Genomic DNA, 72,089 nt, shown 5'->3' with positions numbered 1-72,089 from the left:
TTATATTTAGTCTGTGCAGTTGAACAAGCTGAACGACTAACTGGATTTCCTCTGGATGTTTAGTATGTGCAGTTGAACAAGCTGAACAACTAACTGAATTTTCTCTGGATGTTTAGTTTGTGCAGTTGAACAAGCTGAATGACTAACTGGATTTCTTATGGATGGATATGATAGGATTTTAAAAATATATTTATGATACCGTGGCATGAGCTTGAGTCTCAGTGTTGACGGTTATGGAGCGTATATGCAGTAAGATGTGTAGCTGGCTATGATGGTAGAGGTATACCCTGTTAGGCTTAGGTACTCATACCCACTTAGGGGCGTTTTGCATGTTACCTTCTATTTAGGTTGAGACCCCTTTGTAGTCCAGTGACAGTCCCTTAGTGTGGATATATCTATGTATGGACTATATAGCTATTGTTGAGTTGATTAGGATGTATACGTGTATCGGATTTCTACTTGGATTGTAGTAGAATAGAACTTGTTTGTGGGCCTGACCCACTATTATTTTTCAGGTGTTCGTCAAGAGTAGAGGTTGTTCGTGTTGAGCAGGGATCAATCTACTTCATTCTTGCGCTTCCATTTAGAAGATTTGTTTGTGTTTCTGTTTTCAGATGTAGACATTATTTCAGTTACTTATTTAGTTTGGATTTCTAGGGGTCCATATCGTATGGATTCCCGAGTTGTATATTTTTGGAGGATTAGTTTTATCAGAAGGATTTATTAATTAATGGAAATTTATTCTAAGGATTAATTATTGGATTATTATTTTAGTTTCCCTTCAGCATTTTATTTTTAATTTTTTTTATCATATTTGTACTCTGTGTACGTTTATTACCGAATTATTTTTTATATCCTCGGGTATTCGGGCGTGGGTCTGGCCAACCCGCATTTGGAAATTTGGGGTATCACAACAACCGGTAAACCGAAATGGCCATTTCGGTGGACCGGTACATGAGCTATTCTGGTCTATCGAAGCTCCATTTCGGTCGACCGATTTACTGCTGTTTGGTGCATCTTGTTCCTTCTTCTATTTTAGCTGATTCTAAGTCTTGGGAGGTTACTCAGGGTTTTTATGGATCATATAAAAGATGTAATGATGATGTAATCCACTGGACTTAATGGCATTGACTTAGGTAACCTTGGGTTCGGGTAAGAACCCGGTTAACGGTTTAGACCTACGGGTTCGGGTCGTTACAACTTACCACCACTTGTTGCTTGAGGTTTCTTATTGAAATCTGTTTGTCTGATGCTGAAGAAATTTCAGCATAAGTTTTTTGCAGATGAGGAAAAACTGGTTATTAGGACTGTAAGTAGGATTAGATGGGATCATATTGGACTGGGTTCATGTCCATGACATGTTGGGGAATTTTTGTTAGGGCTGGAAATTGGTTTGTATCCGTAAGTGAGTGACTAACGGAATTTGCTTTTTCTTCAAGCTGGACTTTGTTGTACCAACTTAATTTGAGGGGAGTTTGGGAAGAGGATGATTGTGCATAAGCATCTTTGGTCTTGTGGGGTTTTGTGTTTGCAATTGAGGAATTTTTTCCTGTCTTGGGAGGTATGGCGACCGCCCTAAACTCTTGTTTTACCCTGCAAAAATTCTCGGGTGAGAAAATCTGGAAGGGAGTTGTTTTCACCTTTTATATACTCAATGTCAAAATCAAAAACAGAAAGAATAGCTTGCCATCGAGCAAAAAATTGTTTTGAAGCTATGTTATGAACATCTTTTTTTTAAAACAATTTTTGCAGATTGACTATCAACTCGAACTAGAAATTTTTGATTTAATAAATCATTTTGAAATTTTGAAATGCATAAAAATATAGATAAAATTTTCTTTTTGACAGTAGAGTAATTGCACCGGGCTTGGACCCCATGTGCCAGATGTGAATTGGACTAGTTGTTCTTTGCCATCTGCTTTTTGCATAAGGATACCTCCATATCCTAATTCAGAAGCATCGATTTCTACAATTTTGAAGGCTTCAGGATCAACAATGGATAGGCAAGGTAGATTCCTTACTTTGCTTTTAAGGAGTCTGACTATTCTTATATGTTCATCGGACCATAGTGGGGGAGACTTCTTAAGCCTTTGATGTAATGGAGCACAAAGAGGGGAAAGATCCTTAAAGAATTCAGAGAGGTCATTTAAGCACCCTAAAAATCTTTGAAGCTGGGTTTTGTCTTTAATTTCATTAGGGAATTTGTCAGCAAATTGGATAGATTTGTGGATTGGGATGATAGTACCCTGGTGGATTTGAAAAACTAGAAACCTGATCTTTGTTTGAAATAAGGTTAGCTTGGATAAAAAAAGGACTAATCCATTATGCTTGATGGTTTGGGCAAATATATTGAGATGTTTCCAATGCGATTCTATAGAAGAAGAAAAGATTAGTATGTCATCGATGTAAACAATTGAAAAATCTGTAAAATGGATAAAAATGTCATTCATGATTTTTTAAAATTCGGAAGGGGCATTTTTCAACTGAAAAGGCATGACATTCCATTCAAAATGGCCAAAAGGAACTGTGAAGGTTGTTTTTTATCTATCCTTTTCAGCAATTTGGATTTGCTAAAAACTTGATTTAAGATCAAATTTGGAAAATACCTTCGCATGAACGAGACGTTGGATTAGGTCTTTTTTGTTGGGTAGAGGATATTTGATCCATTGGAGGACTTCATTGAGAGGCTTGTACTTGATAACTAATCTTGGAACACCTCTCTCTATTTCAACATTCTTCTGAATATAGAAAGCATCACAGCTCTATGGGGAACGGCTTTCTCTGATGAGAGATTTGCCCAATAATTCTTGGATTTCCTTCATGCAATAATCAAGAAGTTCTTGATTCATTTGGCTTAGATGAGCTTTGGTAGGGACTTCCTTTTCGTTGAAAGATTTTTCAGAAGGTAATTCAACGATGTGTTGTCGGTTGTGCTAGAAAACGTTTGGAAAATCAGAGTAAACCTATCCTTCTAGCCTAGTTTTGAATCTTTGAATAAATTCTTGGAGGCTTTTGTGACTGAGCCGTTCATTAATCTACTAGAAAATTAGTTATTGTTTGAGAAAGTCCAGATGCTTTGCTTTCAATCCTATTGACAGCTGGGATCTGAGTGACGTAGGAATCCTTAATGGTATTGAGATTTTTAGTGCCGATAGGATGAGTAAAAGAAAAACAAATTTCTTGTCCGACTAGAGTTGTTAAGATTCCCTGGCCATCAACTTTGAATGGGTAAATAAGAGAAATAAATGGAGTTCCTAGAATAACCGGGGTATTGAGGTCTTTGATGAGGATAAAATGTGTCTTGATATAAAGACCTTGGTTGCAAACATGGGCCTTGGTTAGTTTGTACTGAACTGTAAGACGTGAATCATTAGTACCTTAAAGTCGTTCTTTGGTTTTCTCAAAGTATTTTGTAGGAACAAGTCCTTCATTAATATAGTTGAGATCAACGCTATAATCAATAAATGCTACAGTTTGAATTGTAAAGGCTTTGTTGATGACAATTTTGAGGTTAACATGCCATTTCTGGAATTATATTTGGGTCAGGAGGTTGATATAAGCCTTGTTGTCTTTGGGAAAACTTTCAGAATCATACTGTTCAAGTTTGGAGGAAGGCGGTGGTGTCAGGGCATCTTAACTAGGATTGTTGAAAAATGAGTTGGTTTCTAAGAGTAAGAATGTCATGAGTAGTTGAGTCCTTTAAAACTTTGTTTTCTTGCTTTAGGATAGAAATCTCTTGCTTAGTTTGTTTGATTTCTTTGTGGAAGGCTTATATCGTAATTGGCGTCTGGAGCTTTGTACCAAATCTTTCGAAGATATCAGTAAGATTGTAAGTGTTTTCTACGACAACTGGAGTTTCGTCATTCCTTTGGCCAATGATATTGGTGAATTTGATCAGACATTCTTTGCGCTGGTCAAGATCCTCAATCTTATCAATGAATTCTAGCATAAATTCTTGATCTTTGGTAATCATGCAGATGCATTTGGTTTTGACAGGCTGGTCTTCAAAAGATGGGTTGGAAGAATCAGAATTATAGTCTGTATCAGCATGATAATCATTTTCTTGAATACCATTAATATCATTTTTAGATTTTTCATCAGAAGAGTTTAAAAGAATTTGCATCAACTGGCTTCTGACAATTTTAAGGAGATCGAGCTCATTGATTTTATATTTGGTTCTACAATCACGTTTGTAGTGACCCAACTTGCCACATTTGAAGCATTTAATTGCTGCTTTGGAAGGAACATGCTTTTTCTGGAATTGTTTTGAAGGAGGGACATTTCTCTGTTTATTTTTCTTTGAAGAAAGGTATTTGTCGGCAAAGGAGGGCTTGTTTTTATGGTACCTAGATTTGTTGTTGTGCCTATTGGAGAAAGTCCTCTTATAGCTGGGATGACGTTTTCGTTTGGAATGAGAGGTTAGGTTTTTGAAGCCAAATTATTGTCAAAAGGATCCTAATTCTTTTTTGCTCGTGGCATTCTTATCCTTGATTTTCCGTTGAAGTTTGAAATCTATATAGAGAGCTATGCCTTCTACTGTAATGGTACTGATGATATCCTCGTAAGTAAGAGAGTCATAAGGAATATGACTATTGTGTTTTGATTTGAAATGCTTACGAATTCTTTCAGCAAAGAGATTGGGGAGTCCAGCAATGAACTTTTCTTTCCAAAAGGCTTGGTTACAATCGGTTTTAGTGAGGTCTTTCGAAAGAAAAACATCTTTGTACCATCTGAAATCTTAGAGTTTGTACGACATCTAAGATTGGCCAATATCTCTGAGGTTTTATCTTTAACGATTGAGAGGTAGGGGTGCACACGGTTTCGGTCGGAACCAGAATCGGAACAGGAACCGCTCATAACGGCTTTTGAAAAACGGAACCAGAACCAGAACCAGAACCGTATAGATTAGAACCGAATCGGAACCGAACAGTAGAACCGATTCGGTTCCATGAGAACCGTTAACATGGGTTTTGAACTTCTGATTCTTGTAGATCTGAACTTCTGATACATGGGTTTTGAACTTCTGATTCTTGTAGATTTTGTAGTTTGCAGTTGCAGGGAGAGAGAGGGGGGGCAAGTTCAGATCTGATTGTAGGCCTTTAGCACTGAAATGCAACCTCTCTCGCTTTCTCTGCTTCTATTCAATTTTTCTTTTGCATAGTGCACAAGAACAGAACACAGCTGAAGCAATTCCACCTTATGAAATCAGTGCCATCGTCCCTTCCTTCTCTCTAGAGGAACGAAGTCTTATTCCTGAAGAACTAGCTTCTCCTCTTTGAGGAAGCCCCGGATCTGCTTCTTTCTCTTGACTTGCTTTCGAGTACGAGATCTATGGTTAATTCTCTTCCTCTGGCTATATGGACTAAAGTAGTCATGGTGACAGATGATGAAAACAATTACTGAATTTTTTGAGAAAGTAGCAATCTATAAAAGAAAATAAGAAAAGAACTTCACTGATACAGTTTTAGCTAATATAGTCAGAAGCTTAAAGAGAGAATAAAAATTAAGTTAAGTGCTAAAGGCTATAAAAGAATATATAATAGCCTTTAATTTAAAATAACTAATTAAATATATATATATATATACACACACACACACACACATATACGGTTCCGGTTCTTACCGGTTCCCACGTGCTGGAACCGGAACCGTATACTCACGGTTCCGAAATTAAGAACCGGGACCGGAACTTGAACCGTGAGAATCGAAAAAAACGGTTCCGGCTCCACGGTTCCGGTTCTTTTGTGCACCCCTATTGAGAGGTCCCCTAGAAATTGTTTGGCAATTAAGAAAATGAGAGTAACAACTTCGTCCTCTATATCATATCCTTCTTTTGTCTTGATCGTTATTCCTTCGGAAGTTGTTTTGACAGAATGAAGAATGGCATGGCTTTTATCAAGAGTAAAGATATTATCCCACCATCCTTTAAGTTATCCTGTAAAGCCCCCTACTAGGAGTTGTGCTATAACATGATCAGATGAGTTATTCTTGGTCTTGTAAGCAGTACTGACTATGGTCATTTCTCGAAGAGTATTGAGGATATAATACTCTGTCTTGCCATCTATGTTCCATTCATAAATGGTGCCACCATGGTAAGCAGCTTAGGAAAACTGTCCTCTTTCTTCGATCTGGAGATCTGGGAAAGTAGGTTTAGGATAATAGTTTCTAGAAGAAGCTGGTTCTAAGGCATTGATGTGCTGGTTCTGGAAGATTTCTGTAATTTCCTCAATTTCAGTGTCAGTACTAGCTTCTTGGTCCAAAGTATTGATTGCCTTGGTGGCTGACGGTCGATCTGGTATATCAAGAATCGTAGCATTAGAAACCATGAGAGATTCGATTCGCTTGAACCTTTCTTGTGCTTCTTCAATAGCACTGCGCTTGGATAGTTGTTTAGACAGATGCAGGGGAATCTTATGGGGAATGAAAGGTGGAGCATTGTCGAACTGGATTGGAATAATTTGTTCTTTTTAAAGCAAGGTTTCAACCCGAGAAAGTTGAATGCCAAGGATCTGGAGGTGCTGATTTATGTAGTTATTTTGTTCCATTATGCTTCTAACATCGCGAGTTGTGGATGTGGTGTTGTCGGCTGCTGCATTCGTCTTGAAAGAAGAAGCAGTAAGGGTGACAGTTCGTACTTTGAAGTCAACTGCTTCAGCTGGGGGTGAATGGCTTCAATGGCTTCACCACGAGATGTTTGCTATGTGGTAATGGTTTTGTGTAATACCCCTAATTTTAAAAGGATAGTCTCGGCATTTTAATTATAGTTTTATTACATTTTGTTTGATTAATTGTTGAATTTGTTTGATTAAATGTTTAATTGCTTATTTGTTTAATTATTTTATTATTTGTTTAATTTAATTGTTTAATTGTGTATTTAATTACATTATTTGGTTAATTGGTTGTTTAATTGAATGAATTGTATTTTTATTTTCTTTATTGGAATTACTTGTTTTAATTGGTTAACTGGTTTATTAATTTAGTTAATTGGATTCAATTAGGGTTATAATATTAATGTTAAAATTAGGTTTTATTCTTTTAGAAATCACGTATGGGCTGACTAGGGTTCAGTTTAGGGTTTTAATTGGACTTAGGTTTTGTAATTGCCTATAAATATATATGTCATACGTCTGCCTAGGGTTTTAGAACCCTATTCACGGCATAGTGAATGTAGAACGACATAACAGAGACTTGTGAGAAAACAGAGCAAGTTCGGTGAGGGTTTTAGCTGTGGCTTAAAGGTCAGACCTAGGAGGAGGAAAGGCTGAGTAGTAGAAGGTTGAGTTGACAGTAAAGGGACGTTGTCGGAAAGCTTAGGAAGATAGTGATAAGGTTTTGATTCCAAAACCACACAGGCAAGTTCTATTCTGTCTCTTTCCCCTTGGCCTGTGTTCTGTGTATACCTAAATGGTCTCTAGGGTTTTAATTAAACGTTAACTGAATCTTGCATGCTTAGTTTTTGTTAAATTAATTGACTGTATGTGTTTTAATTTAATCTGTAATTGTTCTTGCAAGTTGGAGTTCGTTGTCTATTTTAAAGTATAATGAATCCGTGGTTTTTCTAATTGTTGTTATTAGTTCCTACTATTGTAAACAAATGAGTGGGATGCTACTGGGTATAAATTAGACCCTCAGGTTCAGTATTAATAAAGAATATAAGGGTTGGAAGTGGCCAGAGACAAAGCAGACGGTCAGAAACGGATCAAGGCTCTCAGAGAGGGAGAGAGTCGGCTCCATGGAAGAGGGAGCTGGCTCCCTCAAGTGTAGAGCAGGCTCTGGGGGGTTTAGAGCCGGTTCCCACCCTTCTAGAGCCGACTCCAAGGTGCATGGAACAGGCTCCATGCATGGACAGAGCCTGCTCTCAAGTTTTGAGAGCAGGCTCCCTTGTTTTGACGCATTCTGGAATGGTTTTGGGCACTGTTTGGACAATTTGGGTTTTAAACACTGTTTGGAATATTAATGAGGGTTCTATATATTAATTCAGAGTGTATTGAAACCCTAGGAGGCATAATTTATCTCTATATGCTAATAGTTTTCACAGTGTGGAAGTTTAAACAATGTCGCACACTGTTGACGGATATAAAACATTTAGTTACTTAAACTAATTTTAGCAACTTAGATGACTGGAGTATAATATCTAAATTTATTTTGGATGCATACAAGAGTCTTTTACATATTAGATTTTGCTATGGTTCTCCTGGATTTTAATTGATGAATTAACAAAATTTATTCTGTCAATTAAATAGAAGTTTCCCTGGATTTTAATTGATGAATTAATAAAATATATTCTATCAATTACATGGAAGTTAACCTGGATTTTAATTGAGGAATCATTAAATTATATTCCGTCAATTTCCTGGATTTATGTGTTAAAATTTAATTGCTGAATTATTATATTAAATTCTGTCAATTATATGGATGTTATGGATTGTATGCACTGGTATGAGACGGTGGCATATTAGGGATGGTTTAACTCAGAACGCTAAGACCTACCCCATTGGAATAATGGAATGGATTGTAAAAATTGAATCCTACTTCTAATTAGGTCAGATCAACTGAGTAAGTTGGGTGACTACATGGATTAATTGTTGTTTGTAGTTAAGTCAGATTAACTGGATAAATTGAGTGACTAACTGGATTATAAATCTTATGTCAGATCAACAAAGAATTGAATGACATACTCTGGTTTTGGATGGACTTTAAATATATGAATATGGTACCACGATATGAGCTTGAGTCTCAAAGTCGATGGTTAAGGCGTATATATGCAGTGGATGTGTAGTTGGCTATGATAGGTTGAGGTGTACCCTGTTAGGCTTAGGTAATCATGCCCACTCAGGTGCGTTTTGCATGTTGCCTTTTATTCAGGTTGAGACCCCCTTTGTAGTCCAGTAAATGTCCCTTAGTGTGGATATATATATATATATATTTATTTATGGACTAGATAGATATTGTGAGATATTTAGGATGTATCTGCTTATCGGGTCACTGTATGGATTGCAGTTAGAATAGAACTTGTTCGTGGGCCTGACCCACTCTTGTATTTTTCAGGTACCGGACGGTTCCAGCCTTAGAGCTTGATCGAGCTTATCGGAGACAGTCACTCATTCATCTGTTTACGTAGGATTTCTCTCTATGTTTTAGTTTGGGATTTTATTTTCAGTTATTTAGTTTTAGTTGGGATTTTGTTTTGGGGTCCACTAGATGGATTCCCGAGTTGTACTCTTGGAGGTTTTGGAGAGTTGGATTATTTTTGTTCATTATCATTTTGAGGATTTTATATTAATGATTCTTTTAGCTTTGTTATTTATTCTTTAATTCATTTTGTATTCCTGCTTGTTTATATATTAATTGTTGGATATTCCCTCGGGTTTGGACTTGTTTTTTATCAACCCATGTCTCGGAGTCGAGGGGTATCACATTTTGGCGGTGACGTTAAAGGATTTGATTGTCGAGAAAGGAAAATCAATTTCATTGTCAAGGCAGTATTTTTCAAACCACGTAGTGCATACAAAAAACATACCACTCTTCTCTAATCTCAATGGTTTTTTGAGTAGAAAAGGTTTCGAAATACCATTGTCTTCTGGAATCATTGATGTTTGAATAGAAGTCTTTGCGTAAGAAATCTTTATCAATCTCATAAAATCTTTCTATCATGTAGAGTTGATGAATTTGGTGATTCCGGATCTTCAAAATAAGAATAATTTGGGGATGGAGGAGAGTTTTGAGGATTTTGGTTTTGAGGAGGGGTTTTGCTAGGTAAAGAAGAGCGTTGAAAAGGAGGGACGTCTTCCTCTTCAGTCTGTTCGCTTTCATCAGCATGGTAAATTGGCTTAGCAACTTCTTTGTTTTTGACTCCAATAAGGTTTGGATTTCTTGTAGCTAGTCCGGAAAATGATTTCCTGGAAGGGACTTTTGAAAAATTTGTTTGAGAGAAAGAGGCTTAAGAACAAGATAATCTAGGTGGCTCTAGATCTTTGATAGAAAGCCTATTAAGCCTGTTACAATTAAATCTAACTTTTACAGTTCCATCAGAAAATTAAGAGATGTGTTCTAACCTCTTATTTTCAATCTTTGAGGGAGGAACTACATGCTCTAGAGTCCATTCTTCGGGGAAGGTGACTTCACTCCATGTTATGGTTTTTGGGACGTAAGTCTGAGAATTTTCATCACTGGCATGGAGTAGGAGGGTTTCTCCTTTGGGAGACTCACGAAGAGCTTGGGGTGTAACCTGAGTAGTCATGACTTTGTAATGAACTCTATAAACAACATTGAAAGGTATGGCTCCTTCCATCATATCATAACCACTGCTTGAAACATTCAGGGTTAGAGTATGAAGGATTGTTGGATTATCAAGAACAACTGAGTAGTTTGGAAAACAATTGAAGTACTGGGGACCATCAAAAAGACTAGTTTGACAAACTCCCAATAGGGAAGTTTCAAAATTATTATGCCTACAGTCTCGAAGACTAAGCATAATAACAGTGTTGAGTCCTCTGGATGTGAGAGGTTTGACTCGATTTGGACAAGTCCTATGTGTAAGAATTTATACTTCTTTTGGTGTTCGACTATTGCACTTTTTTGTAATAATTGGATGACTTTAAAAGGATTTTTGAGAGAAATGGTTTGTTCAACAGTTTTGATGAAGTATCCTATTTGGAATTTAAAGGTAGAGGATTTTTAAATATCCCTAATGGGAACCTTGGTTATATTCCAAGTATCCCATTGATCACTTTGACCACTATCAATATACCGTTCTTCTTGGTTTACTATTATTCTGCCTCCTAGAGGAGCAGATGATCGCGAAGACATGTTTTTGTTGAATAAACTCATTTAAAGAATCTAAGTGTCCGTCCGTCTGACCAACCCAAAGCGGCACACCTAGCCTAAACGGGATCCAGGTCTGGAAAGAGAAAAATAGAAAACCTAAACTTGCTCACTCACCTAAGAAACTGGCTCTGATACCATAAACCAAGAAGAACCTTGAATTGAAAAAGACAGAATATAAACTATAAACTTTGAATTGCAATTCCATACCTGCCAAACTTGACATTAGTATATTTGGTGAATGTTGCAAATTAACATTTGCTTAGCATTATAAAAGTGATTTCTTACCTTGTAAGTTATAAAAAGCAAAAACAAGAACTGCACTTTGCAAACCTGAATCAAATGAACCTCCTAAATTAGAGGTGAATTAATAACTATATAATAAAAGGTTTTGATTAATTGAAGACAACTGACACAATATAGACAGTTGATATCTAACTTTTGGAGAGAGAGTGAGAGTGTAAAACATAAGCTTTCAATGGTTAATAAAGCACAAATATAGGTAACTTCCGAAAAAAAAAAACAACATACAAAGATAGGTACCAAAGCTAGCAAGGAAACGTATTATTTCAAAACGAGAGAAACATAGGACACAAGCAACCAAATTCTGGTGAAAGGAAAAAGGTTTGGAGGGCACAACAGACAATCAATTGGAGAGGAGAGGTATGCCCCGCGAAAGCAAGACAACCAGAGTGCCCTGATTCAACTTCACAAGATTTTGAGATCTTTTTGGGGCATCTTGGAGATTGAGGGCACTTGGGCCCTAAAAAATATCATCACCTTATGTCGTCCTCCTTTCACAAAAGTAAGTACGAAAATAACAACCTAAGTAGTCTAAGAATATTGAACTTGGACACGTGGTCCAATCACTAGCTCCTTTTTCTAATTCATTTTTCTTTTGGTTAACTATTATTATTACTATTTTGTATATATTTATATATACATATATTTATTGACAAAAAATTCATGTGCCCATTTACCTTTACAAGAACCATCACGTTTAAGTTTTTATTATATAGAATGTAGGCATGCAAATTATGCAATGATAATCGGACAATACTATTTAAACTGAAAGTTTCAATCGAAGTTTTGGACTGAAATAATTACATTTTGGATTCCATTAGATGCATCTGACAAACGCAGTTGTTTCGGCCAAAGAATTCGGTTGAAATTTTCACTAAGGTAGTTTGGATCCCCATATATATATCAAAATTTGAGTATAAAAAAATACAAATAAGATAAAATTTTAGTGGCGGCTCCATCACTTGTTATATGCATACAAGGGGATCCAAACTGCCTTAGTGAAAATTTCAACCGCATTCTTTGGCTGAAACAACTGCGTTTGTCAGATGCATCTAATGGAATCCAAAATGTAATTATTTCAGTCCAAAACTTCGACTGAAACTCTCAGTTTAAATAGTATTGTCCTATTATATATATATATATCTATATGAACATGCCTCCATTTAACTTTAAAAAAATTCAAAAAAGACCTTAAGAAAAACTTCTAAATTTCAAAGACCTTTAATATTCTAACTGATTTGCCAACAAAAATTTCAAAATTTAAAAAAAAAAAAAAAAAGGTCACTTCTCTTCTGTTTTTATTAATCAAATTCAAAAAGGTCCCACTTTTATTATTTTAGTTGATTTTTATTTATTAATATCATATTATTATAACAACTGTCCTGTCAACTAAATTCCTGACTCCGCTATTACATTTAACAAATTTAATTAACTTTGTTGATGATTTTCATGATAATATTATTATTAGAGTCGGTATCCTAGCAATTTATGTTGATGATAAAATTTAACAAATTTGTTATCTAGGCGAGGCACCAACTCATTGAAAAGTCTCTCTTACATGCCAAAATGAAGTGAATGTTCTTCATTATCGAAGTTGAGTCACCTTCAAACACTACATTTTCATAACTTTATTACTCAGTCATCTTCAACTCTTCCCTCACAATCACCTTCAAACACCACATTTTCATAACTTTATTACTCAGTCATCTTCAACTCTTCCCTCATCATCAATCTTTGCACATGTCACATCCAAACCAAAAAATATATATGTTTTCAATGTCATTTATGAAAATTTAAATCAAAAGCCCACTCAAATTACTATCACACCCATCATATGGGGCAAACTTAATTTTTCTGTACTGCATTTGAGTAGTTATGAGAAAATTACTCAAAATTAAAATAAGGTACCTTTATTTACACAGGACTAGAAAATAGACACTGATTGAAAAGTATTGACACTATTTTGTTCGTTCTCTGTTTTTAATAAAAAGGTGATATAAAATTAAGTTTTTTATTTTTATTTTTACTGGTCTATCCTTGTCCAGTAATTTTATTTCGTAACTTTTAAACTTTAGGTCAAAAAACTGGTAGAAAAAGAATAAACTAAAAAAAAAAAAAATGATTCTTAACTCTCAAACTCAATATCAAAAGACTGGTAGAAAAAGAAGAAAAGAAAAATAAAACTTAGTAATTTTTAAAATCTGTCAACAAAATAAAAATTAATTGTTATATATTTACTTTTTGTTCTATGAGAATAGAAGAGTGATGACAAGAAATTATCTTCGAGGAAATAAATTAAAATATTTATCTTAAAACAAAATATTTAATATATTTGGACTTTGTGTTTGTGGGCGCCCGCCTAGTGGTTCGTTCTTTTTCATGACCGACCTACTTAGATGATTAATTTTCCTATGTTACCCTTTGTAAACTACTTATACACTACGCATAGAGTTGGGATTGAGTGTGAGCGAGGGAGGGCCCAAACAAACAATGGGCGTTTTGGATTCATTTACCTTATCATCAATTTCTAGTACGGAAGTGACCACCACCATATGGTAATCCATCTCCTCCTGATTTGATAGAAATAGAGGGACCTATCATATGGGTAGCAAAATGATGGTGACACGTGAGTCTCACTTCACACATTGGAACCCAAATTTGCACTGTGGTAGAAAAGGAAAGGAATTGGATTCCCTCTATCAATAAGTAGAAAGGGAAAGGATAAAAAAATAGTGGAAAGGGAGAGGAAAATGATGAAAGGTTTAATATAGCATGTAATTCGATTATAATAGGGTAGTATAACCACAAATACTCTCATTTTATATTTTGTAGGTCAAATTTTAAATTTTCTTGTATTTGTTTTTAGACATTTTTTTTATTATTAATTTTTTTAATAATAACTTAATATACATATGGTTTTCGGCTAATACATGTATAGCTGGGTTTGTAATCATTTTTTAATGATCCGATACCGTTACACGCCTACATAAACCGGCTGGGTCGATTGATTTACACGGACATTTTTTCGAATCCGTTATACTATGACCGATACCGCAACTGTGAACCATAGTAAGTGTGATATTGTAGATTGTATATATTTGTGATGGATTATGATGAACTTTAAGTAGTCCTACACTACCATCATATTTTAAGCGTTGAAGTTCAAAGTCGTAAAGTTTTAAGTGAAATAAAAATTAAGATTATCTTTAATTCTTAAACAATGTGAGTGACTTTTCTGTCACTCCGATTGGGATAGAATAATTCTAACTTTTACTAACTTGGAATTCTTATATTTGAAACTTAAATTACCTAAAACTAACATAAAAATCAAAGTAATAGATTCTTCGATGTTAAAGTAATACATGCATATAACAGTTGAAATGGATACTACTAATTCCATCCTTTCTTCGTAAGAGTGGGACCCAAATTGTGTCAAACAAAGGAATTTGATTGTGATTGACAACAAAGGCAAGGAGCTCTATTTTTTCAAATTTTGTGTTGTGTGTGTGGAGCAACATATATAGTGAAAAAGCAAAAAGTCCAATATTTTGAACCTAAGGTTAAAAATGTCATTTCAAACCCTCCTTAAAACTCAACACTAATGTCAACCTCCTAAAACTAAAAATTTGTTGCCAGAGTGTAAATCTCCAACAGCAAACAGTGTAGTCCCATATCAAGACAAGGATACCCACGTCATTATCACCAAAACCAGACCCTTTTTCATCATTTCACATCTCATCCTCCCCCACATTCATCAACGCCATTCATCACTCACTACACACTCACACAGCACGCACTCTCTCTCTCTATGCAACTAATATTCTCTCTCTAAAACTAATATTCTTCTCTCTCACTCTGTGGATTTCAACTCTCTCTTTCTATGGGGACTCGAATCCCATCGCACCAGCTCAGCAATGGCCTCTACGTGTCGGGTCGACCCGAACAGTTCAAGGAACGACAACCCACAATCGCGTCGCGGGCTGTACCTTACACCGGCGGCGACGTCAAGAGGTCCGGCGAGCTCGGTAAAATGTTCGACATCGCCGTTGATCAGAACCCGGCGAGCGGCGGTCCGCCCCCATTGAAGCCGTCACGGACGTCGTCGTCTTCACAGCACAGCAGCGGATCCGTCAGATCCGGCCCAATTGCGACCAAAACCTCCAATTCCGGCCCGATCTCAAGGAAATCGTCCGGCCCGATGGTGCCCCTTCAACCCACGGGTCTCATCACGTCCGGGCCATTGGGCTCGTCGGTGGGTCGGAGGTCCGGTCAGCTGGAGCCTTCTGCTTCGATGACCAAGGCGGTGTACGGCACGGCGGTGACGAGCTTGACCGAGGAGGTGAGGTCAGGGTTTAGGCTGTCGAAAGCGGTAATGTGGGTGGTGTTGGTGGTGGTGGTGATGGGGTTAGTGGTGGGGGCGTTTCTGATGGTGGCAGTGAAGAAGGCCGTGATTTTGGTGGCGGTGGTGGCGGTTTTGGCGCCGGTGGTGGTGGTGGTTCTGTGGAATTGTGCTTGGAAAAAAAGAGGGTTGCTAGGGTTCTTACGGAGGTACCCTGACGCTGAGCTTAGAGGCGCTATCGACGGACAGTTTGTCAAGGTTACTGGGGTAATTGCCTATCTCTATATACATATACATATATACACCGACATATGAATACATATGAGTTATTATTATAACTAAATGTGACTTGATGATGTTAATTCAATAATACGTACCATTTGTATTTTATGTTGCTTAAGTGCATTGTGCTTTTATTATTAGGGAGGTCAATTAGTTATCTGTTAGTTATTTTTGGTGGTTAGATACTACAATTAATGGTCATTTGTGACTTTATATTTTTTTGCCCGTTTTGACCCTGATATTGAGCAAATTATTATAGTTACTATTATATGATAATGTGTGTGTAGTGATTCTGATAGTAAGTTTAGTTATCATGGGTTTTGATCTGTATGATGATTGATGTAATTCGGCAAAGCAAAGATATTAAGGATAACTTCTGCATTGCGTTTGACAGATAGATTATAAAATGTACCCAAATTGCTTCTGTTGGGGTTAAAGGATAGAATTTTCCATCAGAACATGCACAAACCTTAATTCTACAATAAGGGAAAAGAGGGAAAAAAGTTAATTTAATGTTTCAACCTTTGAATGAGAATAAACCACACGATTGCTTCCTAGAACAAGGCAAACTGAGGTCGGCATTTTGTGCCACCTACAAGTTAAATTTAGTAGCAAGTGGAAGATTAATGGTTGATGATTGTAGAGTGACGAGAGTGAGAGCTAGTCTTTTAACTTCACTATAATCTCTCTTCTGATTCAAAATCGTGGTGTAACGTGTATCATCCCTGTTCCAGTCATGGAATAGATGAAATAAAGCAAAAATTATGAAGTTTTGTTCAAGAATGAAATCTTATTGGAACTGTCCATATCCAGTTTGTCCTTCGGAACCATATCACCTTCACTGTTTTCTTTTTGATATCTTTACCTCAACGTGCATGAACTAGCTGCTGCCCTTGAATTCTTCTAGATAATTTCATTTACTGATGGATTTGATTTATGGAGTAAATCTTACCGAAAAATTGTGTTAGTCGTATACCTTTAAAAGTAGATTCTATTTCCTTTCCATTTACTAGTAAAATGCTGACACTGAATGCACTTGGGGAAGTGGGTTCTCTGGCTATCATCCAATGATTGTGAGCTTCATATCAGGTTTATATTGCTTAATTTATATTTTATATATACATTGTACAGTTGTACTAGTTAGAAGGGGCCATTATTTGGTGCAATGACAAAAGCTTGGGCAAACATGACTGATGACGTGGGTTTGATTATGAGAGTAGCCGTTTTGTGCAAAATATCTCCAATATTTCCTTGTTAGTACCCCACATAGGTAGGGTCGGTACTAGTTAATGGCATTTTCAAATAGCAAAGGATGGCTTGGTTTTATCTGATGTTAGACAGTGAATCACCTTTCTGCTCAAATGTGGAGCGGATTTTCAATATACATTGTTATGGAGAAGCTGCATATTGCAATAAGAAGGCCTCTGGAAAATGAAGTGGTTCTTTTTTCAGTGAGGTTGATATCTTACAAGTTACAATTGGATACTCGGATGGATACTAATTACTAAAATAAATTCAAAAGGAGGGTATATAATGTGAGAAAGTGGGTACAAGTATGAGGATAGCCACTTAGTGTAAAAAATGCCAAATTTTGGATTTGTACATTGTCCACCCCTTCTAGCACTGTGCCCTTGTCAGACTAGTACTGGGTAATTGCCTACTTTTTGGGTCAAGATTATTGATCTCGGATGCTATTAACTCTAAAATTGGCCTGGTGTACTGTAGAATAGCATACTAATTGGGGGGAAAAAAAAAATAGAACCCAATAGGTTAAGAAAAGATGGAAGTCTTTCCGGGTTTAGTCTTACTTGGGGACGGTAAATGTTGTACCTAGGCTCATCTGGTAAAGTTTGTTGGTGTCGTGTCTTTTACCTCCTAAGAAACAAATTGATGAAAAACAGAAAGCCTTGTTGGAAAGGAAATTATTAGTAGTTTTGCCTAATGTTTCTATATCCATTGGATGAGTAATTATATTGCTATTGACAGCATTTGGTCCAATTGTGTGGCTTTTGTCAGTTTTCTAGAATATAATTGTGTAAGAGTCCAGCAACGAACCCAAGAATTGTTGCTTGTCTGAGAGGCTCTTGCACCAGCTATAAGTCTGATATAATCTCTCAAGGCTCATTGCTGAGTTGGACCATAAGCTTATTTATTAAGCCGCTTTCCAGAGTTATAGAATGCACACCGGATGAGGTGGTTCAGTGTGTAATCTGGTGGCATCATGCAGCTTTTGTGGCCCTGATTAATTTTGAACGTGGATTATTCTCCGTTTATGTGCCAGGATCTGAAAGTAGCTATTTATGTTATTCCATCCTGTGTAAGATCATATATAGCTGGTAGTTGCCATTGGCTGTAAGAAACGAATCAGAAGATATGTCTTGTGATATTGAGAAATGGAGCAAAAGATGTTTCTGTTACCAGATGTTTAAGCCATCAAGGCTCAAGATTTATTTATGATACAAGTGCTTTTCTTATTTTCCCAACAGTCTGACAAGTCATTCAGCTGTGTTTAGAATAGTCTTTTGCTGTTCCTGTGGTAGCAAAAACTCATACCCGACTAGTTCCTTATGGAAAATTAGCCAATTTGAGCTGGTACTAGATCACTTTTCAAAGGCATTATGGTAATAGTAAAATTTTACTTGAGATCTTGGTACGTTGGCTAGAGTCGATTGTTAAAAACTCTGCAACTGGCGTTTTGATAATTATTATTATTTTGTTAATTTTTTATTCAGATGAGAGAGAGAGAGAGAGTTAACTTTCTTTTAACTGGTTACTAGTGGTTATACAATTTTGTTAATGACGAAGTTATCTTAGTAGTTATATTTATGGATTTTACTTGATGTGATTGGAATAACCTGAACATCCACCATGTCTGTTTTAAAAAAATATGAGGAGAAAGAGAAATAAGAGACAAACGCATGGGCATGATGGTAGATCAGTTTTTTCTTGGAAAAAAAATGAAAATTTTGATATATAAAAAAGGAAATTTTTTGGAGTGGTGGTAGCTTGAGTTTTCTTGTATGTCTTTCATTCTTTTATCCCTTTATTCTTCTTGTAACTGTCTTAACAATTGTAACAGATATTATATCTTTTTATGTAGGTTGTCACTTGTGGCAGTATTCCTCTTGAGTCATCTTTCCAGAGGGTACCAAGATGTGTGTATGTTTCTACAGAATTATACGAGTATAGAGGGTGGGGTGGAAAATCTGCAACTCCTAAACACCGTTTCTTCTCATGGGGTTGTAGACACACTGAGGTTAGTTTATTGAACCACCTGTGGAATTTGATCAATGTAATGGTTTGAGGACCTAAACTATGGTAAATGATGATTTAGTTGGAAGTAGGCTTGAGCACTTTAATTTTGTACCATTATGTGATGGCTTGTCACAAGGATAGCTTCAATTAAATCCCAAGCATTCTTAGCAAGAGGGCATATAGTTTTGATAAAGAGTTGTGGTAATAAATAATTATATGTGTTTGCCACTTACAAATGTGCCTTGAAATTATGTTTGTTTCTTCATTCAAGTTCCAACCACTTGTTAATTAAAAATATGTGCTTATGACTTATGTCTCTCTCTTCTTGTGCCTCTTATTAACAGAAAAATGTGGCGGATTTTTACATATCAGACTTCCAATCTGGATTAAGAGCTCTAGTAAAAGCAGGCTACGGAGCTAAGGTTGCTCCATTTGTCAAACCGACGACAGTGGTGGATATAACGAAGGAAAATCGAGAGTTATCTCCAGGCTTTCTACGCTGGCTTGCTGACCGCAGCCTCTCAAGTGATGACCGTGTGATGCGCCTCAAAGAAGGGTAAGCCTTATTCTGCTTTGAGTCTGTATTTCATGTATTTATTGGTTTTGCTCTTGTTGGCCTTGGGAAAAGATTGACTTCACATTTTTCCACCCACTTCTTTCTGAGCCATTCTGAGACTTGAGTTGACTTCTGTTGAATGCTCCTTGAATGGCAGGTATATTAAAGAAGGGAGCACGGTGAGTGTCATGGGGGTTGTCCGACGGCACGATAACGTTCTCATGATTGTTCCTTCAGCAGAGCCCGTTTCAACTGGCTGTCAATGGTCCCGATGCCTCCTTCCAACCTATATTGAAGGGCTCGTTTTGACATGTGATGAAAGCCAGAATGCGGATGTGATTCCAGTGTAGATATGTATGTTTGCATTTCTTCTCTACCTCCTTTTCCACTTCCTCTTGCAACTCGCAACGAGGGGAAAAAAGCTTCCCCTCTCTGATGGGAAAATCAAGCACTGCCCGGCCTCTGTCCAATACCTTTCGCAGGATTTTAAGCGTATGTAAAATGGCCTAAAAGATGCAGAGCAGTACTGAAGATTGCACAGTAAGGATAGTAATGTCGTGTGTTTATATGCTTTGTGGCTTAGATGGAGATCTAGAAGAAGGGGAAAAAAGGCTTCCCCTCTCGGAGCAGCTAGGAGATGTTGTATTGTCCTGATGTTGCATATTTTAATTTTTAGCTAATTTCATGTACATAAAGTTCAGAGATGCCATAGTGGTTTCATATATATATATATATATGTATATATATGCACATGGCAGCGCTTGATTTCTTCAGATAGACTCAAATGTTTAGAATATCAATATGTGTTTTTGAGTATTTATGCATTTTTAGCTGATTTTATGAATTGCTTGTGAAGATCCCAATCTGTGTATGCATTTGTATTTGAATGAGAATATGACACACGAACTCTCCTTGAGACGAATTTATTAGAAAAGTAATTTCAAGATTCTTAATACACCTGGTTGAAAGTGAACCTCCTTTTATTTTCTCCCTATAATGGAATGGTTCAACTCAAGAGAAATATGATATTTAGATTGCAAGAGTAGTGGAAAATTTGTAAAGCAAAGAAAAAGGAAGCTAAAGTCTGGAATTGATTCCTCCAGCAACAATCAGAATTTCTCCTGTTATGTAAGCAGCATCATCGGAAGCCAAAAATGCAGTGACAGCAGCCATGTCTTCTGTGGTACCGAGCCTGTTAAGTAATGTCTTGCCCTCGATGGCTTTCCTCTGAAGAAAAATCAAGACTCACATTAAGTCTGCGACAAGGTCCAGCCCCTAAAATTTTCAAATTGAGTAGCTAGACCGCCTAGACGCAATTTTAAGACTAACATATACTTACAGCGGCATCATGTTTTGTTATGAATTTGGCAAAGTGCGTGGGTACAACACCAGGAGCAACGCAGTTCACACGCGTATCTGGGGCCATCTCAGCTGCAAGGGCCTGAAAGAAGATTGAAACGGTAGCACGGAAAAGAAAAAAGCATAAAACCTCAATTCGTTTTGGTGCAACAAGAATGCCAGAATCATGGAATTTACCTTGGTAAGCCCAAGTAGGGCTGTTTTGGTCACCCCATACATAGTAATGGGAACCTGTGGTTGGTATGCCGCAATAGAGGAAATGAAAACAACAGATGAACCCTTCTGCAAGTGAGGAGCTGCATCCTGTTATATATGTATATATAAGAGCCAAACCTCAGACAGACGGCTTCAAGAACTTCGAATTGTAAAGAAGAAATTTCTTAGTGGTACACAGAAGTGGTAAAAATGGGGAAACTAGCCCATGCAAGAATAACCATCTAACTGAGAAACACAACAGCAAGCTACATATTCAGGGAAAAAGAAAGCTCCTGTAATGGCACAACACCACTCTAATTTTCAAAATGTAGTGTATTTTCGAAGGGACTTTTACCTTTAGAAGAAGTATAGAAGCTTTCACATTTATTTCCCACAGCTTGTCAAGAACAGATTCTTTAGTTTCCAAAATGCTAGCAGCAGCCACACTGACGGCAGCATTGGACACGATCACATCAATTTTTCCATACTTCTGCAACCAAACTAGTAATTTTCATTGAACAGAAGTTATCTAGAGTTGTATGGTATAGCCTAAAAATCTCTTGAATATCTAAATATCTATATATTTCTAGGGGAGACTATATCTTTCTACTGGAGAAAGAATGTCTATAAATAAGTGATGTGTTTTATGTAAGTTTCAAGTTGTACAAAGCTTCAACATATATGAGTGCAACAACACTGTACAACAATTTTGTGTCTAGGAACAAAAGTATTCTTGTTATGACTTATTAAACAGCACTTAGAATGCTAAAGGTGGAACACGATTGATCACATCTCTTTCAAAAATTTTGTAGGTCAGTGGGATGTTGCTAAACTGTTCTGTGCTATAGGAAGACCCAAGTCGGTAAGCTACATCAATCAAACGGCCCAACGGGTAAATCCATTTCGCTACCAAGACATTTGGTGGAGAGTACAGAGGGGAAGAGAGAGGAAGGGAAAAAAAATGTTTTTAGTGGGTAAATTAGTAAATTAATATAAGCAAATACTTTAGTTTTTTAATAATATAATAGTGAGGGTATATAAGTAAATTCATAATAAAATAGGGGGTGTCTTGGCAAAAAAAAATGTCAAATTTTAGGTTTATTTGCAATTAGGCCAAATCTTAGGAAAGATCATTGTAATTTGCTCTTATATTAAATGCAGTTCAATTCAAAGAATCAAAGTAATAACGCATGTTGAAATCGTAACTGGAATGGTAGAAGTTTAATTCGATTCCGATTTCATATTCTAACCGTTCTGATTCTTATTTTAAATTTTAGGAACCGTTCGAAATAGTTCCAATTTTGGTTTCATACAATCTGTTGGGAATCGTACCAAATTGAACCTTGTGCACTCTTAGTCTTTCAAAAAAAAAAAATATATATATATATAATTAAATTAAAAGAAAAATGCTTAAATTTTGTAATAAGTATCTGTTTGGTTCGAGGAAAAATTTATGAAATGTGAAAAGAATATTTGGTTTTCATTATCCATTTGTTAGAAAATTTGAAATAAGGACACATGGCAAAACAGATTCTCGTGAATGATATGGTGTTACGCGAAACAGTTACGCGAATTTATCAATTGTTTAAAAATTTCTAAATTTATATTCCCTCTGCTCAGTCACCCACAAAAAGTGGCTTTTTTTTTTTTTTTTGGGAACCTAATTTTTAAGAGTATAAATATTTTATTTTATTTTATAATTATTTTTTGTGAAAGAATTTTTAAATATATCATTTTATAATGGGTCCATACGACTTTAATTGCTTTTATAATTTTATAACTTAAAGACAAGGTGGATAAATTAAAAATAGTACATTGGAGTTTGAATTGAGGCAATAATTTTACAACATCCAAAAATGAAATGGTGGACACTTTTTGTGGAATGGAGGGATTAATTTTTTGTTTAAATTTTAGATAATTGTTAATAGTATGTTCATAAAGTATATTAATGCTACGTTTGGTGTGCATGAATGAAATGAAGTCCAAGTGAGAATGGAATGAGAATGGGAATGGAATGGAATGGTTATTCTTATTCTATTTTTTGGTTGTAAATATGAAATGTGTAGGAATGGAATGATAATAACCATTCTAGTGTTTGGTTGGACCAATTTAAAATTTAGAATGGAATAAATTTCTAATTGAATTCTCCAAAATATCCATATTAGTAACAAATAAATTAAATTAAATTAACAAAATGATATTCACTAATAATTTTTAAAAAATAAATGGTGGCAGTGGCAGTGGCGGTGGCGGATGGTGGAAAGCAGTAATAGTGTAAGTGGTGGTGTTGGAAGGCGGCGGTGGTGGCAATGGTGGAAATTGGTGGCAACAGTGGTGGTGGAAGGTGGTAGTGGTGTTGGTGGAAGGCAGTGGTAGTAGTGTGGTGGAAGGAGATAATGGTGTGACTATGGTAGTGGTGGAAGGCAGTGATGGTGGTGGTGGAAGGTGGTGACGATGGTGGTGGTGGTGGAAGGCGGCGGCGGCAATGGAAGGCAGTGGTGGCGGTGGTTGTAATACCCCTAATTTTTAAAAGGATAATCTCGGTAGTTTTGTTTATTATTTTATTAGATTTTTATTTGTTTAATTATTAATTATTTGTTTAATTGGTTATTCTGGTTATTTAATTGATTTCTTGCCTTTGTTTATTTATTTGGTGTGTTTAAATTGATTAATTGATTGGTTGGGTTTATTAAATGGTATTTGAGTTGAATTGTTAATGATATTATGTTTTTGTGCATTCACTATTTTATTTTATTTTTTGTAATGATAGTTTTAGGTTATTAACTTAAGTACATTTATGATGCCGACACTTTAGACGTAGGTTTTGTATATGGGCCGACTAAGGTTTATGTTAGGGCTTTGGCTCTAATTAAACAAGGATTAGGGTTTAGGGTTGTACGTCTATAAATATAGTGATTTCGTTGGTTAAGGGTTTGGAGAAAAAACAAGTCTTGGTTCTGTAAAGAGAGAAGTTGAGAGAACAGAGCATCGTAACGGTTTGTCAAGGAGAAGAGCAGAAAGGACCAAGGGAGGATTTTGGTGGATTAGATCAGAACCAGAGGAGGCTAGAAGGTAGTCAGTGGTTGTCGGAAAGCTTAGAATAACGGCGACAAGGTTTTGGTTATAAAACGGTACAGGCAAGTTCTTATCTTCCTTCTTCCCTCTGGCTTGTGTTCTGTGCGCCTAGATAACCTCTAGGGGATTAATTGGCCATTAATTGAACCATGCATGATTTGTATATGTTTACTTGAGGGTCTTTTAACGGTGAAAATTATCTGTAAAACCATTCTGTCATGTATATGTTCTATTTTTTTTTTTGTTTTGGCATAACGTCCCACTGTTCTAATTTTTTATTTTGAATCTTACTGAAATCAACCAAGGTCTGAATGGATACTAGATGTAATTTAAGACCTTTAAATATAAATTAGAGGGAGAACAGAGGGGTTGGGATAGAACTGATGTTGCAAATTAGTTTCAGTGTTGTTCTTCAACAATGCTAGTTTAAAGGGCTTTGTTTAAACTCTGTAATTATTTTCAAATTTATTGTAAGCAACCTTGGGGATGCTTCTAGACTCAATTAAGACTCCTAAGATTAGTTTTAGAAACTAACAGAGTGGTAGAAATTGATCAGAGAGGAAGCAGACAGACTGAAACGAAACAACGGGGACAGAGGCTCTCAAAGGAGGTGAGAGCCGACTCCATGGATGTGGGAGCCGGCTCCCACAACAAGTAGAGCCGGCTCTAAGGACTCCTAGAGCCGGCTCTAGGTTGAAAGAGCCTACTCCCAAAATTTGGAGCAGGCTCTATCTTCAATTTTTATTTTCTGTTTGTTTTTTTTTTTTTTTTTTAATTTTCTACGTACTGTTTAATACTATTGGAGCAAGGGATTTAATCTGTTGGTTCTGGGGTTCCACAGAGAGATTAGAAGGCTGAATTTGGGTGTTAATAAGACCTTAAATTGATTAAGGTTTAATTCTAAATTGTTGGGACAAATAGTGTAAAAATTATGGCACTTCCTATGTTGTTAACAAATGGAAGATAAATTAATTGTTGAATTAAAATTCAGTAATTTGATGGAATGTAATGTGTTTATAAAACTTGTTTTTAAATGCATGATAAGGTCATTTAATTATTAATTTTGATCTATGCATACTTAGGAGACTAGTTGCTGAATTATTAAATCGTTTCCTGCAACTATATGGTTAATGCTTAAATTTAAATTGACGAAACATTAAACAATCTTCCGAAATTATTTTAGCAAATTATTGGATAATAATAGGATTATTTAACCTATTCACATGCATGATAGAGTCCTTGACATATTAAATTTGGTCTATGCGGGCTCTGGATGTTAGTTGTTGATTTATTAAATTGTCTTCTGCAACTATATGGTTAAATGCATGGATTTAAACTGCTGAAACTTTAAATATTTTTCTGCAATTATTTGGATGGTGGTTTTGGTCTGTAAATTATTGAACTGTTATATATGTTGTAATTTACATGGATATGGAGAATTGTATGTATCGGTATGGGACGGTGACATGCTAGAGACGGTTTAGCTCAAAACGCATAAACCTAACCTAATGGATTAATGGAATGGATTGAAAGATATCGAATCCTAATTGTGACTAAGTCAGATCAGCTGTAACCAAGTTGGATGACTTCCTGGATTAACGGATGGTAGTTAAGTCATATCAACAGAATAAGTTGAGTGACTAACTAGTTTGTTTATTGTATGTCAGTTTAATAAATAGTTGAACTGCATACCCTGGATTTGGACGGACTTTATATATATGGTTATGGTACCACGAGTTGAGCTTGAGTCTCAGACTCGTTGGTTAGGGTGCGTATATGCGGAGGATGCGTAGCTGGTTATAATAGGTTGAGGTGTACCCAGTTAGGTCTAGGTATTCATGCCCACTTTTGGGTGCGTATTCGCATGTTGCCTTCTATTCAGGTTGAGATCCCTATTATAGACCAGTGAATGTCCCTTAGTGTGGATATATTTACATGTATGGACTAGATAGATATTGTGAGGCGTCTACGGTGTATCTGCGTATCGGGTCACTGTATGGATTGCAGTTAGATTAGAACTTGCTCGTGGATCTGACCCACTCCTTTATTATTCTTTTCAGGTACAGGACAGTTCCAGCCTTAGAGCTTGATCGTGCTTGTCGAAGACAGTCTCACATTTATCTGATTACGTAGGACTTCTCTCGATGTTTCTAGCATTATCTATTTTCAGTTTTTAGTTTCAGTTGAACCGTTGGTTAGGGGTCCATCAGTGGATTCCCAAGTTGTAACCTTGAAGTTTTGTAAGATTGGAGTTTTATTTTCAGTTACATGGAGGGTTTTATAAATAATTTTTCTTTCAGCTTTATTCTATCTTTATTGTTTATTTTTGTCATCTGTGTTCATTTTAAAATACTTTAATTGTTTGATATTCCCTAGGGTTTGGGACTGGGTCTGATCAACCCGTGTCTCGGATCCGAAAGGTATCACAGTTGGTATCAGAGCACTCCAGGTTCAAGTGTCTCTAGGATGTTTTCGTATTAAGTCTTCTACGTAGCGTTTCCTCTTGATTAGAGCTTAAGTTTAGGATTCGTCGTATTCCTTTACGGTTCGTTTAGAGGTTACTGATGTGAAGTTTATTCTGTAATTGCAGAATGTTTGGCACTAGGAGGAGGATGAGGGCCGCGATAAAAGCAAAGAAGGGCCCAAGGCCGAGGAAGGTTACTTCAGTAATTGCCCTACGAAGGCCGATCAAGAAGGCAAAATTGGAGACCAAGGAGTTGATTCCAATAGGCGTTGCTTCGGAGTACAAGTCAAGGAAAGTTTCTTGCATGCGGGATTGGCCACCATACTGTGGACCTAACACAACTTCGGTGGTGCTCGAAGCTGAGCCAAGCGGAGAGGAAAACCCCGAAGAAGATCAGGATGGAGGAGATACCGGAGCATCCGAGATAGAGGGCACCGGAGTTCAAGGATGACTGCTCTTTTAAGAGTACTTTTAATTACTAGTAGTGGAGGAGGTATTAGTAAGAAGGTAGTATGGATTTAATCACGTACATTAGGATTATGTTAAAGAATACCTTACGGTTATTTGTTTGACAGTTTTGGTTTTAAAAGTTCTTAATAAAGTAAACTTGTGCTTTTGGCTATCTCAATTTTGTTTATTGGAAGTTGTGTTGTGATGTATACATGAATGGTTTTATTAAACTGTATTGGAATGTGTACGTTGCGATAAGGAAAGGAAGTCAGTCACAGTAGGGTGATTGGTTTTTGGGCAAGCAAACAAAGTTTTGCTTATAGGTTCATTGTCTTGCAATAGGATGATTACCAAGGAGTTATAAAAGAACTTGTGTAAACTCAATATGGTAGGTTTGGTATAGAAGGAAGATTCTCAAAATAGAGCGACGTTCTAACTCTGAGTAGATTTCGAACTATTTTGTTTATTTTTACGTGTTTTGAACCGTTGGGATTTAGGTTGGTGACACATGTATGCAATAGATTTCAGGGTATTTCTACACCTTTTTGGCAATACCACCATTTTACATAGGAGGATGGGCATGTGACACTAGATATTGGTAAACTCAGATTTCTAACAAATCTTTTGGTCCTGGACATGCACACGTATGACGTGATTCTTGAGATGGATTGGTTATCACTGCCATGCTCAAGTTATTTGTGTTGGAAAGGTCTATTGTGTTCACCATACCTAGTCAGGATATTTTACGTCGTTGCTATGCCACACTCTAGCGGGGACAGTAGCACCTATTTTGTTTCGGGTAGAGTAGGAGACGGAGGAGGGGATTACTGTATCTTCGGATAACATACCAATTGTATAGGATTTTTCGGATGTATTTCAGGAGATTCCAGGGTTGCCACTTAGTCGCGAGATCGATTTTGTGATAGATTTAGCTCCAGGCATTGCGCCTTTTGCTAGGGCACCCTATAGGATGGCACTGGTGGAAATGAGAGAGCTGAGGGATCAGATTCAGCAGTTGCTCAGTCAGGGTTTTATCTGTAGGAGTACTTCACCCGGAGAGCACCGGTTCTGTTTGTGAAGAAGAAGGATGGTTCGCTCCGCCTGTGTATAGATTACAGGGAGTTGAACAAGGTTACGATTAGTAACAAGTACCCTCTACCTAGGATCGATGATTTGTTTGGTTAGTTACGGGGAGCCGCATACTTCTCTAAGATTGATCTGCGTTCTGGGTATCATCAGCTGAGGGTTAAGGAGTAGGATGTTCCTAAGACAGCATTTCTCACGAGATATGGTTCTTATGAGTTTCGTGTTATGCCGTTTGGGACGACTAATGCTCCTGCAGTGTTCATGGACTTAATGAACAGAGTCTTTCGGGCTTATTTGGATCATTTTGTTATTGTCTTTATGGATGATATCTTGATCTATTCTTGGTCGGAGGACAATCATGCTAGACATCTTCGCATAGTCTTGCAGCCGCTTCGTGAGCACCAGTTATATGCCAGGTTCGAGAAGTGTGAATTTTGGCAGCGGGAAGTGAAGTTTCTAGGTCATGTGGTGTCAGGAAGTGGGATAGCGGTTGATCTAGCCAAGGTTTCAGCTGTGGTAGAGTGGGATCAACCTACTTCACCTACCGAGATTCGGAGTTTTCTCAGTTTGGCAAGATGTTATCGTTGGTTCATCCAGGGGTTCTCCAAGAATATCGGAACCACTCACCCATTTGACTAAGAAGGGTGTACGGTTCATGTGGGATGAGATTTGTCAGAAAGCTTTTGATGAGCTGAAGATTAAGTTGACTCCTGCACCGGTTCTGGCTACTCCTCAGAGCGGGATCGAGTATCTTATTTACAGGGATGCTTCGTTGCAGGGTCTTGGATGTGTTTTGATGCAGGAGGAACGACCGATTTCCTATGGATTTGGGAAGCTTAAGCCTCATAAGCTTAATTATCCAATGCATGATTTGGAGTTGACAGGTGTGGTCTTTGCCTTACGGATTTGGAGGCATTATCTGTTGGGTGAGTCTTTCGGATTATTTAGTGATCGTAAGAGTCTACAGTATTTGTTCACTCAGCAGGAGTTGAATATGAGACAGCGCAGATGGTTGGAGTTTGTCAAGAATTATCATTTTTCTATGCAGTACCATCCAGGGAAAGCGAATGTGGTTGCAGATGCACTCAGTCGCCGACCCGATGCTAGTCTTTCTGCTTTATTCACCACTGAGTGGAATGCTTTGAGGAATATGGATGAGTTATCGGATACTTTTATGGCTTGCATGGTGGTTACACCTTCTATCATGCGCAAGGTTTTACAAGCACAACTCATGGATCAGCAGTATATTGACAAGGTTGCAGAGATAGCTGCTAGGGAAGTTCCATTCTACTACGTTGGGACTGACGGAGGATTTCGGTATAAGGGACGTTTGGTAGTACCTTCTACTGACAATTTGAGGAAAGATGTGGTGACTGAGACTCATCATTCTGAGTTTTCTGTTCATCCAGGATGCGACAAGATGTATCAGGATATGAAGTGACAGTTTTGGTGGGCAGGTATGAAGAGAGATATGGCTCTTTTTGTTTCTCAATGTAGTACTTGTCAGATGGTTAAAATTGATCATCAGAGGCCGCCAGGAGCTCTACAGCCACTACCGATACCGGAGTGGAAATGGGAGAGCATTTCTATGGATTTTGTGGAGGGTTTGCCTAATTCTTTTAAGCGTCATAACTCTATTTGGGTCATTGTGGATAGGTTGACCAAATCAATGCAATTCTTGCCTATTCGCATTGATTTAACTACGGAGCAGTTGATGAGACTTTACATTGCGGAGATTGTGAAGCTACATGGTACTCCATTGTCTATTATATTAGATAGGGATTCGAGCTTTGTGTCTGATTTTTGGAAGAGTTTTCAGCAGGCTTTAGGTATGGAGTTACATCTTAGTGCTGCTTATCATCATCCGACTGATGGGCAGACTGAGAGGGTGAATCAGATTGTGGAGGATATGCTTCGATCGTGTGTTTTTGATTTTAAGGGCCACTGGGGGTATTACTTGCCACTTGTGGAGTTTGCGTATAATAATAGTTTTCAAAAGTCTATTGGAATGGCACCATTTAAGGCATTGTACTGTCGACCGTGTCGGTCACCTGTTTGTTGGATAGAGGTTGGAGAGAGCAGATTCTTGGATCCTGAGTTCATTAAGGATACTTCTGAGAAAATTGCTCTTATTAGGGACCGGATGCGCACTGCTTAGAGTCGGTAGAAGAGTTATGCCGATCGGCGTACTCGTGTTTTGGAAGTTTAGGGTTGGAGATCAGGTTCTACTCAAAGTGTCGCCTATGAAAGGTGTTATGCGCTTTGGGAAGACAGGGAAGTTGGCACCGCGATTTATCGGTCCATTTATGATTACAGATCGAGTTAGTGCTGTTGCTTATCGGTTAGCACTACCAGATAATTTAGATCGTCAACACAATATGTTTCATGTTTCCATATTGCCGAAATTTCTGCGAGATGAGGATCGATATCAGCCTATCGTGTCGTATTGTCGATCGTCGAGATCAGATCATTCGTAATAAGGTGATTCCTTTGGTGCGTGTTCAGTGGAGTCATCACAATGAGGCTGAGTCCACTTGGGAACGGGAGGATGTCATTCGCTCGCAGTTTCCTGAAATATTTGAAGAAGGTAAGAGCGAATTCCGAGGATGGAATTCCTTTTGTTAGGGGGGAAGGATGTAATACCCCTAATTTTTAAAAGGATAGTCTCGGTAGTTTTGTTTATTATTTTATTAGATTTTTATTTGTTTAATTATTAATTATTTGTTTAATTGGTTATTCTGGTTGTTTAATTGATTTCTTGCCTTTGTTTATTTATTTGGTGTGTTTAAATTGATTAATTGATTGGTTGGGTTTATTAAATGGTATTTGTGTTGAATTGTTAATGATATTATGTTTTTGTGCATTCACTATTTTATTTTATTTTTTGTAAAGATAGTTTTAGGTTATTAACTTAAGTACGTTTATAATGCCGATACTTTAGACGTAGGTTTTGTATATGGGCCGACTAAGGTTTATGTTAGGGCTTTGACTCTAATTAAACAAGGATTAGGGTTTAGGGTTGTAAGTCTATAAATATAGTGATTTCGTTGGTTAAGGGTTTGGAGAAAAAACAAGTCTTGGTTCTGTAAAGAGAGAAGTTGAGAGAACATAGCATCGTAACGGTCTGTCAAGGAGAAGAACAGAGAGGACCAAGGGAGGATTTTGGTGGATTAGATCAGAACCAGAGGAGGCTATAAGGTAGTCAGTGGTTGCCGGAAAGCTTAGAACAACGGCGACAAGGTTTTGGTTATAAAACTGTACAGGCAAGTTCTTATCTTCCTCCTTCCCTCTGGCTTGTGTTCTGTGCGCCTAGATAACCTCTAGGGGATTAATTGGCCATTAATTGAACCAAGCATGATTTGTATATGTTTACTTGAGGGTCTTTTAACGGTGAAAATTATCTGTAAAACCATTATGTCATGTATGTGTTCTATTTTTATTTTTATTTTGGCATAACGTCCCACTGTTCTAATTTTTTATTTTGAATCTTACTGAAATCAACCAAGGTCTGAATGGATACTAGATGTAATTTAAGACCTTCAAATATAAATTAGAGGGAGAATAGAGGGGTTGGGATAGAACTGATGTTGCAAATTAGTTTCAGTGTTGTTCTTCAACAATGCTAGTTTAAAGGGCTTTGTTTAAACTCTGTAATTGTTTTCAAATTTATTGTAAGCAACCTTGGGGATGCTTCTAGACTCAATTAAGACTCCTAAGATTAGTTTTAGAAACCAACAGAGTGGTAGAAATTGATCAGAGAGGAAGCAGACGGACTGAAACGAAGCAACGGGGATAGAGGCTCTCAAAGGAGGTGAGAGCCGACTCCATGGATGTGGGAGCCGGCTCCCACAACAAGTAGAGCTGGCTCTAAGGACTCCTAGAGCTGGCTCTAGGCTGAAAGAGCCTGCTCCCAAAATTTGGAGCAGGCTCCATCTTCAATTTTTATTTTCTGTTTGTTTTTTTTTTTTTTTTAATTTTCTACGTACTGTTTAATACTATTGGGGCATGGGATTTAATCTGTTGGTTCTGGGGTTCCACAGAGAGATTAGAAGGCTGAATTTGGGTGTTAATAAAACCTTAAATTGATTAAGGTTTAATTCTAAATTGTTGGGACAAACAGTGTAAAAATTAAGGCACTTCCTATGTTGTTAACAAATGGAAGATAAATTAATTGTTGAATTAAAATTCAGCAATTTAATGGAATGTAATGTGTTTATAAAACTTGTTTTTAAATGCATGATAAGGTCATTTAATTATTAATTTTGATCTATGCATACTTAGGAGGCTAGTTGCTGAATTATTAAATCGTTTCCTGTAACTATATGGTTAATGCTTGAATTTAAATTGACGAAACATTAAACAATCTTCTGAAATTATTTTAGCAAATTATTGGATAATAATAGGATTATTTAACCTATTCACATGCATGATAGAGTCCTTGACATATTAAATTTGGTCTATGCGGGCTCTGGATGTTAGTTGTTGATTTATTAAATTGTCTTCTGCAACTATATGGTTAAATGCATGGATTTAAACTGCTGAAACTTTAAATATTTTTCTGCAATTATTTGGATGGTGGTTTTGGTCTGTAAATTATTGAACTGTTATATATGTTGTAATTTACATGGATATGGAGGATTGTATGTACCGGTATGGGACGGTGACATGCTAGGGACGGTTTAGCTCAAAACGCATAAACCTAACCTAATGGATTAATGGAATGGATTGAAAGATATCGAATCCTAATTGTGACTAAGTCAGATCAGCTGTAACCAAGTTGGATGACTTCCTGGATTAACGGATGGTAGTTAAGTTATATCAACTGAATAAGTTGAGTGACTAACTAGTTGGTTTATTGTGTGTCAGTTTAATAAATAGTTGAACTGCATACCCTGGATTTGGACGGACTTTATATATATGGTTATGGTACCACGAGTTGAGCTTGAGTCTCAGACTCGTTGGTTAGGGTGCGTATATGTGGAGGATGCGTAGCTGGTTATAATAGGTTGAGGTGTACCCAGTTAGGTCTAGGTACTCATGCCCACCTTTGGGTGCGTATTCGCATGTTGCCTTCTATTCAGGTTGAGATCCCTATTATAGACCAGTGAATGTCCCTTAGTGTGGATATATTTACATGTATGGACTAGATAGATATTGTGAGGCGTCTACGGTGTATCTGCGTATCTGGTCTCTGTATGGATTGCAGTTAGATTAGAACTTGCTCGTGGGTTTGATCCACTCCTTTATTATTCTTTTCAGGTACAGGACGGTTCTAGCCTTAGAGCTTGATCGTGCTTGTCGAAGACAGTCTCACATTTATCTGATTACGTAGGACTTCTTTTGATGTTTCTAGCGTTATCTATTTTCAGTTTTTAGTTTCAGTTGAATCGTTGGTTAGGGGTCCATCCGTGGATTCCCAAGTTGTAACCTTGAAGTTTTGTAAGATTGGAGTTTTATTTTTTAGTTACATGGAGGGTTTTATAAATAATTTTTCTTTCAGCTTTATTCTATCTTTATTGTTTATTTTTGTCATCCGTGTTCGTTTTAAAATACTTTAATTGTTTGATATTCCCTCGGGTTTGGGTCTGGGCCTGATCAACCCGTGTCTCAGATCCGAGGGGTATCACAGTGGTGGTGGTGAAAGGTAGTGGCGATGGTGGTGGGGATGGAAGGTGGACAATGGCTGTTGTGGAAGGCGATGACGGCATTGTTGGTGGTTGTGGAAGGCGGCGGCCGCGGTGGTGGTGGTGAAAGGTGGTTGTAGTTGTGGTGGAAGGCGGCGGCGGTGGTGAGCTGTGGCGGTGGCGGTGGTGGAAGCTGGTGGTGGTAGTGAAAGACAGTAGTAGTGGTGGTGGTGGAATGTGGTGGCAGTTGTGTGTGGTGAAAGGCAATGGCAATGGTGATGGTGGAAGGTGGTGGCGGTAGCAATGGTGAAAGACAATGGTGGTGAAAGGCGGTGGTGGTGGTTGCAGCAAACAGTGGCGGTAACGGTGGTGAAAAGCGGTGGCGGTAGCGGTGGTGATGGAAGGTTATGGCAGTGGTGAAAGGCAATGGTGGCGGTGGTGGTGGAAAGTGGTTGGCGATGGTGAAAGTCGACGGCGGTGAAGGTGGCTGTGGCGGTGGTGGAAGGCGGCGGCGGTGGTAGTGGGCGATGGTGGTGGTGGAAGGCGATGGCAGTAGAAAGTGGTGGGCGATGGTGAAGGTGGTGGTGGAAGGCAGTGGTAGTGGTGGTGGTGGTGAAAGGCGAAGATGATTGTGATGGAAGGTAATGGCGGTTTTTGGACTTGGAATATGAGGGTGTTTTGGGAAGTCAATTTTTAAAAATAAATTACTTGGGAATGGAATGGCCATTCCATAAGTTTAGTTGTGGAATGGATTTTCATTCCCAGGAATGGATTTTCATTCCAATAGAATGGTCATTCCCACTTTAAGTTGCATACCAAACAAAGGAATGGTTGGAATGGGTATTCCATTCCATTCCATTCCTCTACACCGAACATAGCATAAATGTGTACAGTGTTTGTGTATTTATCGATGCTGTTAAAAAAGAGTAGGTTCACACCGAACACTTGTAGTGATTTGCCTAACCGAATAATTTTTAATTGATTATTTATACCAAGTACAACTAAGTGGAGAGCTCCACATTCTTATTTGTTGTATACTTCACCAATTAAAAGAGTAGCCCTTCCTTATTTATTGCATATTTGAACAATTAAATGAGTAGTACAGAGTAATCATTTTCTATTAAAAAAATAAGACTTTTTAATGAGAAAAATATAAATATAGCTAATAAAAGTCATCATTTAACATCGAGTTTAGGTTAACCAAAATATATATTCGTGAATTGATTGCAATGTTTATGTGTAATGACATCTATAGATAAAAACTATTGATTGACCTACTCACATTAGTAACATTAATCACATTATACATACGGTATAATAATATAATGAAACTCCGAATTTAATCAATAAAGCTTATTGTGACTAATCATATTTTGTAGGGGTGGTAAATAGGCGGGTTGTGTCGGGTTTGGGCCGAGTCAATGTATGACGGGTCAATATATGGATTGTGACCCAAATTCATCCCGCTTGTAACGGGTTGAATATGTGTTGGGTCAAAATGAACCGGCTCAATTTGTCATGACCTACCAACCCGTTTTAGGGGAAAAAAATGTTACCGTATTATTTTGGATAATCTCATTATAATATATATATCTTGTAAAAAGATGTATGTGTAATAGTAAATCCTCTAATTTCTTTTGAAATTTATATTATTTTATTTTATGACTAGACATTTAAATGTCTTGTGTTTTCTTTATATATATATACATGTAATTATGGTATGTATATATATTTGTGTGTGTGGTGAGAATTTAAAATAAAAGAAAAAAAAAAAGAGAAAAGAAAAGGAAAAAGGGTGGGACCCACGCTCCTTTTAAGTGGTTGTAAGACCACATTTGGTCTTAGTTTTTCCATCTGCTCTCTTTCCCATCTCTGTCTTCCTCTCGGTTCTTTTTTTCTTTTTTTTTTTTTTTTTTTTTTGACTTCAAGCTTCCACTCTTGAATTCTCCCTCATTTCTTAGTGTTTTTAAGAGCCGTTTGCGGCTATTCGAAGCCCACGACGAGATCAACAAGTTGATAGAAGCAATTCCTTGGTTGATGCACTATAAGAGATTCAAAAATCCTAGGGTTTGAGGTGAAAAAATTGGGGGTTTTGCATAAAAGTGGGGTAGGGGTTCTAATTCACATGTTCTTGGGCCTTTTTGTGAATTACTCTACTTTATTGATGATTAGCATGCTTAATTTGTAGAAAATTTCTTACTTTGTTATATATGTATTGTGCCAAGTTGTGACTATGTGTTGCTTGATATATATGATAATGAAACATGTAAATTGTTGATTAATTCAATCTTTTTGTGCTTTTAGTGCTAGTTTGGTGATTAGAAAGTATGAAATATAATTTTAGAAATTTTTTTTTTTTTGAATGGTATAAAACATGTCTAAGTATCAAATTTTCATGCCTATTATGATTAATTTGTTAGAATTTGCTATGTGGAAGTGTGTTGATTTGTGAAATATGAAAATCTTATGTTGATTTGTGAATTGTAAAAATCTTTCATTTGACATGGCATTGAGAAGCATGAGACATCTATGCATATCATTGGGATAGAATGGAAAAAAAAAAAAAAATTGATTTGAAAGAAATAAAATGGATTTTGGAAAAGAATTTTGAAAATGATTTTTGTGAAAAATCCGGCCGCCTAGGAATTGCCTAGGGACCGCGGCGTTAGTGAAGCCTAGAGGGGATTAGGGAAATTGCCCTAGTATGGTTGAGTTACCTGGGCCCAAATGACGCCATGGAGTTGCCATGGGTCAGGGACAGTAGCCAATCATCCCCTCGTGCCGCCATGGAGTTGCCATGGGACGGGTTCACTAACGGTTTGAAAATGATGATGGAAATGGTTTTGAAAAATGGGGAGTGACATTGCATGGCATGGCATGTCATATTCATTTGTGGTATCGGATTAATGATGTGGTATTGTGGTTATTTATATTCTTTTTTTTTTTCCGGCATGGTATGATCCCAATTTCCTTATTCCTATTCATGGTGTGGATTCACGGAGTCTCAAGAGATGTGCTTTAGGCACTTCCTACTGAGCTTATGCTCACCCTTATATTTAACATTTTTCAGGAAACGGAAAAGAAGTGGCGGATGACGTACTACCACAAGCCTAATTTGGATTAAAAGACCTTTTTGCTATTTTTGAATTAAGTCCCATATTTTTTGTAAAACCTTAGTTTGATATATTTAGTATAGAGATTTGTGGATTCTTGCTATTATAGTTATATTCATGGGCTGTAATTTTATTATAAGTTGTCTAAACGTAGTAAGACATGGACGTTTTAACTTAATTATATTTTTGGGACTGTAATTATGATATTTGGATTAAATAGCATATAGTTATTCCACCATAAACTGAACTATGTTGAGATATAATGAATGGATGAATGGGAAGCTGAAATATATTAATTGTATTATGTGTTGGGACATGTCGTATATGTCTTGAAAGGCCAGGAATGGCCATTGCTTTTTTTTTTTTTTTTAGCAGGTGGTTGTAGGCCCCTTTTTAGGGGAGGTCATGCCAAATTTTTTTTTTTTTTTTTTTTTTTTAATGGTATCAGTTTAAGGTTGTTACAAGACATGCATGAAGATAAGATATATATATATATATATATATATATATATATTATGAAATCATTTGTTAAGCTTTTTATAGAATAAATAATTAAATGAATATACACGAATACATTGTATATGTGATGTGAATCTAGCAAAGTAATATTACAGTACTACAATGAATTTTAGATAAAGAAAGAGGATGATGCAGAGAGAGAATAAGAGATACAGAGAGAATTTGGAATCATGTGAGAGAATTTTAGTGAGAAAGAAGAGGTGAATTTGAGTCAAATAAAGGAAGTGAAACCGGGTCTTTTATATAATCAGTAAAATATGGGTCAAAATGGGTGACTCATATTCAACCCATTTGAATATGAGTCATTCATTTTGATCCATATTTTAAAATGATTTACCCATATATATTTTAAAACGGATTAATATGAACAGGTTAGTTAATCATGACCCATTTTACCACCCCTAAATAGAACTGCACTTAACAAACTAATCAAAGCCATTCAAAGGAAAACAAATTGTCAATAACAAAAATCTAGACACAGAAAACCATTCAAGGCACAGAATTCTTATCCAAGAAGGAAGAATAAGCTATTTGCTTCTCTACTCTAATTTATTTTTCCTCTAATACAAATAATACTTCAACTTAAGAAAAATTCATTCACCATTTAAAATCTCTCTCTCTCTCTCTCTGATAACTCCAAATGTAACTGAAGCGTCGCCTGCAGTTCCAATTTTGAATCTAGATGAAGTTGGACCCTTTTTTGTGTGTCAAGTTACATACTCTTTACCAACATGGTTAATTAATGTTTTAAAGCCTAATTCACTACTTAAAAATGATTTAGTATCAGGAGTGACATTGAGCTCATGCACTACAAGATGAAATTGAGGGCTATACATAATAAATCATTAACAAACCTTAAACACTTCTGTGGACCATTTTGCTTTTTGAACCACAATCAATACCAGGTATTTTATCATTTTTTAATCCTGGGATACTCTTAACAGATAAGAAATTAACTTAATTTTCTGACCTCAATAGTCTTGTCTATGAGATTCTTCCTTTGCTCTGCATTTGACACGTGACAAACCACTCCCAACACTTCAATTCCTCTAGCTTTAAGCTTCTTCAATGCCTCATTTACATTGTTCTTCAAAACCATCAAAACATATCACAAATGAGCTCACCACCTCTAAACCCCTATATAAAATATGCATTACATAAAATAAAACACACACACACACTCTTTTAAGTATCATACGACATGAATTCGAGGGAAATTGGAGAAACCCGAATGAAATAATGATTAATTTTTCTTCAAGAAAAAAAGAACGAAAAAATAAAATAAAATTTGAGGATCACCCACAAAAGATGGATGAAAAATACATGTTTATACACACATATACATGTATAAATACATAAGTGTTTGTGAATACTGAATACATAAAGAAAGTCACCCAGAAATAAAGAAGGAAAAAGAAATTGAAATTTGAGGGACACCCAGAAAAGATATATGATAAAACAACATGTTTACACAAACACATTGAAATGTGTTTGTGTGTGTGAATCCTGAATTCCAGTGTGATTTGAGAAATGAAAGGATGGAAATACAAGGGAGAGCCAGAAATGAACCTGTTTGCGAGATGAGACAATAACAGAGGCACCTTCCAAGCCGAGGCGCTCAGCAATACTGAAGCCAATGCCCTGAGTGGAAGCCGTCACAATTGCAACTTTGCCTTCAAATCTCTTCATCTCCTTGCTTCGATTCTGTTGCTTGGATTCAGATGCAGAGAAGATTGAAGCTCAACATATGTTGTCATCTCATCATTTTCTAATTTGGCTTTGCAATTCACATTGTTTATTGTTTAGTAAGTTGAATTTTTTACTTTAAAAACAAGAAAAATGATAGCATAAACTAAACTGTGAGATTATTACTACTCTAAAAACAAACTTCCATTTTAATATAGATACATTTAAAAACTATAGAGCATATGCCTTTTAGTCCAACATTGTTTTCACCGTTGATCATCCTATTTGTTATACTAATTCGGAATCTGGCATCTATAATGGGATTTCACAAGATCAGTCCAATTCAAATAATTGAACAGAAAGTACAAGAGTGCGGCTCGTGAAATATAGTGACAAGAAGAAATTTTCTTTATGTCGATAAATGAGTATTATTATCAATCGATTTGTTCATTATTGATTTGAACGCTTTGAAAGGACTTTTTAAAATAAATTTGAATCCACTACATACGAGAAGTTCATTCAATGTACACATTTTTATGCCAAAAGATCCACATAACACCTTTTAAATAAGGTTTGGAGATAAATTTATTGTATCAAAACCCTTCTTTCTTTTTTTTTTTTTTTTTTTTTTTTTTTTTTTTTTTTGCGCTGCAAATGGGGAATCCTTCTAAAAACCATTCGAGTTTTTTTTTCAAAATTGGAAAATCTTTCCAACAATCAGCTCTTTGATCTTATGGTTACAACTTGCAAGGTAAACTTTGAATATGTACAACCACCTGCGAATCATACGTATCATTTAAATCTGTGTATTTTTACATTTTGTAAGAGTTGAACTCAAGACATCCGAATTTACGACTTATTAAATAATAAATTTCAATCTAAATTTTAATCAAAAAGAACATGAAGAATTTTTTTTTTTTTTTTTTTGGATGAGTAAAATGAGCATGAAGATTTGAATTTCAAATCCTGGGCAAACCTCACATGAATTAGTGTTTCATTAAGTGATCAGCAAACAGTGTCACAGAAAAGTCCATGAAAAAGTGCAATAGCTATTGAAACACATGCAAGAAAGAAAAAGCATCTGCCTTGGGACCAAATTGGTTGGGTGGTTGAAATTTGTAAATCTTTTGATCATGAATAAATTCTTATCCCAAATTTCAGGCTTTAGGCATTCCTCATACTGTGATTATTTTATCCCACATGCTAAGTGAAAAATAATGCAATTTGATTACAATCCAAGTTTTAATTAACATTCAAAACTTTTTGTATGTGTTGTAATGTATCCCAAACTCTTACTGGCAAAACAAACATAAATTGGCATTGAAAATTTGCCCTGTTATTCAAGTCCTGGTGCATGCCTGTGAACAAACATTGTCAAAAAGGTCTCTCTTTTTTTTTTTTGGGTCAACTGAAAGAATAAAATCCTTAATACACTTTCATCAAATATCCATTCATATCGGCACTTTCATCAAATATCCATTCATTATTGTATGAAAAAGAATAGAAATATTTATACATATGAATTATAAAAATAAATAAATATCTTAATAGGAGATTGTTTGTTACACAGAGAGAAAGCACTGAATGCAGCACATAAATTTTCAACCTCAAGCCAAAGCAGAGCCACAAGAATCAGTCGCTTCCACTTTAGAGCAGGCCGCAACATCTCTGCAAATTAGTAGAAAGAACACTTATAATAAATGGAAAAAACATAGCATATAAATGAAAGCAATATATATATTTGAAAAAAGATATATCACTAGAACAAGCTGGAAATGGTTGTATATAAGTTCTCAAATCATCTTCACTTGCTTAAAGAAGCACCGAGCATTTAGCATATTCAGTTTAATGTCATGATTGTGATGTCCAAAAGCAAAAAAGGGGGAAAAAAAAAAAAGTATACATGGTAGTGTAAATCATGGAGGTCAAATAATGTGGCAAAAGCTCCACAAATTCATACCTTAGATTTGGTATTTTTCTTCTGATTATTAGAATGATTAACGGGTTGTGGGGGCGAGGTGGGAAACTTGGCAGCTGCAATTTGTTTCTCCTCTTTTACTTTGTTGAAAATGAATGTAAAACCTTCTCCTGATTTAGGATCACTTTCATCCCATGCCCCAAATTTGGGCACCGCTGCTGATCTCCGAGTCTGCCATCCGAATAGAATTTATGATATCAGACAGTACAAATCATAGCTGCAAAGATGAATTTACGCGGAAATTGTGCGACTAAGGGGAAGTTCCATATACAAGAAGTGCAGGAATGCCCAATTCTATACACAAACTGTCCTCAAACATTTACTGATTCGACTATTTGTATATTACTTACATTTAATTAATATTGAAATATAATAATCTAACAGTCTCCACATTCATATGCATCACAATTCAAACTTCCTTTTTTACCTTAATGTATGAAATTTGGTCACTCAAAAACAATTCTGGTAGGACTTGTAAAAGAATGTGTGACCAAAAAACATGTAGGTCGACTAGTGGTTTCTATATGAATTAATCAAGTTCATTTCCTAATTTTATCTTGAGCCATCTTAGCATCTTAGACTACAAATTTCTCAACGCTACATAAGAAGGCATCTTTGGATTTGGAAAAATAGCTTCTTCATAAAGAAAAAAGATTGAGATTGGTAAAAATCAACAGAGCAAGTCATACCAGTAAAGAATTTAACTTACATTTTCGACGGGAGGATTCATTCCACTTCTCAGTCTATCAGGTCCAAGTGGTGATGGAACAATGCTACCATGAGCCTCGATTACACTCTTCTTCCGGTCAGGTCTCATAGCACGGTGGTTTTGATGCAGGAGTGAATGATCCGAATTGCTTTTATCGCTTCCGGATTCTGAAGTCATGCTCTTACGGCTCCCAGTCTTTAGTTGATCAGAAGTGTTTCTCCAATGACCACTTTGCTTCTTGTGTCCCTCTACGCGGCGCTTTTCTGCTGAAGTCAACTTATCAGAACCACTTTGGAGTGGAACTTGAGCTGCACGAGAAACGCCATTACTTTTGCTTCCCTCTTCTCGAAACATGAAGGCCTCTGGATTCTCCTTGGGATCATTTGGATTCATTCTCACACCAGTGGTTTTCTCTTTGCGCGCATTCTCAAAATAGACCGTGTAAGGTACATTGTCACTGTCCCAATTGCCAAACTTCGGAACATGGGAACGTTGCTGGAACAAAGTCGTCTAAATCAATGGTGATTCACTATATTCATCGTGCATGCCATCGTCAAAACATGTCATTATCCAAATCTTTCGGCGACAGTAAATTAAGTGTTTGGCGCTTTATTCATGTAACACCAATGTATTGATACTTTGACGATGGAGGGATTTACAAATTTGAATCTCAAAATCATTCAACATAGAATTTAAGTGAGAAATTGAACAAGTTGAGGACTAGTTCATTCTGATGGCTAACACAGAAAATAGAACTCCCCTTCTCTGAGCCAAGTGGTTACTTTTTATGTAGAAATTACCATTAATGGAGCTATTCTCTGCTTTCATGATTGCATTTGCTACTCTTTTTTTATACAATATAGTTGATGGTGGTATTGAATTTTATTTGGGAATACAAATTTTAACCGGTATTTATTTGAAAAATGAAAATTATCTATTCAATGTCACATGTAATGTAGTGTGCTAAAATCTCTCTTTTAAACGAAGAACTTGGGAAATATAAAAATAAAATCTAGGGAAATATAAAAATAAAATCTAGGGAATATAAAGACACTAAGAAGATCAAGTGATCAATTCTGAAATAACAAAAAGCTTCCATAAAATTCCGAAAAACGAAATTGACATAAAGGAAAAAAAGGGTCAAAAATCATTGTGGCCCCTATTATTCGAGGGTGCTGGGATGATGCAAGTTTTTACCGTCGCACCAGACAATGACCCATAAAATTGATATCAAGAAGCATGTGATAAATGCGTGATACCACGACTATCACAAAGACGCACATAATTTGAATGTTATGTTAGAAGAAAGCTTTTGGCGCCTTGCAAAGTTCAAGGAAAGGTGTTGCTCATGTTCAAGAAAAGTCACGAACTCACATGTCATGGACTTGCAATTCGCATCAAGGTATAACAAAATGACACAAAATCCTAACAAAAGGTAGCAAATTTATCGAACTTTACAAATCAAACCTTATCTAAATAACCCAAGTGCACCCCATAATCAGTAAAAACATTTTTACTAAATTCATAGATGCAGTTACAATATATGGATCAATTGGCATGCAAGTGGTAGGGTTTGGTAGGTCCAGCTCGCAAACTGCACATATCATTTAAACCTCGAAGTTTTTTGCGCCCTGTGAGAGTCAAACTCAGGGCGTTCAAGTTTATTATGACTTCCTCTTGAAACTTGGGCTGCATTGTACTATTGTGCTAAATGAAATATTATCTATTACATGAACACATTAGACATGTACATACACATAACAAAATATACACACACAAGTGAAGAAATGTGTTCATCAAACATTATAAACACTAATCTGAACAGACCAAATAAGTGCTATAGACCAGAAATCCAAAAAAGCAATATGAGTCAGCTAAACAATCTCACTGCTCCAAAAATAAACCCTAAAAGAACCCAAAAATGAAATGCCCCAAAATATAAAGCAAAATATATATACCTCTAAGAAAAGCCATATTAAAAATCAAATTACATCAAATGAAACACTAGAAAGGAAAACCCAATTCCATAGAACATCAAATCAGATGAAGTAAGAAGAAGAACACTTACTGCAGCCATTAGTGTGTAGGTGGATTGTAGTGGTTGTTTTTGATATCTAAATCAAACCCTTGAATACCCCGGATAAAGAAGAAAGATAACAGAGACGAGCAATGCTGGGTTTGGAACATTTTGAAGTGCATTTGGCCGCCGGAGATTCCAAGGTTCTTGGAGGATTGATACGGACAAAAATTCGATGGTAACAAAGTTTGAAAGCTAAACACACATAACAACAGAAGTCGGAGCAAGACGAAGGGTCTCTTTGTTTTTGTCCCGGATGATCGGAGTATATCCCACTATGATTGCTACGAATTGGTCGTTTAACGTTTTTGTCGTATCGTAATAGGCAAATGCTACTGATCTGACTCAAAAATTAAGGCATTAAATGATAGTAATACTCAATTCATATATGCTAGATTATTTTTTTATTTGAATATGAGGTGTGACAAGATCTTCCTGTAATCATTCACTAAAGGAAAAAATTCAACATATATTGACCAATTCATGGTTAAAAGAAACGAAGACAAATATTTATTCAATAGTCTACGCAAATATATCACGCTATACTAGTGTAATTTAAAAAATGATTAGCATAGTGAAAACTTACCGTCCATTGGATGATATGAGTTAGAATTTGTTTGTTTATTGAATCCTGCCATTCGATTAAAGCTTTTACTATGCATATCAGTACTCTATGTATTTGGGTGGACTTATGATTACTGGTTAGAATCTGAGGTACACTATTTCATGGATAAATAAGAGGAAAAAAATAAATAAATGATAATATTAGTTAGGATAGTAAAAAAGAAATGAAAGACTCACTTGTACATGTTTAAAGGAAAAAAAAAAGAAGAAAAAGAATATATTATTCTTGTTTAAAAAATGTAAAGTAGAGACAAGAAAAAAAATTACTTTAATTAATTTACTATGGTTTCTGAGTGTAAACGTGAGACTCATATATGTTTAAAATTTTCTTCATTAAAATGTTACTTAAATTGTTATAATTTTTTTTTGGAAAAATTATATTTTGGTGACCAAAATTAAATATAATTGTTATATAGTGACTTTAAAGTCAAGAAAAGGTGAATAGTGACTAATTTTGAAACTTAATTGATATTAAGTGACCATTTGATGGTTTATTACCTAAATAGCCTTCTTATAATATATTATTATATAAGTAAACAAATTTACCCTCTACATTAACCTAAATAAATACTTACTTAAATTGACTAACAAAAAGACGATTATTAGGGTGAGTCTCTAAAGAGAAGATCAAGATGGGAGAGAACTGATGATGGATAATATATATCATTTTCTTCAAGATTCTAAGAGACATGACGAGAAAATTGTAAATTTTCTTCTTATTCATTATTTTCAAAGTATAGTTATTATACTTTACGAGTTGATTTGTCTGAGAGATTTTCCTTCAGATATAAGATTGTAATTTTTAGAAAATTTTGATACTACTTAGTTATAGTTCAAGAAATAATGATTATTGTTGATTAATTTCATAATTTTATTAACTGTTAAAGGGTGTTTCAAAAGTATGATTTGCCATTGTAAAGCATTCATGCTGGAAAGTCTTGAAAAATAAATAAAGGATGGAAAAGAGATAATGTTGATAAAGAAATTTTAATTTTTTAAATTGGTAAATTGTAAACTAAAAAGGAAAATATTAGATGGTTGAGAGCCTTGAAAAATAGATAAAGGGTGAAAAAAAGATAATGTTGATAAAGAAATTTTAATTTTTTAAATTGGTAAATTATAGACTAAAAAGGAAAAAAAGAAAACGTTGGATTAGAGAGAGAGAGAGAGAGAGAGTAGAAGGAGGATGAATTTAATGACTTATTATTTATATTGGAAGGCAATTTTGTCATTTAAAATTTATTTTTAAAATGTTTATTAAACTTTTAAGTGTTTTTGACCAAATTATTCTTAAATGGTCAGTTAATATTAAATAAGTTTCAAGATTGGTCACTATTCACCTTTTCTTGACTTTAAGGTCACTATATAGCAATTATGTTTAATTTTGGTCACCAAAATATAACTTTTTTTTTTTTTTTTTTTTTTTCTTTTTTCAAATCTTCCTAATTTTAGAAGAAAAACAAATGAGAGGTTGGGAGGAATAAATTATCCCTCCAAATCTCCTTTTAATTGCCTCCATTTATATTATATGCAATTAATATGCATATTCGATCAACAAACATAACTAGCACGAGTGGTAGTTGGAGAGTGTGGATTATTTACCAATTAAAAATATACTGCAATAATATAGGCATTTGCCAGTTGTGCAGTCTAATGATATCACTTCTACCTTTCAAAAAAAGTGATGAGAGTTTGAATTCCTAAAAACAAACCGTGCAAATATCTTATCAATAAATAAATAAATAAAAATAAATAATATACGGATCTCTTGCCACACAACAATTTTCCACACTAATTTGGATAGGGGTTGTTTAAAGAAGCCCATTGGCACTAAATAATTTTCCAGACTTTTCCCGTGCAATAAATATGTTTTCAAATTCACAATTGCCCAAAAAAAAAAAAAAAAAAAAAAAAAAAAAAAAAAAAAATTGAAAACATCCTCAGTTGGAGTCAATGGTGGGGCACACCTTAGTCAAAAAAGTAACGCACAACCAATAAATGTGATTAGACAATCAAATCCTCTTATCCGTTTTTATTTCCTTTCCTTAACACGCACTTAGTAGAAGATTTACCACCCCTGCTCCCCCAGCCATTGTACCATAAATAGTGTGTGCACACTGCCATCAACTTCATACCAGAGAAGCATTTCTAGCAAAACATATATATATATATATAGTTGTAATATATATTGATCAAGTGAGAGAGAGATATGGAGAAGAAGATGATGAGTTCCTCATTGTTTGTATTGGGCTTGATGGTTTTGGCTATGGCTACAAGCCCTGTGGTTAATGGCATCACGTGCCAAGACGCCGTATCGAAGCTGTTGCCATGTCAGGGTTACTTGGTGGGTTTTTTTCCCATCTCGGTTCCATGTTGCCAGAGTGCTCAGTCTCTGAATCAGTTGGTTACTAACAGAGATGATCGAAAAGCAGTGTGTGAGTGCTTCAAAAAAGTTGCACCAGCTGTTGGGGTTAACCCTGACAAAGCTAAGCAGCTTCCTCAGCTTTGCAACATCACTCTCTCTGTACCCATTGACTTCAACACAGATTGCACAAAGTAACTTATATCTCTCTCTCTCACACACAAACACACACTTCATTTTACAATATATATATATATATATATATATATATATATATATATATGACTCAAATTGACTTTTTCTCTCCCTCTCAATTTTGTGACATGCAGGGTTTGATTGGTCGTTGGAAATTCTGGGGGAGAAAGGTTTCCTTTGTAGAATAAAATTGTTGGCCTGAGATAGCATAATTATATATTACTATATAATATATATATCGATCATGCCAAGTTGGCAAATACAGACAATAGCTTCTTTCATTTTTCCTTGGCGATCTACTTAATTGTATGAACAAAATTACTGAATCTAATGAAGAATTTTGTTCCCCAATCAAATTATCTGGGATTTCTATTATTCGATCTTATGTTATATTTTGGATTTTTTTTTTTTTTTTTTCCATGGAATTTCAAGCAATTTTTATTAATAAGAAGTACAGTAATATGTACGAAAAGGCTGTAAAGGGCTAAACCAGCCGAACAAGGCACAAGGACCCAAAGCAAAAAGAGTTGAGGAAACCACACAGGACTAAGGGATTTGGGTTGAGTTAGGCCCATACAATGCAATATAAAATGGAAACTGCAGCCCAATACATTGTCACTAATTAATGGATGGATACCTTATTAGTGACTGTTAGCCATCACTATTAATTCAACATTCCGGTCACCCTCTACAAGAGCTCTAGCCTCTTATAATCGTATGGTGGCATATATATTTTGAAAATCCTCGATGTTTGCAACAAGGAATATTGGCTTAAGTGTTAAAAAAAAAAAAAAAAAAAAAAAAAAAAAAACCCCTTTATTGTAATTTTTGTGCACCAGGTCCCTTAAAATTTAATTTGTGTGATTCAGGAGTCCTTACTTTTCGAAAAATATTTCAAAAATATTCTTTGCAATATTAAACCAGGGGACAATCTTTATCAATATTCCTACAATAATCTCTCTCTCAATTTAAGACCCGTACCTTTTACCCACCTACTAAAGGACTTTGCTACGCAACTTCTTGACTAATAAGGCGTGTTAGGGTAATTTGCTCGCCAATGAGCATGTAATTTATTCACGACAAACATGATAGATTGTTAGATATGATTCGAATCTAACAAGATAGTTACCTAAAAAAAAAAAAAAAAAATTCATATATAACTGTCATCATGTTTGGTGGATAATTTTCATGATCAGGAGTAACAAATGAGCAAGAGATCACTACCGTTGCATATTTTCTATAAATATTGTCCTTAATTTTCAAACTTACAAGAAGCAACAATAAGAATTTGTTAAAATACCTTAACTTACATAATCGCTATAACTGTAATACAATTGATAAAATGAACCATAACCATCTCTATCATAGCATAAAGAATGTGTTAATATACAACAAGCTGCACTTGATCTATTCGTTGCCACGCTTAATCCAAATTCACCAGTCTCAATGCTAAGGTTGGCCTAGTTGGAAAAGACTTGAGTCCCGGTACTTCATAAAGTATTTAGTCTTAAGATCAATGCGTACTAAGTGTAAACAATTCCTTGAAAGGAGTGTGTGAATACCAACTTTGAAAAAAAATAAATCACCAATCTCCCATGTCATTTAATATTTTAACATAGCAACCATCAATGAATCTAAAATTCTCACCATTTGAAAAAAAAAAAATTCTAATAGAAAATGATAAAAATGACTAATCAACTTAATTGTAACCAATTATTTTAATAAAAGTCTCTCTCTCTCTTAAAATATTACATATCTTTTAATAATTTCTTTCTTTTTTTTTTTTTTTTTGTTAAACTAAATGACTCAGTCCATTGAAACTTTAACTAGTTTCCAAAGTCACCTAAAATATCATTTTCTTATATGATTATGCAAAAGTAGTTTCGATTAAAATTTTTTTAAAAGCTTGAAAATGTAGCTCTTTGTTATAAATAAAAGAAAGAAAAAAGCATAAAAAGCATGATAAATGTCATCTAAATTTTTGATAGATCATCTAAAATTATTTTGTCAGATCCTGTCAATTGAAATTTGAAAGTAGGTAATCAAATTTGGTCTCATCAGTTTTCCTAACGATTTAAAGTCCATTGATGAGTGGAAACAACTATCAAGGTGTTGTTTTAGACCAGGCACGGAGAAAACTAACAATGGAATTTTTGATATGGGTGTTTTCATCTATATATAAATCAACTATGCGTACAAGTTTGTTAGAGAAATTAAAGAAGAAAATCAAGAAAATAACATCTACTTAAATCAAGTTGTAAAAAACATCAAGTAAAGGTAAATTATACTTATCACTCCTTTAGTTAAGATTTATTACACTAATTCCCTGTATTTTGGATAGTTATAATTAATTTCATTCTAGTTATATATACATGCGAATCAAATGGTCTTCTGCCGTTACTTTCACTAATTATAGTAAGAGATGGTCAATATTGATGTGACATGTTTTTCAACTTCTTTGACAAATATGTCCTTTAAATTTCTACGAAGGCACTTTGGTTTAATGATTCTTGAGCAAAAATATATATATATATCCTACCATCGCATTTTCGTTACTCTATTTTTTTTTAGTTAGGGGTATTATTGTCGTTTTACACAATAAGTATTGGACAAAAGTGTTTTTACATAAATTTAAAGGGCAACATTGACTTTCTTTGAACCATAGTGAAAATAATAGTAGGAGTCAGTTTGTTATACATGTAACTAGAATAAAGAGAATTATAATTATTTAAAACACAGGTGAGGTAAGTATCAGGACGGCGGATCTCGGAATTTATATGAGGGGGCGAATTTATATAGAGGGGTTTTTTCATAATTTCAGTGGAGCATTTTCATAATTTTAGTGAGGGTAACTTCATAATTTTATGAATATTAATGCAAAAAGAATAAATTTAGAGGTCAAAAATACAATAAGAAAAAATTTCAGCATCCATTGCCCTCCGTGCCTAGTAAGTAAAATAAATCATAACTAAAGAGACTGTAAGTATAATTCTCCCGAAGGAAGTAGCCGAGGACAGACTTACGCACCCTGGGCTCTCTCGGGCCATCGCACACATTGAATTTTTTTAACTTTCATTTCACACCTATAGTTTTGTAAACATCATAATAATATCCTACAAAATACTAATTGCTAAAAACTCTATATATAAATTCATACCCACAAAGTTTAAGTGTTCAAACTCACTCTTGTGGGCAGAGCCAATTAAGGCGCAGAGGAGGCACATGCCCCCATGACCTGGCTCCACCATCTATATATATGGGGCAAAATTTATTTATTTATTTTTATTTTTATTTTTATTTTTTCCTTAGATTTTGCACTTGTAGTATGTTGTAACTTTGTTTTTTCACTAAGCTTAAATTTTATGTAGTCAATGACTGTAATTTCATGCAAAGACCTGTTGTATTGAACTAAAATATTACCGAATAATTTTGTAAGTTAAAATTGGTCAATTATTTATTTTTGTTATACTACTAATTGATTATTATATTATTTTAAAATGATTTTTTTTTCTTCTTCTTTGACCCATGATTTGAAGGGGAAATAAATGTGTTTTTTATACTTCATCCCTCCTGAATTGAAATCCTGACTTTGCCACTGCTTTTCACACACTCAAAATTTCGTACTCTCTGGGCCTCTTCTCATAGGTAAAACCAAACCCATCAATGACTCTCTCTCTCATATTATAACTATTGAATTTGTTCAAGCTCAGTAATCCTCTCACCCTCAAATATTTGCTAAAAACTCTGTATATTTTGTTTAAGAGTTTTTTATTTGATTTTGTTGTAAGTCGATAACACGATCACTGAAAACCAAGTGAGTTTTCCAAAGAAAGATTGGCGTTCATTAGTTCATGGACTTGTGTATTTCTTTTCTATTTTGATAATTTTCTTTGGTTTGGGAAATTGAGGTTGCTATCAGCTTTTTGTGATTATGTGTTTCATGCTTGGGATTTTATTTTATTTATTTATTTATTTTTTTTAGAAAAGGTAATTAAAACAAATCATGATATTAAACAATATTATCAAGAAACAAATAGGTAGAAGTATATGTTAAAATTTAATGTTTTGTTTTTCAACACATTAAATTTGGCTGAAATAGATAGATATAAAAGTGTTAAATACATATATAATTGTGTTCAAAAACTCTACAACACAACTATATTGGTGAGATTACATTTATGGTAAAGGATCAAAACAGTTGCAATTTTTAGCTATCTGTGAAGTTATTATATATATATAAAAAACCAGCCCTAATTAAGTCCATTCTTAATATTGCCCTTCAAAGTCCTAAACCAGCCCAACTATTTGCTTTGCTTTAAATGAGGGTGAAAAATGTAAACAAAATTACTTCAATTTAAATAGTAATATGAAGTGATGATTAATCCTTATTTGCACCTTTCCATTAAATTTGAGACCTCCCCACATTTAGAATTAAACTGTCACCATTACTTTTCTGATATGCAATTAGTGCGCATATACCCGTTAAAAAATAAAAATTAGTATGCATATACCACTCTCCAACCATCGTATCAGATATGTCTTTTTAGCATCGCATCACTGGTCCGACCACCATATTGGGCATTTGGAGGGGGTGAATAGTATTTACCAGAAAATAAAAAAATGTTCTTTTATGCAATTCGATTTGTATAACGTAACGCTCCGTTTTTATTATTGATTAATATCATCAATAATTGACATAAATATTTTAATTGTATTTTTTTTTTTAATTTAGATAATTCTTTTATGAGGACCCTCTTATTAGAAGAATAGTGAGCTATTTATACTTAATCATTGAAATAGATTTTTATTTATTTTTAAAGATATGTGAAATAAATTATTTAATGTATCTTTTAATCTAATTACTAAATTGGGAGAATTCTTAGTGGTGACTAAGAGTATCCTTTAAAATCATTATTCTTATTTTTAAATAGGGAGAACTCAACCGTTTGGAGTTACTCTGGAGCTCTTAGTGGTGAATAAGAGTGTATCCCTTTAAAATCATTATTCTTATTTTTAAATATGGAGAACTTGTGACCGTTTGGGAAAAGACTGAGGGAACTTCTTCTTATTCTTTTTTTTTTTCTCTTTCTTTTTCTAATTTTTTATTTTTATAGCGTTACTCCAAATGGAAACAGAACGCAAATCAAGTGAACACACAGTAAATTTCCTTGACCATGAATGGTAGTACGTCCTCTCTTACCCATATTTATTTCCTTTCCTTAACATGCTCCCGGTAGAAGATTTACCACCCATCATTCCCACTTGCCATTGCACTATAAATACAGTGTCCACACTATCACCAACTTCATCCCAAAGAAGCATTTCTAGCTAAGTAAACATATATACACACTATTATTGTTCTAATATATTGAAGTGATAGAGATATGGAGAAGAAGATGATGAGTTCCTCATTGTTTGTATTGGGCTTGGTGGTTTTGGCTATGGCTACAAGCCCCGTGGTTAATGGCATCACGTGCCAAGACGCTGTATCGAAGCTGTTGCCATGCCAGGGTTACTTGGTGGGTTTTTTTTCCTATCTCGGTTCCATGTTGCCAGAGTGCTCAGTCTCTGAATCAGTTGGTTACTAACAGAGATGATCGGAAAGCAGTGTGTGAGTGCTTCAAAAAAGTTGCACCAGCTGTTGGGGTTAACCCTGACAAAGCTAAGCAACTTCCTCAGCTTTGCAACATCACTCTCTCTGTACCCTTTGACTTCAACACAGATTGCACAAAGTAACATATATCTCTCTCTCACACACACAAACACACACTTCATTTTACAATATATATATATATATATATGACTCAAATTAGCTTTTTTTTTTTTATGTCTTAATTTTGTGACATGCAGGTTTTGATTGGTTGGTGGAAATTCTGGGGGAGAAACTAGCTAGAAACGTTTCCTTATATAGTAAAATAAAATGCTTGGCCTGATATAGCATAATTATTATTATATGTATCATGTCAAGATAGCAAATATATTGTAGCTTCTTTCTTTTTTCCCTTCATGAACGATCTTCTTAATTGTATGAACACAATTACTAAATATAACCAAGATCATCGTTTCCTAATCATGTTCTCTGGGATTTATGTTATTCAATTCTATGCTATATTTTGGAAATCTTCCATGTTTTGCAGCAATGAATAATTTGACCTCCATGTTTGCATCGATAGACTTAATTCAGAGTCTTCAAGTACAATAATGTGCAAAAGAAGAAAAAAACAAAGGAAAAAAATTTATGTGGATTACAACACAATTTTAATTTTTTTTTTGGGTAAGCAATTAATTTTTTTTGAGAATCAACTTAAAAAAAAAAATAAAGGTATTAAGAAGTGATAGAGGTGGTGATTACGAAGCACTATTCGCTGATATTTGTTCAGAATATGGTATTATTCACCAAACTACCGCTCCTTATTCACCTTAACAGAATGGTGTTCCTGAACGCAAAAACTGTATCTTAAGAGAAATGATGAATGCTATGTTGATAAGTTCTGATTTAACCCAGAATTTGTGGGGGGAAGCTTTGTTTTTTTGTAAATTATGTCCTTAATAAAATATCTCAAAATAAAACAAATGTGACATGAAAATGTCAAAAACCCTCCTATAAATTCTTAAAAGTGTGGGAGTCTCTAGCTAAGGTTGCGGTTCCTACTTCTAAGAAAGTTAAGATATGACCAAAAACCTTTGATGATATTTTCATAGGCTATGCGCAAAATAGTAGTGCATATTGTTTCCTTCTGCATAAATCAGATATTTCTGACATTCATGTCAATACAATTACTCAATCAAGAAATGCTTGTTTCTTTGAGGATATATTTCCTTATAAAAAATATACAAGAAAACCGTCGTGACTCTTTGAACGATAGTGAATCGAATAGTAGCAGTCAGTTTGTTACATGTGTGACAAGAAGAAAGATAATTATAATTATTTAAAACACAAGCGACGGTAATTAAAGAGATTGTAAGTACAATTCTCCAGTATGTTGGCACTGAATTTTTTTGACTTTCATTTCACACATTAGCCAGGAATTTCCTTTAGTGGGGCCAATTTTTAATAGCAATAACATATATATATATATATATATATATATATTATTTGAACCACAACAATATGTGTAAAAATTAAAACATTGATTTATTATATTTCTATTCAGTACATTCACAACGATTTTTCAGATTATTCATTGCTATTTTAAAATTAAGTTTATTCAATTAAATATATTAAAAAAAATCATATTCAATGAATCAATAATAAAATATAAAAAAGAAAATAACACAGTTACCTAATGGTTCTAATATATCACATATGCAAAAAAAAAATTAAAAATAAAAATCCGCGATAACAGTGAATCTGATTTCATTGATTTGGGTTGCAAATAAAAACAAATTCTAAGTCTTATTTAGAGAATAATAATTAGTAACACAATTACACAAACTAAATTTTGAAAGAACAACAAGCCCTAAAATAATTTTGATAGTAATTTTGGAACAAAGTCGTTTAAATCAATGGTGATTCACTATATTCATCGTGCATGCCATCGTCAAAGCATGTCATTATCCAAATCTTTCGGCGACAGTAAATTAAGTGTTTTGCGCTTTATTCATGTAACACCAATGTATTGATACTTTGACGATGGAGGGATTTACAAATTTGAATCTCAAAATCATTCAACATAGAATTTAAGCGAGAAATTGAACAAGGTGAGGACTAGTTCATTCTGATGGCTAGCACAGAAAATAGAACTCCCCTTCTCTGAGCCAAGTGGTTACTTTTTATGTAGAAATCACCATTAATGGAGCTATTCTCTGCTTTCATGATTGCATTTGCTACTCTTTTTTTTATACAATATAGTTGATAGTGGTATTGAATTTTATTTGGGGATACAAATTTTAACCGGTATTTATTTGAAAAAAGAATATTATCTATTCAATGTCACATGTAATGTAGTGTCTGCTAAAATCTCTCTTTTAAATGAAGAACTTGGGAAATATAAAAATAAAATCTAGGGAAATATAAATGAATCATCTAACAAGTGTAAAGACACTATGAAGATCAACTCAATTCTGAAATAACAAAAAGCTTCCATAAAATTCTGAAAAACGAAATCAACATAAAGGAAAAAAAGGGTCAAAAATCATTGTGGCACCTATTATTCGAGGGTGCTGGGATGATGCAAGTTTTTACCGTCGCACTAGACACTGACCCATAAAATTGATATCAAGAAGCATGTGATAAATGCGTGATACCACGACTATCACAAAGACGCACATAATTTGAATGTTATGTTAAAAGAAAGCTTTTGGCGCCTTGCAAAGTTACAAGGAAAGGTGTTGCTCATGTTCAAGAAAAGTCACGAACTCACATGTCATGTACTTGCAATTAGCATCAAGGTATAACAAAATGACACAAAATCCTAACAAAAGGTAGCAAATTTATCGAACTTTACAAATCAAACCTTATCTAAATTACCCAAGTGCACCCCATAATCAGTCAAAACATTTTTACTAAATTCATAGATGCAGTTACAATATATTGATCAATTGGCATGCAAGTGGTAGGGTTTGGTAGGTCCAGCTCGCAAACTGCACATATCATTTAAACTTTGGAGTTTTTTGCGCCCTGTGAGAGTCAAACTCTGGACATTCAAGTTTATTATGACTTGCCTCTTGAAACCTGGGTTGCATTGTACTATTGTGCTAAATGAAATATTATCTATTACATGAACACATTACACATGTACATATACATAACAAAATATACACACACAAGTGAAGAAATGTGTTCATCAAACATTATAAACACTAATCTGAACGGACCAAATAAGTGCTATAGACCAGAAATCCAAAAAAGCAATATGAGTCAGCTAAACAATCTCACTGCTCCAAAAATAAACCCTAAAAGAACCCAAAAATGAAATGCCCCAAACTATAAAGCAAAATATATATACCTCTAAGAAAAGCCGTATCAAAAATCAAATTACATCAAATGAAACATCAGAAAGGAAAACCCAATTCCATAGAACATCAAATCAGATGAAGTAAGAAGAAGAACACTTACTGCAGCCATTAGCGAGTAGGTGGATTGTAGTGGTTGTTTTTGATATCTAAATCAAACCCTTGAATACCCCGAATAAAGAAGAAAGATAACAGAGACGAGCAATGCTGGGTTTGGAACATTTTGAAGTGCATTTGGCCGCCGGAGATTCCAAGGTTCTTGGAGGATTGATACGGACAAAAATTCGATGGTAACAAAGTTTGAAAGCTAAACACACATAACAACAGAAGTCGGAGCAAGACGAAGGGTCTCTTTGTTTTTGTCCCGGATGATCGGAGTATATCCCACTATGATTGCTATGAATTGGTCGTTTAACGTTTTTGTCGTATCGTAATAGGCAAATGCTACTGATCTGACTCAAAAATTAAGGCATTAAATGATATTAATACTCAATTCATATATGCTAGATTATTTTTTTATTTGAATATGAGGTGTGACAAGATCTTCCTGTAATCATTCACTAAAGGAAAAAATTCAACATATATTGACCAATTCATGGTTAAAAGAAACGAAGACAAATATTTATTCAATAGTCTACGCAAATATATCACGCTATACTAGTGTAATTTAAAAAATGATTAGCATAGTGAAAACTTACCGTCCATTGGATGATATGAGTTAGAATTTGTTTGTTTATTGAATCCTGCCATTCGATTAAAGCTTTTACTATGCATATCAGTACTCTATGTATTTGGGTGGACTTATGATTACTGGTTAGAATCTGAGGTACACTATTTCATGGATAAATAAGAGGAAAAAAATAAATAAATGATAATATTAGTTAGGATAGTAAAAAAGAAATGAAAGACTCACTTGTACATGTTTAAAGGAAAAAAAAAAAAAAAGAATATATTATTCTTGTTTAAAAAATGTAAAGTAGAGACAAGAAAAAAAATTACTTTAATTAATTTACTATGGTTTCTGAGTGTAAAGTGAGACTCATATATGGTTAAAATTTTCTTCATTAAAATGTTACTTAAATTGTTATTATTTTTTTTTGGAAAAATTATATTTTGGTGACCAAAATTAAATATAATTGTTATATAGTGACCTTAAAGTCAAGAAAAGGTGAATAGTGACCAATTTTGAAACTTAATTGATATTAAGTGACCATTTGATGGTTTATTACCTAAATAGCCTTCTTATAATATATTATTATATAAGTAGACAAATTTACCCTCTACATTAACCTAAATAAATACTTACTTAAATTGACTAACAAAAAGACGATTATTAGGGTGAGTCTCTAAAGAGAAGATCAAGATGGGAGAGAACTGATGATGGATATTATATATAATTTTCTTCAAGATTCTAAGAGACATGACGAGAAAATTGTAAATTTTCTTCTTATTCATTATTTTCAAAGTATAGTTATTATACTTTACGAGTTGATTTGTCTGAGAGATCTTTCTTCAGATATAAGATTGTAATTTTTAGGAATTTTTAATACTACTTAATTATAGTTCAAGAAATAATGATTATTGTTGATTAATTTCATAATTTTATTAATTATTAAAGGGTGTTTCAAAAGTATGATTTGCCACTGTAAAGCGTTCATGCTGGAAAGCCTTGAAAAATAAATAAAGGATGGAAAAGAGATAATGTTGATAAAGAAATTTTAATTTTTTAAATTAGAAAATTGTAAACTAAAAAGGAAAATATTAGATGGTAGAGAGCCTTGAAAAATAGATAAAGGGTGAAAAATAGATAATGTTGATAAAGAAATCTTAATTTTTTAAATTGGTAAATTATAGACTAAAAAGGAAAAAACGAAAACGTTGGATTAGAGAGAGTGAGAGTAGAAGGAGGATGAATTTAATGACTTATTATTTATATTGGAGGGCAATTTTGTCATTTAAAATTTATTTTTAAAATGTTTATTAAACTTTTAAGTATTTTTGACCAAATTATTCTTAAATGGTCACTTAATATTAAATAAGTTTCAAAATTGGTCACTATTCACCTTTTCTTGACTTTAAGGTCACTATATAGCAATTATGTTTAATTTTGGTCACCAAAATATAACTTTTCCTTTTCTTTTTTTTTTTCTTTTTTCAAATCTTCCTAATTTTAGAAGAAAAACAAATGAGAGGTTGGGAGGAATAAATTATCCCTGCAAATCTCCTTTTAATTGCCTCCATTTATCTTATATGCAATTAATATGCATATTCGATCAACAAACATAACTAGCAAGAGCGATAGTTGGAGAGTGTCGATTATTTACCAATTAAAAATATACTGTAATAATATAGGCATCTGTCAGTTGTGCAGTCTAATGATATCACTTTTACCCTTCAAAAAAAGTGATGAGAGTTTGAATTCCTAAAAACAAACTGTGTAAATTTCTTGTCAATAAATAAATAAATAAAAATAAATAATATACGGATCTCTTGCCACACAACAATTTTCCACACTAATTTGGATAGGGGTTGTTTAAAGAAGCCCATTGGCACTAAATAATTTTCCAGACTTTTCCCGTGCAATAAATATGTTTTCAAATTCACAATTGCCAAAAAAAAAAAAAAAAAAAAAAAAAAAAAAAATTGAAAACATCCTCAGTTTGAGTCAATGGTGGGGCACACCTTAGTCAAAAAAGTAACGCACAACCAATAAATGTGATTAGACAATCAAATCCTCTTATCCGTTTTTATTTCCTTTCCTTAACACGCACTTAGTAGAAGATTTACCACCCCTGCTCCCCCAGCCATTGTACCATAAATAGTGTGTGCACACTGCCATCAACTTCATACCAGAGAAGCATTTCTAGCAAAACATATATATATATATATAGTTGTAATATATATTGATCAAGTGAGAGAGAGATATGGAGAAGAAGATGATGAGTTCCTCATTGTTTGTATTGGGCTTGATGGTTTTGGCTATGGCTACAAGCCCTGTGGTTAATGGCATCACGTGCCAAGACGCCGTATCGAAGCTGTTGCCATGTCAGGGTTACTTGGTGGGTTTTTTTCCCATCTCGGTTCCATGTTGCCAGAGTGCTCAGTCTCTGAATCAGTTGGTTACTAACAGAGATGATCGAAAAGCAGTGTGTGAGTGCTTCAAAAAAGTTGCACCAGCTGTTGGGGTTAACCCTGACAAAGCTAAGCAGCTTCCTCAACTTTGCAACATCACTCTCTCTGTACCCATTGACTTCAACACAGATTGCACAAAGTAACTTATATATCTCTCTCTCTCACACACAAACACACACTTCATTTTACAATATATATATATATATATATATATATATATATATATCTGACTCAAATTGACTTTTTCTCTCTCTCTCAATTTTGTGACATGCAGGGTTTGATTGGTCGTTGGAAATTCTGGGGGAGAAACGTTTCCTTTGTAGAATAAAATTGTTGGCCTGAGATAGCATAATTATATATTACTATATAATATATATATCGATCATGCCAAGTTGGCAAATAAAGACAATAGCTTCTTTCATTTTTCCTTGGCGATCTACTTAATTGTATGAACAAAATTACTGAATCTAATGAAGAATTTTGTTCCCCAATCAAATTATCTGGGATTTCTATTATTCGATCTTATGTTATATTTTGGATTTTTTTTTTTTTTCCATGGAATTTCAAGCAATTTTTATTAATAAGAAGTACAGTAATATGTACGAAAAGGCTGTAAAGGGGTAAACCCAGCCGAACAAGGCACAAGGACCCAAAGCAAAAAGAGTTGAGGAAACCACACAGGACTAAGGGATTTGGGTTGACTTAGGCCCATACAATGCAATATAAAATGGAAACTGCAGCCCAATACATTGTCACTAATTAATGGATGGATACCTTATTAGTGACTGTTAGCCATCACTATTAATTCAACATTCCGGTCACCCTCTACAAGAGCTCTAGCCTCTTATAATCGTATGGTGGCATATATATTTTGAAAATCCTCGATGTTTGCAACAAGGAATATTGGCTTAAGTTTTTTTTTAAAAAAAAACACCCCTTTATTATAATTTTTGTGCACCATGGTCCCTTAAAATTTAATTTGTGTCATTCAAGAGTCCTTACTTTTCGAAAAATATTTCAAAAATATTCTTTGCAATATTAAACCAGGGGACAATCTTTATCAATATTCCTACAATAATCTCTCTCTCAATTTAAGACCGTACCTTTTACCCACCTACTAAAGGACTTTGCTACGCAACTTCTTGACTAATAAGGCGTGTTAGGGTAATTTGCTCGCCAATGAGCATGTAATTTATTCACGACAAACATGATAGATTGTTAGATATGATTTGAATCTAACAAGATAGTTACCTAAAAAAAAAAAAAAAATTCATATATAACCGTCATCATGTTTGGTGGATAATTTCCATGATCAGGAGTAACAAATGGGCAAGAGATCACTACCGTTGCATATTTTCTATAAATATTGCCCTTAATTGTCAAACTTACAAGAAGCAACAATAACTTACATAATCGCTATAACTGTAATACAATTGATAAAATGAACCATAACCATCTCTATCATAGCATAAAGAATGTGTTAATATACAACAAGCTGCACTTGATCTATTCGTTGCAACGCTTAATCCAAATTCACCAGTCTCAATCCTAAGGTTGGCCTAGTTGGAAAAGACTTGAGTCCCGGTACTTCATAAAGTATTTAGTCTTAAGATCAATGCGTACTGAGTGTAAACAATTCCTTAAAAGGAGTGTGTGAATACCAACTTTGAAAAAAAAAATAAATCACCAATCTCCCATGTCATTTAATATTTTAACATAGCAACCATCAATGAATTTAAAATTCTCACCATTTGAAAAAAAAAAAAATTCTAATAGAAAATGATAAAAATGACTAATCAACTTAATTGTAACCAATTATTTTAATAAAAGTCTCTCTCTCTCTTAAAATATTACATATCTTTTAATAATTTCTTTCTTTTTTTTTTTTTTGTTAAACTAAATGACTCAGTCCATTGAAACTTTAACTAGTTTCCAAAGTCACCTAAAATATCATTTTCTTATATGATTATGCAAAAGTAGTTTCGATTAAAAAAATTTTAAAAGCTTGAAAATGTAGCTCTTTGTTATAAATAAAAGAAAGAAAAAAGCATAAAAAAGCATGATAAATGTCATCTAAATTTTTGATAGATCATCTAAAATTATTTTATCAGATACTGTCAATTGAAATTTGAAAGTAGGTAATCAAATTTGGTCTCATCAGTTTTCCTAACGATTTAAAGTCCATTGATGAGTGGAAACAACTATCAGGGTGTTGTTTTAGACCAGGCACGGAGAAAACTAACAATGGAATTTTTGATATGGGTGTTTTCATCTATATATAAATCAACTATGCGTACAAGTTTGTTAGAGAAATTAAAGAAAAAAATCAAGAAAACAACATCTACTTAAATCAAGTTGTAAAAAACATCAAGTAAAGGTAAATTATACTTATCACTCCTTTAGTTAAGATTTATTACACTTATTCCCTGTATTTTGGATAATTATAATTAATTTCATTCTAGTTATATATACGTGCGAATCAAATGGTCTTGTGCCGTTACTTTCACTAATTATAGTAAGAGATGGTCAATATTGATGTGACATGTTTTTTAACTTCTTTGACAAATATGTCCTTTAAATTTCTACGAAGGCACTTTTGTTTAATGATTCTTGAGCAAAAATATATATATATCCAACCATCGCATTTTCATTAATCTATTTTTTTTTTAGTTAGGGGTATTATTGTCGTTTTACCCAATAAGTATTGGACAAAAGTGTTTTTACATAAATTTAAAGGGCAACATTGACTTTCTTTGAACCATAGTGAAAATAATAGTAGGAATCAGTTTGTTATACATGTAACTAGAATAAAGATAATTGTAATTATTTAAAACACAGGTGAGGTAAGTATCAGGACGGCGGATCTAGGAATTTATATGAGGAGGCGAATTTATATAGAGGGGTTTTTTTTTATAATTTCAGTGGAGCATTTTCATAATTTTAGTGAGGGTAATTTCATAATTTTATGAATATTAATGCAAAAAGTATAAATTTAGAGGTCAAAAATACAATAATAAAAAATTTCAGCATCTACTGAGCCCTCCGTGCCTAGTAAGTAAAATAAATCATAACTAAAGAGACTGTAAGTATAATTCTCCCGAAGGAAGTAACCAAGGACAGACCTATGCACCCTGGGCTCTCTCGGGCCATCGCACACATTGAATTTTTTTAACTTTCATTTCACAGCTATAGTTTTGTAAACATCATAATAATATCATACAAAATACTAATTGCTAAAAACTCTATATATAAATTCATACCCACAAAGTTTGAGTGGTCAAACTCACTCTCGTGGGCGGAGCCAATTAAGACGCTGAGGAGGCACATGCCCCCATGACCTGGCTCCACCATCTATATATATGGGGCAAAATTTATTTATTTATTTTTATTTTTATTTTTTCCTTAGATTTTGCACTTGTAGTATGTTGTAACTTTGTTTTTTCACTAAGCTTAAATTTTATGTAGTCAATGACTGTAATTTCATGCAAAGACCTATTGTATTGAACTAAAATATTACCGAATAATTTTGTAAGTTAAAATTGGTCAATTATTTATTTTTGTTATACTACTAATTGATTATTATATTATTTTAAAATGATTTTTTTTTTCTTCTTCTCTGAACCATGATTTGAAGGGGAAATAAATGTTTTTTTTATACTGCATCTCTCCTTAATTGAAATCCTGGCTTTGCCCCTGCTTTTCACACACTCAAAATTTCGTACTCCCTGGGCCTCTTCTCATAGGTAACACCAAACCCATCGACGACTCTCTCTCTCATATTATAACTATTGAATTTGTTCAAGCTCAGTACTCCTCTCACCCTCAAATATTTGCTAAAAACTCAGTATATTTTGTTTAAGAGTTTTTTATTTGATTTTGTTGTAAGTAGATAACACGATCACTGAAAACCAAGTGAGTTTTCCAAAGAGAGATTGACGTTTCATTAGTTCATGGACTTGTGTATTTCTTTTCTATTTTGATAATTTTCTTTGGTTTGGGAAATTGAGGTTGCTATCAGCTTGTTGTGATTATGTGTTTCATGCTTGGGATTTTATTTATTTTTTAGAAAAGGTAAATTAAAACAAATCATGATATTAAACAATATTATCAAGAAACAAATAGGTAGAAGTAAATGTTAAAATTTAATGTTTTGTTTTTCAACACATTAAATCTGGCTGAAATAGATAGATATAAATGTGTTTAATACATATATAATTGTGTTCAAAAACTCTACTACACAACTATATTGGTGAGATTACATTTATGGTAAAGGATCAAAACAATTGCAATCTTTTGGTGTGTATATCAAGGTTTATATATATATAATAACTTCACAGATAGCTAAAAATCCACCCCCCCCAAAAAAAAAGGTCCAAAAACCAGCCCTCATTAAATCCATTCTTAATATTGCCCTTCAAAGTCCTAAACCAGCCCAACTATTTGCTTTGCTTTAAATGAGGGTGAAAAATGTAAACAAAATTACTTCAATTTAAATAGTAATATGAAGTGATGATTAATCCTTATTTGCACCTTTCCATTAAAATTGAGACCTCCCACATTTAGAATTAAACTGTCACCATTACTTTTTATGCAATTAGTGCGCATATACCCGTTAAAAAATAAAAAATAAAAATTAGTATGCATATACCACTCTCCAAGCATCGTATCATATATGTCTTTTTAGCATCACATCACTGGTCCGACCACCATATTGGGCATTTGGAGGGGGTGAATAGTATTTACCAGAAAATAAAAAAATGCTCTTTTATGCAATTCGATTTGTATAACATAACGCTCCGTTTTTATTACTGATTAATATCATCAATAATTGACATAAATATTTTAATTGTATATATTTTTTTTAATTTAGATAATTCTTTTATGAGGACCCTCTTATTAGAAGAATAGTGAGCTATTTATACTTAATCATTGAAATAGATTTTTATTTATTTTTAAAGATATGTGAAATAAATTATTTAATGTATCTTTTAATCTAATTACTAAATTGGGAGAATTCTTAGTGGTGACTAAGAGTATCCTTTAAAATCATTATTCTTATTTTTAAATAGGGAGAACTCAACCGTTTGGAGTTACTCTGGAGCTCTTAGTGGTGAATAAGAGTGTATCCCTTTAAAATCATTATTCTTATTTTTAAATAGGGAGAACTTGTGACCGTTTGGGAAAAGACTGAGGGAACTTCTTCTTATTCTTTTTTTTTTTTTTTTTCTCTTTCTTTTTCTTATTTTTTATTTTTATAGCGTTACTCCAAATGGAAACAGAACGCAAATCAAGTGAACACACAGTAAATTTCCTTGACCATGAATGGTAGTACGTCCTCTCTTACCCATATTTATTTCCTTTCCTTAACATGCTCCCGGTAGAAGAATTACCACCCATCATTCCCACTTGCCATTGCACTATAAATACAGTGTCCACACTATCACCAACTTCATCCCAAAGAAGCATTTCTAGCTAAGTAAACATATATACACACTATTATTGTTCTAATATATTGAAGTGAGAGAGATATGGAGAAGAAGATGATGAGTTCCACATTGTTTGTATTGGGCTTGGTGGTTTTGGCTATGGCTACAAGCCCCGTGGTTAATGGCATCACGTGCCAAGACGCTGTATCGAAGCTGTTGCCATGCCAGGGTTACTTGGTGGGTTTTTTTCCTATCTCAGTTCCATGTTGCCAGAGTGCTCAGTCTCTGAATCAGTTGGTTACTAACAGAGATGATCGGAAAGCAGTGTGTGAGTGCTTCAAAAAAGTTGCACCAGCTGTTGGGGTTAACCCTGACAAAGCTAAGCAACTTCCTCAGCTTTGCAACATCACTCTCTCTGTACCCTTTGACTTCAACACAGATTGCACAAAGTAACATATATCTCTCTCTCACACACACAAACACACACTTCATTTTACAATATATATATATATATATATATATATATATATATATGACTCAAATTAGCTTTTTTTTTTTTATGTCTTAATTTTGTGACATGCAGGTTTTGATTGGTTGATGGAAATTCTGGGGGAGAAACTAGCTAGAAAGGTTTCCTTATATAGTAAAATAAAATGCTTGGCCTGATATAGCATAATTATTATTATATGTATCATGTCAAGATAGCAAATATATTGTAGCTTCTTTCTTTTTTTTTTTTCCCCTTCGTGAACGATCTTCTTAATTGTATGAACACAATTACTAAATATAACCAAGATCTTCGTTTCCTAATCATGTTCTCTGGGATTTATGTTATTCAATTCTATGCTATATTTTGGAAATCTTCCATGTTTTGCAACAATGAATAATTTGACCTCCATGTTTGCATCGATAGACTTAATTCAGAGTCTTCAAGTACAATAATGTGCAGAAGAAGAAAAAAACAAAGGAAAAAAATTTATGTGGATTACAACACAAATATTTTTTTTTTTTTTTTTTTTGGGTAAGCAATTAATTTTTTTTGAGAATGAACTTAAAAAAAAAAAAAATAAAGGTATTAAGAAGTGATAGAGGTGGTGATTACGAAGCACTATTCGCTGATATTTGTTCAGAATATGGTATTATTCACCAAACTATCGCTCCTTATTCACCTTAACAAAATGGTGTTTCTGAACGCAAAAACTGTACTGTATCTTAAAAGAAATGATGAATGCTATGTTGATAAGTTCTGATTTAACCCAAAATTTGTGGGGGACGCTTTGTTTTTTGTAAATTATGTCCTTAATAAAATATCTCAAAATAAAACAAATGTGACATGAAAATGTCAAAAACCTTCTTATAAATTCTTAAAAGTATGGGGGTCTCTAGCTAAGGTTGCGGTTCCTACTTCTAAGAAAGTTAAAATATGACCAAAAACCTTTGATGGTATTTTCATAGGCTATGCACAGAATAGTAGTGCATATTGTTTCCTTGTGCATAAATTAGATATTTCTGACATTCATGTCAATATAATTACTTAATGCTTATTTCTTTGAGGATATATTTCCTTATAAAAAATATACAAGAAAATCGTCGCGACTCTTTGAACGATAGTGAAACAAATAGTAGCAGTCAGTTTGTTACATGTGTGACAAGAAGAAAGATAATTATAATTATTTAAAACATAAGTGACAGTGACGTAAGTATAATAAATCATAACTAAAGAGACGGTAAGTACAATTCTCCCGTATGTTGGCACTGAATTTTTCTGACTTTCATTTCACACATTAGCCATATATATATATATATATATATATATATATATATATATAATATTTGAACCACAACAATTTGTGTAAAAATTAAAACATTGATTTATTATATTTCTATTCAGTACATTCACAATGATTATTCAGATTATTCATTACTGTTTTAAAATTGAGTTTATTCAATTAAATATATTTAAAAAAATCATATTCAATGAATCAATAATAAAATATAAAAAAGAAAATAACACAGTTACCTAATGGTTCTAATATATCACATATGCAAAAAAAAATTAAAAATAAAAATCCATGATAATTCTAAGTCTTATTTAGAGAATAATAATTAGTAACACAATTACACAAACTAAATTTTGAAAGAACAAGCAGCCCTAAAATAATTTTGATAGTAATAATTAATAATTTTGATAGTAATAATTAATAATTTTTCTAATTAAAATTATAATATGCAATAATAATCTTAAATTTAGATGATAAAAAAATAATAAAAATTCAGATTACCTATCTGCCGCACTGGAGTACGACTGACTGAATTTCTGTCTTCTGGTAAATGGTTGCATTGTTTGGATGGTGGAAAATATTGAAGATTGAAAATGTGATGGAAACAATCCAGTTGTTTATGGTTAAGTCAAAAGTATGATAGAATATCTTGATGAAATGCTTTTTTTTTTTTTGAAAAGTGGGAAAAAATATAATATTTTGGCAAAGTAGAAAAAAATATTGTATTTTATGGGAAAGTGATAAATTGATAGATATATTATATACATTTATAATTGTGTGATGATTATATTCCTTTTTTTTTTTTGGTGTAAAATTCGTGAATGAGCTTTTGGTTACATATATATATATATATCAAATTTTAGAGGGGGCAATTATACAAATATAAAAATCTTTCCATATAAAATATAAAAAAATTAAAAATTGAGTAGAGGCAGTTGCTCCCACTTATCCCTATGTGGCTACGCCACTGATTTCACACCTATAATTTTGTAAACATCATAATAATATCCTACAAAATACTTGCTAAAAACTCAATATATAAACTCATGCCCGCTAAATTTTGAGTGTTAAAACTCACTCCTCTCACACTCGAAATTTCGTACTCTCTAGGTCTCTTCTTAGGTCTCTTCTTAGAGGTAGCCCTAATCCATCAATGACTCTCTCTCTCTCTCACGAAAATTATAACTATTGAATTTGTTCAAACTCACTCCTCTCACCCTCAAATATTTGCTAAAACCTCTTTACACTTGTCCCTATGTGGCTGTGCCACTGATTTCACACCTATAATTTTGTAAAAATCATATTAATATCCTACAAATTACTTGCTAAAAACTCTATATATAAACTCATACCCACTAAATTTTCAGTGTTCAAACTCACTCCTCTCACACTCGAAATTTCGCACTCTCTATGTCTCTTCTTAGAGGTAGCCGTAACCCATCAACGACTTTCTCTCTCTCTCACGAAAATTATCACTATTGAATTTGTTCAAACTCACTCCTCTCACCATCAAATATTTGCTAAAACCTCTTCATATTTTGTTTAAGAGTTTTTTTTATCTGATTTTGTTATAAGTAGATAAGACGATCACTTAAAACCAAGTGAGTTTCCCAAAGAGAGGTTGACGTTTCATTAGTTCACGAACTTGTGTGTTTCTTTTCGGTTTTGGTAATTTTCATGGATTTGGGAAATTGAGGTTGCTATCAGCTTGTTGTAATTCTGTGTTTCAGGCTTGGAATTTTTTTTTCTTCCTTTCCTTAGTAATTTTCCTTGACCAGATTTAAAATTTTCAAAAATTAAGACAGCTAGAAAAGGTAAGTTAAAATAAAGTATGATATTAAACAATATTATCAACAAACAAATAGGTAGACGTAAATGTGTTAAAAATTAATGTTTGTTTTTTCAACACATTAAATTGGGCTGAAATAGATAGATATAAATGTGTTAAAAACATATAAAATTGTGTTAAAAAGCCCTGCAACACAACCACATAGGTCAGATTACATTTATGGTAAAGTATCCAAACAGTTCCAATCTTTTCAGTGTGTATATAAGGCTATCTGCATCAGTCTCTCCAGATTTTTACTCTCTAAAAATGCCACTTTAGATTTTTTAAGAGTTACGTCAGCAGCTTTCGCTCTCCAGAAACATGCACTCCAGGCTCTTCGAATTTCCGCTCTAAAAAAAAAAAAAATTTAAAATTAATATAGATATATATTTTTTAACGGCCAAATGCATTGTTTGTGGCAGAAATTTAAATTTTAAAGTAAAAAAATAAAAAAAAAAACAAATTTTAAGGGAAAAAAAAATAAAAAAAAAGGTTTTTTAATTTATTTTTGGCCCAAATAATTTTTTTTGGACAAATAGTGCCTAAACAATATATTTTTTATTAATGAATTTTATTTTATTTTTTTAAAATGAGCTCAAAATAACCTATTTTTGGGTTTTTCCAAAAAAAAAAAAAAAACAACTTGCCAAACAGTGCAAAACGGCGACGTTTTGCAAAAGAAAAAAACAAAACAAAAAAAAATCACGATCTCAGGTAGGCTAGTAATATTCCGCGAGCCGACCCACGAGGCAAAGTGGGCCCTACCCAATTAAGCTAGTCCGCTGCACTGCATTTGGGCCACTTGCTTGCCAAAATTGGGGTTTAGGTAGGGCGGTGCAGATGCTCTTCACAGATAGCTAAAAATCCACCCTCGAAAAAAAAATGCCCTAAAACCAGCCCTAATTAAATCCATTCTTAATATTGCCCTTCAAAGTCTTAAAGTAGCCCAACTATTTCCACTGCTTTAAATGAGGGTGAAAAATATTTACAAAATTACTTCAATTTAAATAGTAATATGACATGATGATTAATCCTTTATCTACTACACATTTCCTGTAAAATTGAGACAAATCCGCATTTGGATTAATCACCTTTCCTTTAAAATTGAGACCTCCCCGCATTTACTTTCCTATTTGGCAATCAGAATTAAACTGCCATCTTTACTTTTCTGATATTCAATTAGCATGCATATACCACTCTCCAAGCATCGTATCAGACATGTTTTTATAGCATCACATCATTGGTCCGGGGACCATATTAGGCATTTGGAGGGGGTGTAATAGTATTTTGGCAATGGGGAGGGTTTGGAGTAGGTTTCCCCAAATCCCGCCCCGCCCCTTTTAATTTTTGTCAAGTCCATGCCCGCCCCGAGACCCGCGACGGGTTAAATTTTCATGTCCAGCCCCGCCCTGTTCGGAAATATTGTGCCCCCGTGCCCGCCCCGCTAACAAATTTTTTTCTCCCACTTTTTAGAATTTAAGCTCCTGCTATTTAAATGTGGAAAGCCTGGGAATGGCACAACATAAATCAAATTATGTATCCCAAAAAAAATAAAAAAAAATAACATGCAAATAACATAATTCAGAGAACGTAATAAACAAAAATAAAAGTTTAATACAACCAAATCACAAGAAGTTTTAAGCTCCAACTTCCACCATAACTAAAACAAAAACAAATTTAATACCAAGTTTACATCCCAAATTAGGATTATAAGAGATAGGTAACTGGGTAAGTCGCTAAGATAAGTTATTAAGATTATATATATATTAAATATAATTATATGTTTAGCGGGGCGGGGTGGGGCTGGGCAGGGCCCCTAGGATATGTATACTGAACCCTTACCCACCCTATGACCCGTAACCGGTACAAAATTTGTATCCATGCCCGCCCCAACAGTATAAAAAGTGTTCCCATATCCGTTATTAACAGGGCGGGACGGGGCAGGGCTCCGGCGGGGCGGTAAAAATTGACATCCCTAAGTATTTACCAAAAAATAAAAAAAAAAATTGTTCTTTTAGCCTATAAATAGTGTGTGCACACTGCCATCAACTTCATACCAGAGAAGCATTTCTAGCAAAAGCATATATATATATATAGTTCTAATATATATTTATCAAGTGAGAGAGAGATATGGAGAAGAAGATGATGAGTTCCTCATTGTTTGTATTGGGCTTGGTGGCTTTGGCTATGGCTACAAGCCCTTTAGTCTATGGCATCACATGCCAAGACGCCATCACGAAGTTGCTGCGCGCCATGCTAGGGTTACTTGGAGGGCTTTGCTCCTATCTCGGTTCCATGTTGCCAGAGAGCTCAGTTTCTGAATCAATTGGTTTCTTCTAGAGATGATCAGAAAGCAGTGTATGAGTGCTTCAAGAAAGTTGCACCAGTTTTAGGGGTTAACCCTGACAAAACTAAGCAGCTTCCTTAGCTTTGCAATATCACTCTCCCTGTACCCATTGACTTCAACACAGATTGCACAAAGTAACATCTCTCTCTCACACACACAAACACACACTTCATTTTACAATATATATATATATATATATATATATATATATATATATATAAAATCAAATTGACTTTTTTTCTCTCTCATAATTTTGTGACATGCAGGGTTTGATTGGTTGGTGGAAATTCTGGGGGAGAAAGGTTTCCTTTGTAGAATAAAGTTCTTGACCTGAGATAGCATAATTATATAATATATATCATGTCAAACTGGCAAATACGGAGTATAGCTTCTTTCAATTTTCCTTGGCGATCTACTTAATTGTATGAACAAAATTACTGAATCTAAGGAAGACTTTTGTTCCCTAATCAAATTCTCTGGGATTTCTATTATTCGATCGTATGTTATATTATTTATTTATCCTAGAAATTCAAGCAATTTTATCAAGAACAATATTTAGGTCTTCACTAGTGATGTGGACAAATAATAAATCACCATCTCTGTGATTTGATAAGTGGGTATTTACCCACCATATTAAATTTAGTAATTAAAAATAATATGTATATTTACTATTGGTTCACATAACTAGTGAAGATCTATACTATCCTCACTAGTGAGGACCTAAGCATTGCTTTTCAAGTAATATGTAGGAAAAAGCTGTAAAAACCCAGCCGAACGCACAAGGACCAAAAGCAAAAAGAGTTGAGGAAACCAAACAGGACTAAGGGATTTGGGCTGAGTTAGGCCCATACAATGCAATATAAAAGGGAAGCTACTTCCCAATACATTGTCACTAATTCATTGCTAACAGTCACTAATAAGGTGACAATTTAAAGGGCTAACGATTTACCCACCTGCTAAAGGACTTTTCTATGCAATTCCTTAATGATCTCTTACTCACTAATAATGAGTACGTGATTTGTTCATGACAAACATGATTCTACTCTAATAAGATAGTTACTAAAAAAAAAAAAAAAAAATTTATATATAACCATTATCACACTAGGTGGATAAATTCTATGTTCACGAGTCACAAATGAGCAAGAGATTTGCATTTTATCTATAAATATTGTCTAAATCAAATGTTAATTTTTGAACTTACAAGAAGCAACTGAAAGAATTTGTTAAAATACCACAACTTACATAATCACTGTAACTGTAATAAAACAAATAAGATGAACCTTAACCATCTCCACCATAACATAAAGAATGTTAATATATAAGAAGCTGCACTTGGTTTATTCGTTGTCACGCTTGATACAAATTCGTCAGTTTCAACCCCAATGGGTTGGCCTAGTTAGAAAAAACTTGAGGCCCGATGATCCAAATTTGCCAGTCTCAACCCAAGGGGTTGGCCTAGTTGAAAAAGATTTGAGTCTTGATGCCTCCTGAAGTATCAAGTTTTAGGATCAATTCATGCAAATAATTTCTTGGAGGGGATCTGTA

The 72,089-nt window shown here is 34.3% G+C and overlaps 6 protein-coding genes across 7 annotated transcripts; 4 read left to right on the top strand and 2 right to left on the bottom strand.

Annotated features, from left to right (window-relative positions):
* The first annotated feature begins 14,876 nt into the window (after positions 1-14,876).
* On the top strand, positions 14,877-20,403 carry LOC132308835 (uncharacterized membrane protein At1g16860). Of its 2 annotated transcripts, XM_059807090.1 has the most exons (4): positions 14,880-15,733; positions 18,849-19,004; positions 19,348-19,559; positions 19,717-20,403. In XM_059807090.1, exons 1-4 carry the CDS (start codon positions 15,008-15,010, stop codon positions 19,907-19,909), a joined length of 1,287 nt encoding a protein of 428 aa, XP_059663073.1. In that variant the 5' UTR covers positions 14,880-15,007; the 3' UTR covers positions 19,910-20,403. The 2 variants fall into 2 exon arrangements, with proteins under 2 accessions (XP_059663079.1, XP_059663073.1); XM_059807096.1 differs by lacking the exon at positions 18,849-19,004 and having other exon boundaries at positions 14,877-15,733.
* A 233-nt stretch (positions 20,404-20,636) lies between these two features.
* On the bottom strand, positions 20,637-40,486 carry LOC132278739 (tropinone reductase-like 3). The gene is made up of 7 exons (XM_059780609.1): positions 40,427-40,486; positions 39,014-39,154; positions 38,415-38,531; positions 21,469-21,603; positions 21,096-21,221; positions 20,899-21,000; positions 20,637-20,786 (listed from the first exon to the last, which is right to left on the bottom strand). Exons 1-7 carry the CDS (start codon positions 40,484-40,486, stop codon positions 20,637-20,639), a joined length of 831 nt encoding a protein of 276 aa, XP_059636592.1.
* A 251-nt stretch (positions 40,487-40,737) lies between these two features.
* LOC132278729 (RPM1-interacting protein 4-like) lies at positions 40,738-46,611 on the bottom strand. The gene is made up of 4 exons (XM_059780599.1): positions 46,591-46,611; positions 41,818-42,312; positions 41,158-41,279; positions 40,738-40,798 (listed from the first exon to the last, which is right to left on the bottom strand). Exons 1-4 carry the CDS (start codon positions 46,609-46,611, stop codon positions 40,738-40,740), a joined length of 699 nt encoding a protein of 232 aa, XP_059636582.1.
* Positions 46,612-46,727: 116 nt separating this feature from the next.
* Positions 46,728-47,078, top strand: LOC132278721 (non-specific lipid-transfer protein-like). The gene has a single exon (XM_059780588.1). It carries the CDS (start codon positions 46,728-46,730, stop codon positions 47,076-47,078), a length of 351 nt encoding a protein of 116 aa, XP_059636571.1.
* An 11,876-nt stretch (positions 47,079-58,954) lies between these two features.
* On the top strand, positions 58,955-59,305 carry LOC132278713 (non-specific lipid-transfer protein-like). The gene has a single exon (XM_059780575.1). The coding sequence runs from the start codon at positions 58,955-58,957 to the stop codon at positions 59,303-59,305; it is 351 nt and encodes a 116-aa protein (XP_059636558.1).
* Positions 59,306-64,690: 5,385 nt separating this feature from the next.
* Positions 64,691-65,041, top strand: LOC132278703 (non-specific lipid-transfer protein-like). Its single transcript, XM_059780563.1, has one exon. The coding sequence runs from the start codon at positions 64,691-64,693 to the stop codon at positions 65,039-65,041; it is 351 nt and encodes a 116-aa protein (XP_059636546.1).
* Positions 65,042-72,089: the final 7,048 nt, after the last annotated feature.

Source organism: Cornus florida, unplaced genomic scaffold, assembly GCF_030987335.1.
Source record: "Cornus florida cultivar Cherokee Brave unplaced genomic scaffold, ASM3098733v1 CherokeeBrave_3.0.0_Hap2_Chr01, whole genome shotgun sequence".
In the NCBI taxonomy this organism is placed as follows: Eukaryota; Viridiplantae; Streptophyta; class Magnoliopsida; order Cornales; family Cornaceae; genus Cornus; species Cornus florida.
The sequence above is the reverse complement of the archived record's forward strand: the minus strand, read 5'-3'. Positions and strand labels throughout refer to the sequence as shown.

Coding starts and splice junctions, on each gene's coding strand:
- LOC132308835 (XM_059807090.1), top strand. CDS start 15,008: ATGGGGACTCGAATCCCATCGCACCAGCTCAGCAATGGCCTCTACGTG. Junction 19,005..19,347: donor GGGGTTGTAGACACACTGAG/GTTAGTTTATTG, acceptor TCTTATTAACAG/AAAAATGTGGCGGATTTTTA. Junction 19,560..19,716: donor GTGATGCGCCTCAAAGAAGG/GTAAGCCTTATT, acceptor CTTGAATGGCAG/GTATATTAAAGAAGGGAGCA.
- LOC132278739 (XM_059780609.1), bottom strand. CDS start 40,486: ATGCACCAGGACTTGAATAACAGGGCAAATTTTCAATGCCAATTTATG. Junction 21,222..21,468: donor CTTCTATACTTCTTCTAAAG/GTAAAAGTCCCT, acceptor CATATATAACAG/GATGCAGCTCCTCACTTGCA. Junction 21,001..21,095: donor CCCTACTTGGGCTTACCAAG/GTAAATTCCATG, acceptor ATCTTCTTTCAG/GCCCTTGCAGCTGAGATGGC.
- LOC132278729 (XM_059780599.1), bottom strand. CDS start 46,611: ATGGCTGGGGGAGCAGGGGTG. Junction 42,313..46,590: donor TGGCTGGGGGAGCAGGGGTG/GTAAATCTTCTA, acceptor ACTTTGTTCCAG/CAACGTTCCCATGTTCCGAA. Junction 40,799..41,157: donor AAACAAATTGCAGCTGCCAA/GTTTCCCACCTC, acceptor ACTAATTTGCAG/AGATGTTGCGGCCTGCTCTA.
- LOC132278721 (XM_059780588.1), top strand. CDS start 46,728: ATGGAGAAGAAGATGATGAGTTCCTCATTGTTTGTATTGGGCTTGATG.
- LOC132278713 (XM_059780575.1), top strand. CDS start 58,955: ATGGAGAAGAAGATGATGAGTTCCTCATTGTTTGTATTGGGCTTGATG.
- LOC132278703 (XM_059780563.1), top strand. CDS start 64,691: ATGGAGAAGAAGATGATGAGTTCCACATTGTTTGTATTGGGCTTGGTG.